At 44.7% G+C, this 72,089-nt stretch overlaps 1 protein-coding gene across 1 annotated transcript; it reads right to left on the bottom strand.

Moving 5' to 3' along the window:
- Positions 1–31,942: 31,942 nt before the first annotated feature.
- Positions 31,943–61,628, bottom strand: ANKEF1 (ankyrin repeat and EF-hand domain containing 1). Its single transcript, XM_054023331.1, has 10 exons — positions 61,584–61,628; positions 55,607–55,994; positions 54,761–54,960; positions 51,209–51,358; positions 48,533–48,656; positions 46,793–47,612; positions 39,438–39,664; positions 37,599–37,789; positions 34,379–34,513; positions 31,943–32,157 (listed from the first exon to the last, which is right to left on the bottom strand). The coding sequence occupies exons 2-10, from the start codon at positions 55,950–55,952 to the stop codon at positions 32,005–32,007; spliced, it is 2,346 nt and encodes a 781-aa protein (XP_053879306.1). The 5' UTR covers positions 55,953–55,994; positions 61,584–61,628; the 3' UTR covers positions 31,943–32,004.
- Between the last annotated feature and the right edge of the window lie 10,461 nt (positions 61,629–72,089).

The raw sequence follows: 72,089 nt of genomic DNA, 5'->3' as shown, positions 1-72,089 counted from the left end.
TACTAGATGACCTCCTGAGGTCCCATCCAACCCTGATAGTCTATGTACCATTTTAGCTGACACGCTAATGCTTTGGGATGCAGACTCGATTTGCCCCCAAAAAAACAAAACAAATCCAGCCTTGGTGTAACTCCATTGAGTAGAAGGGAGCTGGGCCAAAGATGTACTTGGCCCAACTGCACTAAGACCCTCTCGTGTATGGGGATCCCATCAGGTATACGTTGAGTCGCTCAATGAACTGAAGAGTTTTGCATAGGGCGTATGTAATGTTTAATGGGAGTGGGAGAAGCAGTAGATAGTTCATTCCTAATAGCAGGGTCAAGGCAGGAGACTGACAGTCATGTGGCATTAGGAAATGTCCTGCCAGTGGGGGAGAAAGTTCCCCTTGTCCCCAGACTTAAAATTAAATAAAATCCACAATTGCTTAATCACCTGATCCCCCTGGGCTGAAATGTCATTTTTAACCGAAGCAGCTTCTTACACAGCTATTCTCTGGCAGACAAACTCATTGGAACTGGACAGCCTGAGGATAGTGAGAGAAGGATCTTTAAACATCCATGGTTTGGAAGCACCAGGCCCTACCACTGAATATCATGGACCCATCCTGGAAATCCTCAAAGCAGGGAAGTTAGAATCCAGGCTACGCCATTGCAAAGTCTGAGGGACGGGCCTGTACCAGCCAGACACATCCAATTCTTGCTTGCCACCCTCAGGGCCTGATTCTGACACTCTTTAAAAAACACACCTACCCCCATAGGCGCCAACTTTCTAATGTGCTGGAGGAGGAGGGTGCTCCCCCCCGGTTCCGCCCCAGACCATGCCCCCACTCCACCCCTTCCCCCAAGGCCCCACCCCCACCCTGCCTCTTTCTGCCCCACCTCTTCCTACCCCCACTCTGCCCCCACTCCAACCCCACCCCTTCCCACCCCCTCCCCAGAAAGCACCCCCCTTACTCCTCCCCCCCAGCGCCTCCTGCCTGCCATGGAACAGCTGATCGCTGCAGGCCGGAGGCCCTGGGAAGGGGGGAGGCACTGATCAGTGGGGCCATCAGCAGGTGGGAGGTGCTGGGGGAGGAGCTGATCAGGGCAGGGCTGCCAGTGGGTGCTGAGCACCCATTTTTTTCCTGTGCATGCTCCAACCCTGGAGCACCCACGGAGTCGGCGCCTATGCCTGACCCCACAAATAATGCTATTGCTCAAAGTAAAATGCTAGTCCCTGTGAGTAAGGGTATCAGAACCTGTCCCACTGAGTAGCTCTGACTCACCGGAAAATGCTACTCAGTGCAAGGGTTGCAGAACGGTGTCCTTGTGACTCAGTCCATCCCCCCCCACAGGGATAGGACCCACCCCTGCTTAGAGGTAACTCTCCAAACTCCCTAGCGTGTAGGGGGAACATGTCCAAACACTACATGCCTTTGAAGTCAATGGACACATTTCCAATGACTTCAGTCGGCTTTGGATAAGGCCCACAGCATGCATCCCGCTCTGTGGTCATCCAGCTGTGGTCCACCTCCTCCCTTGCTCTCTTTGGGGTGTTGTCAGTGCCCAGAGAAGAAGAGTGGAGCAGTCCCTTGTGCTTCCTGGAGCACAGGGCCTGCAGATCATCCAGGCCCTTACTCATGCTATACAAGCTCTTGGCATCCTGCTCTCTGCGCCCCAGGCAGGATCCACCCCACGGTTTATTGTGTAGCTCAGATATAAGCAGCGGTGGGGGAACAGGTTATTATTTCAAACACCTTCTCTTTCCTGCCTGCTCAACACTTGCGTCAGAAAGGTTAGAGCACTTAAGCTTGCTGAATTAAATACCGTGTGCAATATCTGATTTTTCAAAACATTCCCAAGGGGATGGCAATTGTTAAAATACCTGCCTTTATGCACCTCAGCATACCAGTGTGTTGTTAACAGTATATATTTAGCAGCAGTTGGTGGCACAGAAAGCAAGTGCCAGAGAATAGCAGAACACTGGAAAACAAAAGAATAACGCTCAAAGCTTCCTAGAGGAGTCAAGGGCATTGGAGCCCTCCCAAAACTGGGAGGGGGGGCATGGGAGCCCTGCCCCCGAGGCCATGCCCCCACCACCGAGGTCTCTCCCCTTCCCCAAGGGCCCATGCCCTGCCCCTCGTCTTCCCCCGAAGAGCCCGCCCTCGGCCAAGTCGGAAGCCAGAGTGGGGCCGGGAAGCCTGCCCCCCCTCTCCGGGCAGGGCGGGGACTGAAAGCAGCCCCCTGCCTGTGTCCCTGCCCCCCGGTCCCCCCATCCAGGGTAGGTGGAGGGATTCAGATTTACCACAGCTGCCAACGTGGCTCTCCCTGACCTGGCTCTGGCTGGGGGGCAGGAGGGGCCTTGGAGCCGCACGTGCAGCTGTGGGGAGCTGCGGTGGACCCTCCACCTGCCGCGGTGCAGAGGACCTGCAGAGAGCAGCCCCCGGCCCGTGTTTCCCTCCCCCCCATGTCCCTCACCCAGGGCAGGTGGACGGTCCCCAGCTCCTCACGGCTGTCCATGGCTGGACTGCAGCTCCGATGCCCCCCACCCTGGCTGGAGCCAGGTTGGGGAGAGCCGCGCAGACAGCTGTGGGGAGCTGGCACAGAGTCGGGGACCCTCCACCTCCCCTTTGCTGGGTTGGGAGCCCAGAAGGTGGGGACATGGGCCGGAAGCTGCTCTCAGCCCCTCCCCCCACACACACGCTGTGGGCAGGTGGCGGGTCCGCAAGGTTCCCACAACTGCCCAGGCTCCCTGGCCAGGCTCCATGCTGGCCTGGCCGGTGGCGGGGAGGGGAGCTCAGCGGGAAGAGGAGGGGAAGGGGGCAGTGTCCGCCCCAGTGAAAAGTGGATGGGCCAGGCTCTTTCACTTTCAAAAAGTGGGCTGGCTATGGCCTCCCTGGCCTCCCTGGTTCCAGTGCCACTGAGAAGAGTTGAATAAGGGTTTAGTTTCCTTTTCTAGGCTGGAAGTGATGACTAGGCCCTTAACTATTGTCTCCAGTTTGGAGATGGTGAAACAGAAGCACGGGATGGTTCCCAAGGTCACCCAATGAGTCAGCAGCAAAGACAGGAATAGAACCCAGATCTCCTGGCTCAGCTTGAGAAACTGGAAAAGGTAGCTGCGGAGAACAGTAACATTGCATGATGTTTATTTATGAAATTAAGGGATTGCAGGGCACAGCTGAACTGTGAAAGTCTGTGATAAAGGGTGTGCCAACTGGGGCATGGGAAAACAGGAGAGAATGGGCAGAGTTGCGATGCAATACCCTGAGGATATTAAGAAATGGTATCTTGGGTTCAAGACAATAAGTTACTGCATCCAAGCTGATATACTGACATTATTAGAATAGCTCAGAATGTCATACTTACCACTCATACAGCAAATTACATGTTCATATTGTTCTGCAGTTAATAAATTAATTAACGGGGACAGAAGCCTGCATATGTGTTCTACATTGTGGGCCAGATTCTCACTTGTCAACTCAACAGAGACTCCCATTGACTTCAATGAGCTTTGGATCAGGCCCTGTGGGAGACAAGATAGACAAAGGTTTCCACAGAACTCAGTGTGGCTAATCACTTCTGTCATTTGCAGGTGACCTGATCGGTTAACATTGTTACAGACATCACTTATATTGACCTGAAAGAGTTAACTAAAAGAACCTTGCTAGTATGGATCTAACTACACTGACTGAGCCAATCAGGAGTCTACAGTTCTTGTGAATGTAGCAATATTTTCCCTGTGCGTCTGATGTTATTTAAGAGGCTGGAATGATTTTTTTTTTCAGTTGAGACGTGGAGAATTGATGAGAAGGGAAGTTATATTAATATTTTGGCAGTATGGATGCAAGCTGTAATCCATATTAATAGGCATTCATCCTAGAGCTTTCAAGATGAATACAAATATGATGAGAGGTTAGCTATCACAATTGCAAAATACTTGATGACTCACCGGAAGGATACCAGATTCTGGCTAGTTACCTTTTCCCAATCGCTAGGCCTACGAAGGAGGCTAGGAAGTATGCTCTCAGCATATGATTATAGACAACTTTGGACAGAAACATGTAATATTCTGGAAGACATTTCCCAGATATCTCCTAAAAACCTCTGACCTTCAACCCCTTATTGTGTAACTGGATTACACTGGCTGGTGGTGGAAATGTCAAAACATATCATGCAACTACCCTCAGTGCTCTTAATGCAGTGAGGGATTACAGATTGTTTTTGATTATAAAAGGGAGGGCAAATAAAAGGAAACAGAGAAATAGGCAGAGGCAGTATTAGAAATACAGATCTGGAGGAAATAAAGCAATGATCTGAAAAAGGTAAGAAGAATGGAAGAGGGGTATGGACATTGCACAGAATGGAAGAGAACAGAACGGCACAAATCATATGGAAGAGAGGGAAATGGAAATCTATTATGAGATGCAGCAATTCATGGGGACGGACAGATACAAGCAAGAGGAGAAACAGTGCAAGACACAGCAATATTATAATGAAACAGGGCACATAAGGAATGAAAAATTATCAAGAAGAGGAGAAAGGATTCTAGCAAATAGCAAAGATTGGGAATGTGTTTATCTTATTTGGCAGGAGTTACAAGAAAGATGGTGGAAGTGATTTTAAATAATCACTCCATCTGCCAACCGTCTATCCTAGCAGGTAAAAAAATCATTGCTCTTCCTGTATGCTATTTTTTTAATTGATCTTTTCCTGGACTTGAGCACTGAAGATTGAACTCTGCTCCAGACTGTTCCCCATCAGCTCTTCGGTGCTGGAATTGAGAAGGCAGCTCCCACCTCTAGTACAGTTTTGACACCCTTGGTGTTTCTGAGTAGAAATAATTCAGTGTAAGTACCGTGGTCTCTGTCTTTAAGAAATCAAAGTTGTTGTAGTGCCTGGGGCTGTGACAGCAAGAGCTTTAAAAAGGTACAGACAGAAAGCCGCAGCTGTAGGGAGGTGGGGATATTCAGAGTTAAATAAAAACTCCCGTTCAAGCACCACACTTCCTTATACCACCCCTCCCCACTTACGCACATTGTATCAGTGCGTGCACACACACACACAAGCCCCTTAAATATATTAATGAGCCCGACATCCTAACAATAAACACAGAGAATTGTGTTTCTGCAGCGAGAAGCCAAGCCTTTCCATTTGTTTCAAGGAAGGCAGCCTGGCACTGAGCTTTCAGATGCTGCCACAATAATGGATGGAATCGGATGCTGGGGGGTGGGGGGAAGCTCCTGTCTCTCCATGGGGAGTCAGAAGGCCATTAAGGCTTTCTGCATGCATGCGCCACGGAGTGATTCGAAATATTAAGACATCCACTGCAGGAACAGACGAATTCCTGCAACAACCTAGTGCTTTTTAAGCCTAGTCAAAGAGCATCAGATGAAATGGGTGTTTGTAACTACATTTCTCTGAACTTCTGCTTTGCGGGGGAGGAGCGTTTGGACACAAGCTGCTATGTAATTTATTTAATTCATTACCTTGTGTCAAGATGACATCTCCCAGCCTATAAAACTCAGAGGAAAGATCTCTTCTTCATTCCAATACTCATCGCTTGGAAATGAAATGATCAACTAGTGCTAGTGAGATGTCCAAGTGCCAGCCCCCCGGCTGACTCATTGTCACTGAGCGGAACTTTTCAATACCCACTAATCTCCAAGGTTTAGACTCACTTCTTCCTGCATGTAAAGTCATCTTCTGCTTTCTGAATGGGTCTTGCGTAAAAGAGAGAGAAGCCTGAATGAAAACCAGGATTTGATCTAGAGCCAGAGTTTGCTTCTGAGGTTTTGGCCTCGCTCCCCAGTGAAGGTTGAAAGGACTTTGAGGATACTATAATTCCATTTTGGGTCTGAGCTATTAGTCCATTAAACTTCACATCAGTCACCAGTGCTCATCCTTGCTTTCAGAGTTGTTTAGAGGAGATAGCCAAAGTATCACACTGGTCTTACTGCCTGAGGCTAGGTCTACACTGGGAGGTGGGGTCGACCTAAGATACGCAACTTCAGCTACTCGAATACCATAGCTGAAGTCAGTGTATCTTAGGTCGATTTACCTGGCCGTGAGGACAGCGGCAAGTCAACCGCTGCCGCTCACCCATCGACTTCGCTTCTGCCTCTCGCCGTGGTGGCATTCTGGAGTCGACGGCAGAGCAATTGGGGATCAATTTTATCGCGTCTACACTAGACGCGATAAGTCGATTCCCAATAGATCGATCACTACCCGCCGATCCAAGGTTCTGAATCAATAGCGGACAATGTCCTTGCTTGCATACATAAAATGATATGGTCAATATGAAGGGCACAATTGAGCTGCGACACTCTGGTTGGCTACTAGTTGGATTGGCTCTCGGTAACCATCAGAATGCAGAGAAAGCTTCACACACAGACGCCCATTATGAAAAAAAAGTATCCACTTTATACTAGAGACTGGCAACTACTCCCGTAGCCTCTTACACATCCCTCCTTAAGTCTCACCTCTGCTGGGATGCCTATGAAGCACTTCCCCTACTCCTGGCAAGGCCAGCCATGAGCTGAGACTTCTGCTGAAGGTCTGATTATCTGCTCTCTTTACGGTTTGCTCGTCCTGTGCACATCCCCCACTCCTATCTCCTTCACTCTTTGGGTCTTGTCATTGGGTCTTAGAATGGCAGTTCTTGGGGCAAGGGCTGCCCGTCTGTAGAGTGCCTGGCAAAACGGGGGCCCCCAAGGTACTATTGTATAGGGCAAGACCCTGGGGTTTAACATTTCTGCTCTTGTTGGAAGTGTCATGGGGCCTTTAGTGATAACATATTGCCAGGAGCTGCGTTCTACTTTACATCAAAGGCTGGCCCCTGACGCCACCCAATGGGAAGGGGTGGCTTTGCACCAGAAGCTCTAAAGGCAGGGTGGTCTAAGGATAGGGCGCTGGGCTGGCATTCAGGGAACCTAGGATCCTAGCTTGACCACTGACCTGCTGTGTAATCTTAGACTCGCCACTTCACCTCTCTCTGCCTCTGTTTCCCCTCTCATCCTCTGCCTGTCTTGTGTGTTTAGACTACGAGCTCTTTGGGGCAGGGACTGTCTCTCGTTGTGTGTGTACTGTGCCTAGCACAATGGGGCCCAGATCTCAGGCGGGGCCTCTAGGCACTACCATAATACTGATAATGAAATAGATGAACTCTGTCTGGGATAGCCAGAACCCCTCCCACTCGGGACAACAGGGAACACTGCAATAGAGACAGTCTGCACTTCTCTCTGTGAACCAATCAGTTCAGCTCATCTGGTCGCTGTGGAGGATGTTGGGCCCCAGATCAGCAGATCATTGAAGAATGTCTGTTTCTGGAAGAAAATCTTACTGGAGTCAATGCGACTTAAGCATGTGCTTGAAAAAGAAACATGTGGGATGGCATGAATAACTATACAGGGTGCAAGGCAGTGGAGAAAAGTCATGTTAACTACATTACTTAAGGACTGTCTCTTAGGATGGGAGCTTGCCTAATAAGGTTTGTCCCTTATAGCAGTGTCTATTCAGGAAAAAACAGTATCACATATTCACTGTAGGGCATATAGTAATTGGGCAGTGGGCCTTTTTCAATGGCCGCTGTTTGTTCACTTCCCGTTTCTCTTTCAGAAATAGACATGCTTCAAAGCTCTATTTTATGGCAGCCTTTTAGGAGAGCAATGCAGGGTAACAGAAGATGCCCACAGGTCTGTGCATTTCACCTGTCTGACTCTAGGGGGACCAGACGTCCCGATTTTATCGGGACTGTCCCGATATTTCCTTGTTTGTCCCACATCCCGACCGACGTGCAGTCGGGACACTGGACAAACAAGGAAATGCTCCGGGGCCCGGAAGTGCTCACGCCCCTCCTCCCCCCACCCCAACTCCGCCCCCTCCTCCCCCCATTGGCTCCCTCCCCGAATCCCTGCCTCTTCCCCAGGCTCACCATTCCTCCTCCCTCCGCAAGCGCTGGAGGGAGGCCCCGGAGACACAGGGGAAGCGCAGGGCCGGGGTGAGTGAGAGTCCGGCCTGGCCCCGAGCAGGCAGGACTCAGTTGGGTGGTAGGGAGAGTAGGGGGGCGGCCCACGGGGCCAGGCGGCGGCTGTTCTCCCCCCCGGGCAGCGGGACTCGGGAGCAGCCGTTGCTGCAGCTCCCACTGCCGCGGGGGGAGGAAGTGGCCGATGGCCAAGCTCGGCAGCTGTGGCTCTTGCACCTGGGCCCGAACCCCCCGAGCCTGGGCCTGCCGCGGGGACCCAGCAGCGTGCACGCTGCGCCCAGCCCCTGGCCAGTCACGTCTGGGCTGCTGCCCAGCTGGTGCTATCCCGCGGCGGCCCCGGGGCGGAGGCATCGGCAGCCCGCCCCGTTCGTTTCCCTTAATGGGCCACCAAGCAGGCTAGGCAGAGCTAACACCAACTTGTCTGGGAAGTTTCCCAGAAACATAGCATAAGTTTGAAATACAGACAGTATAGAGCCAATATTCATAACTTCAACTACAAAATTGATACACACATATAGACAGCATGATCATAACCAATAAACCATAACCTCATCTTTGACACCTCATTTGACCCCCTTTATACAAGATTTGGTGCCACTACAGGACTTTGGTTGCAACCATGTTCTATAAGGTCCTAGATTATATCAATAACGTCACACCTTGAACAATACTTTAGAACAAAATTTTCAAACCTGAGCTAAAGCAGAACCAAAAAATCCAGGTGGGGACATCCAAATATTCATAGATAAATCAGGACTTAGATGCCTTAAGTGGGAATTTAGGTGACTTAAAAGAAATACATATTCAGGGCCCAGATTCCATAAGTATTTAAGCACCTTTGAAGATATGGACCAAGGAGCCTAAATGTGGGCACCTTTACCTCCCCCTTTTTAAAATCTCTAAAATGATAATACTATTTCACTAATGCCCAAGTGTTATGAAAATTCATGAACTCATGCTCACAAAGCACTTTATTTCCTTAAATAAGAGATGCTGTTTACAAGTGAAGTATCTTGTGATTAATAAATCACTCTTCCAGGGACTGCAACATTTTAGGGATGGGAGAGGGGGAAAACTTGGCTGAAGACAGGAAGGCATTTTCAGCAGTTATCTTTGGACCTATGGGATTGACAGAGTTCCTTTAAGTTTAGAAGGAATGCTCCCTATTTCGTATTTCGGTGGAATAAACTTTCCACACCAGAGGGCAGCAGAGATGCAGAAAGTTACAAAAAGAAAATTGCAGCAGTGACAGGCCAGAAGAAAAATTAACCTTTTTTTTTTTTTTTGGCATAAGTGTGAGCCATATGGACAATCAATCAGATGGGTGCAAATACACAATCAATACAGTACAGCCCTGTGCTCCTCAATGGACTAGATACCATAGCAATAGATCAGAGAAAAGGGGCTCAACTTTTATAGCAATTGTTTGTTTTGAGGGAGAGGGGAAGCCAAAACAAAAAAAACAACTCCTGCCCCCAAAATGAGCAGGTGGGAAAGGGAGACCCTGTGTCTTTCTGTCTGGTGTCACTTTTTTCCCTGTGGGTTTGCGGTTTTTTCCCTGTGGGGTTGGGGTGGTGGTGGTGGGGGAAATGTGTCGCTTAAGTATTTGCCAAGAAGGGGGGAAAGACAGTTCAAAGTGATATTCCAACCCAGGTCCTTCCTTAGGCTGCTACCAAAATAAAGCCTGCAAAATGCTATGCTCTTTCTGGGCCCCCCAAAGAGCCAGTGGCACAGGCCTTTCAGAGCACTTTTCTTATGCATGGCCTGAATGCAAGGGGACCCTTTTGTCCACTTCACTTGCTGCAGCACACTGATATGCCTCCCGACGTGGTCCAGCATTGCGAGGGAAACGTGTGCTCGCCTTACAGTGTCAGCTTTCTTACCCACTGATCTCACCAGCCACGTCCCGCCCCTCCACCACTGAAAAAAAACAGAGTGTGCACAGAATACAATGAGCAAAGGGACCATATGCATTTAACCATCGGCGCCAACTCCGTGGGTGCTTCAGGGCTCATGCACCCACCCAAAAAAATATCATAATCATTGTGATAAATGAAGGGGGGGGTAGGAGCTCCCTTTTATGGACACCCACCCAGCCAGTTAGCGCTAAATCCCTCTTGGTAATTGTTCTCTACTTGCTTTACCTGTAAAAGGTTAAAAAGTCTCCCTGCATAGGTAAAAGGAAGGAAGTGGGCACCTGACCAAAAGGGCCAATGGGAATGCTAGAACTTTTTAAAATTGGGAAAAAAACTTCCCCTTTGTCTGTCTGTGTTGTTCTCCCGGAGAGCAGAGACAGGGCTGGAACTATGCTGTAAAAAACTTTGGGGCAGGTATGAAAAATCACCAGATCATACCTAGAAACTACTCATTTGAAACCCCAGATATGTAAGTAGATCAGGAAATGTCTAGGAAGACGCAATTAGGTTTATCTCTTTTATTTCTTTATGGCTTGTGGACTCCTCTGTGCTAACCCCAGGTGCTTTTGTTTTGCTTGTAACCTTTAAGCAGGACCTCAAGAGAGCTATCTTGATGCTTAATCCTTGTAATTGTTTTTTTAAAATCAAGCAAAAAGCCTAAGTTCCAAATGTATTTTCTTTCTTTTTGTTTTTAATAACATTTACCATTTTTTGAGAACAGGATTGGATTTTTGTGTCCTAAGAGGTCTGTGTATATGTTGTTTATTTAGCTGGTGGCAACAGCTGATTTCCTGTTTTCTTTCTCAGCTCTTCCCCAGAGGGAGGGTGGGGGGTGAAAGGGCTTGAGGGTACCCCACAGGAAGGAATTCCCAAATGCACCTTCCTGGGTTCTCAAAGGGGTTTTTGCACTTGGGTGGTGGCAGCATCTACCCATCCAAGGTCAGAGAAAAGATGTAACCTTGGGAGTTTAATACCAAGCCTGGAATGGCCAGTATTAATTTTTAGAATCCTTGCAGGCCCCCATCTTCTGCACTCGACGTGCCAGAGTGGGGAATCAGCCTTGACGGGGTGCTCTGCACCCACCAGCAACAGTGGTGCCAGGCCCCTGGGGCTGGCTGCCAATCAGCTATTTGGCAGCGAGCAGCTGTCAGGAGGCACTCGAGGCACAGAGAAGCAAGTGACAGGCACACAGTGGGTAGGGAACAGGGGTGGGAAAAGGCGGAGCAAGGGCAGGGCCTCAGGGGAGGGGGAAGAACGGGGCGGGAAGAGTCCGAGGGGGGTTGGAGCACCCACGGGGAAAAGGGAAGTCTGCACCTGTGCATTTAACCACATATCGGGTTTCTGCCGGACGCCAATTTTGTGCTTTCCTGGCTGCACAAGGGAGAATGTCCCAATAGCAAAGCCCCACTGGGATGGTTCTGTGATGTTATGTTTTCCCCAAGCTTGTGATCATCAACTTTGGCAAATTAAGAATAAGCAGGTAAGAAGCACCGCTCCATTGACTGTGGTGGAAACGCACTATTAGCCGCTTCAGAGGATCTGGCCCTAGGATTTTAATGATTGCTTTTTGGCTACATCAGATAGCCGGGGTGTGTGTGTGTGTGTCAGATTCCACCAAGAACCAATAGTCACCTAAGCACAGGGACCCTGCAGAAACCAGCTACCACCTCCCCTCCACCAGGCAGGGGGTCACCCCAGCCAAGCGTATGGGCGGTGGTTGCCCAGAAAGCGGTGCGATCCAGCAGGCTGGGGGAGACTAACTCAGCAGTTGGCACAATAGCCTCCAAGGGCAGGAGGCTCCCTAGAACTACCTCTTGGAGAAATTAAGGTGGCCTCTCAGGCAGGAGCCCAAAGGAAGGGCATGTAGCACCACTTGCCCTTCCTCAGAGCACACCCCACCTCAAAGCTAATGAACCAATGTGTAACTTACAGCTGCTTACGCCGTCCTGGGTGAACCTGGACAGTAACCCAGGCTGACTCCCTGGGAACACGGGCTTCACCGAAGGGAGGTGGAGAACAGAGATGTTTTTAATGAAGGGCAAAGTGGGGTCGCTGGACTGATGGAAAGAGAGATGTGCATGCGGGGGAGGCATGATTTACAGGTAGGCAAACATATTACAAATGTTGACTTGCCATTCAGCACACACCACCACTTTACTTGCATGTTGCAGCCATTTTGCCTGTTCTTCATCTCTTTCATGTTATTTTATGACACTCTCATAATCTTCCCGTCTGTGTTTGGTTTCTGCAGCCATTGCTTCATGGCACCTGATTGGACCAGGACAGAGCATTGCCCCACTGACAGACTGGACTGTTTTGGTTCTGTCCTGGTTTACAAGCTATTAACCATTCAAGCAGGTGGTCTCCATGGATCTGGTGATGCAAGCCTGATGACCCTTAGCTAGATTGGCTCATTACTCTTCTGCAGAGGAGGAGAATATTTGGGAAAGGACTTGGGACAAGATGAATGGTTTACTGGAAACAATAAATAATAATACCTAGCTTTTATATACCACTTTGCATCCATAGAGCGCAAGGCAGTTTCTAAAGGAGGTCAGATAATCCCCATTTTGCAGGTGGGTAAACTGAGGAACAGTGACTTGCCTGAGGTCATACAGCTGACCAGTATGACATTTGTTACTATCCAGTATCAAATCAGTGAAATACACCCTGGCCAATGGGTGATCTGCTGTTTACTGGTTATAGCCATTTTTACAAGTGCTGTCAAATGTAACATCTCCAGGTCAACCCTCATTTACCTCACCCATTATTCCCTGGGCAACATCAGTTCTGTGGCCCAGTCCTGAGGTATGGCCCTCAAGCTGTACCTCTTAGCAAGCCCAGCTCCAGTGGGTGAGTGTAGGGTGTAAGGCAGTCCAAACCAAAAGGAACATGGTTCCAGAGCCCACTCAGGGCACACAAAGAAGGAGAAACAAACTTTCATGGAATCTCAGCTCCCAACCTCCTGGGTGGGTGAAGGCCAAGAATTCCCCCTGGGATTTCACCAAAAGAAATAAGCCAGCCCACCTTCTCTCCTCAGAGGACCCAGGCTGGCAGCACTCCCACACTGATCCTGATCTAGGAGCAGGAACTCTCCTTGGCTCAGGGCACCACCTCAGCCACTGAGCATCCCAACCTTGGGGCCTTCCCCCAAGCCTGACAAGGCCCACGGGTGCAGCAGGTTGGGTCTGATTGTGGCCACAGGATTCTTTAACCCCCTTCTTGCCCCTCCACCGATGTATTATAACCTTTGAACAGGAACTGGCTGCTTTTGGAGAACGCCTCCATTTTATATAAGCCAACTGCTCAACATTTGGGATAAAAGTGTTCTGAGGACGACTGGTTGTCCCTTTTCCTCTCTCCCCTGGGGAATGTCTTGGCCATCCTTGCCCTTTATAAACGGTGTTTCAGACCTAGCTCTATCATACTATCCAACCCTCTCCCTCTACTGAGGCGTGTGCTGCAGAAGGCCCAGCATATATTTTGAGCATTAGTGTAAATAATGTGAAGTATCCGTGGGGATGCTGACTGCTCTGGCCTTGTGTCTTGCCCATTGAGATGTGACCTTGATGTGCGCTTTGTCGCTTTTTTGCTCTGTTTATTGCTTCTGGGCAAACTTTGGGTCTTGTCAGGGCCCCAGCTGGAAAACCTGGTAAAACGCTGTGTCACCTCCGCTGTGAAATACAAGCCTCTTATCACTCATAACTATAAGAGAATGTTTAATATGGGAGCTCGTAATGGGATTTTTACTAGATCTGTGTTTGTGGGTTTGGGATGTGTGCACAACCACTGACACTGCTGGTCCTTTAAAATTGTTCCAATCTTGTGGAAGATCTTATATACAGGAACAAATTTAACACCATTAATCTGGGCTTGAATAGGGACTGGGAGTGGCTGGCTCATTACAGAAGCAGCTTTTCCTCTCCTGGAATTGACACCTCCTCATCTATTATTGGGAGTGGACTACATCCACCCTGATTGAATTGGCCCTGCCAACACTGGTTCTCCACTTTTCGAAGTAACTCCCTGCTCTCCATGTGTCAGTATATAATGCCTGCATCTGTAACTTTCACTCTATGCATCTGAAGAAGTGAGGTTTTTACCCACGAAAGCTTATGCCCAAATAAATCGGTTAGTCTTTAAGGTGCCACTGGACTCCTTGTTGTTTTTGTAGATACAGACTAACAGGGCTACCCCCTGATACTTGATTATATACAGGAATTCTGTTATTCAAGGTATTGCATATGGACATCACCAGAGGCCCATTTAAGCCCATTGGTTATAAGAGACGAGGCTAACTCAATATCATCCCCATGTCTTCTACGTTCCTGTCAGTGCCAGTCAACAGCAAGCTTTTAAAAAAAATGCCTTTTTTTAACTGCTAGACATGACTGATTTCTTTGACAACGATGCTATTTGCAGTCATCCATGTATATTTAGTATTTGCACAGCAGCTGTCAGTCTTTGATTTGTGATAATATCTTTCTAGTGGTCCCTGGTAACTGAGCACACTCTGGTTCATCTGTCCCTGCAGCGACAGATTTAGTCATTCTGTTTTTAAAATAACTCAGAAGTGCCATGGAGACTTCAGCGTCAAGGTCTGCGTTTGAGAGGAGTGAAGAACTTTGGGGAGGTGTTGTTAATTTCGGGGGGGAAGGCTAGGAGCTATGGAGTCTAGAGCTGGGTGGAGAAAGGTCATTTGCTTCCATGAAGAATTTCAATATTTTGTTCCATCGGGCAGCCTGCCCCAGGGCCACAGACCCAGTACTTAATTTGTAATGAAAGAGGTGCCAGGGCTCAAGCAATATTTTTACTTTCGTAACTGAGCCGGCACTTCCACAGGTGCCGGGGCTATGAACTGCCAAGCCTACAGGTGCCAGGGCTCAGCCTTTGCAAGCCCTGGCACAAATTAAGCACTGCCTGGACCCTGGAAGTCTGGACTGCCAAAGAAGCAGATAGCCCAGAAGCCAGCCAGCACACTGCTGGGCAAGGCCTGTGGCTACAGGACAGCCCACCAGGTAGACTGCCCCAGAGCCAAGCTCCATTCTCTTTTATGGTAATTTTTGGTTTTCATTCCTAATTGGAATTTCAACTCCTATTAAACCCTGATGGAACTAAAAGATTTCTCTGAAAATGGACTGAAAAAAAAACACAGAATTAAAACTCTAGCTTTAAAGTTGTGCTGAGAATTTCCAACCACAAAGACAAAACCAATATAACCATAACATTGGAGAATTACAACCCTCTGCATATGCACTAACAGATTGCATACTAATGAGCTGGAGATGCTATCAAGATCATCCCATGACACAATGAAAGGTGACAGCAGCTGATATTTAAATCCAGCCAAGCCCTGGAAAGAGGTGTGTCTTCCACCTTTAGAGAGACTATGGAAAAAGAATATAAATTCATCTGATCCGAGACATTCACTCTCTTATGCATCTGCATTCTCATGCTTGTATTTTCTCATTTACTTGTACACTTACGCTCTTATGCTTACTTATTGATTTTTCGATTCGTACTGAAAAACCAGGGAACATATTTGGTTTGGTTCTGAAAATTGTCAAACTGGAAAAGTCTGTTTCAGGCCAGCAAACTCATGAATGTGCCTGTCACATGGGAGATCTAGGTTTGAGTAGGCCCAGATCTGGAGCAGGGACTTGTACTCAGATCCCCAGGACAAACAGCCCCGCCCCCGGGCCATAAACTATTCTGGTAGGTTGCTCTTAATCTCTCCTTTTGAAGCATTTCTGCTTTTTCTAAGCTACTTGAACATTCATTAGGCCAGCGAGCACTTGAATGATTCAATAGCCTGGTGATTAAAGCATTCACCTGGGAGGGAAGCAAGTGGCTTCAAATCCCTCTTCTGAATCATTACTCAACAGACGCGTCCTATAGCCACAATGCAGCTTCCAGACTCTGCACCCAATCACACTCTGTACAAATAGCTGGTACTTGGTTACGTTTGTAAGTTGAACAGGAAAGGAGTTTACTGTGCAATGTTTTATGAGAGGAAAATGCTGGGTTACCAGAATCATTGGCAATTTGGTCTAGAGCAGCGATTCTCAAACTGTGGGTTGTGATCCCGTTTTAATGGGGTCGCCAGGGCTGGCATTAGACTTGCTGGGTCCAGGGCAGAAGCCCGAGCCCCACTGCCTGGGGCCAAAGCCAGAGGGCTTCAGCGCTGGGTGTTGGTTGCAGGCCCCCTGCCTGGGCCTGAAGCCCTTGGGAGTAGCGGGACTCTGGCAGGCTCAGGTTTTGGTCCCCCCTCCTGGGGTCGTGTAGTAATTTTCATTGTCAGAACGGGGTCACGGAGCAATGAAGTTTGAGAACCCTTGGCCTAGAGACTAAAGTGTCTTACTTCTAATTTTGCCTTTAATAAAAGCTCACACCGTATAATACAAATTAAACCAAGCTGAAATTTGACATCAGTGCTTTCATAACACCACAGCTACATAATGAAACTCATGAGGAAGACCTTCGTTTGCTGTTCATTTCTAGAAGGAAAATAAAGACAGCACTGGCCATTAATGGTTTGAATGTCCACATTTTAAACTGACCTTACACCTTTCCCCACAGCTGAATGGATCGCATTCCATCTCCTGCTCTGATTAGAGTGTGGCCCATAAACCCATTCAACTGCAATGGAAACCAGATCAGAGAATCATATTCCTTAAGGTGCCAATCCAAAACTAAGAGTGATCAGTGTTTTTGCTCCTCGTGTGACTGTCTGGCAGATAACAATGGCCTGTTGAAAGTCAGTTTGCATCGTTAGATGAAGGAATATAACAATTCCAGGGCTAGGCTGTCTGGGACCTCATGCTCGCACGCGGAGTAAGGGAGAGTATGAACTCCCCCTGCATTCCTGTGCCAACTACCCCAGACTTTGGGTCCAGGCATGTAGGAGGAAGCCATTTTCTCCCTCCCTGCCCTGCAGCCAGAGTATTTGGGTTTCAAGTGGCATGGAATGGGAGGAGCAGCTTTGGTTTCATACCCTCTACCTGCTGACCAGCAGGTCTGACTGAGCCAAGCCTGTGGGCTGTAATTAGGGCTGACCAGAAAACAAAAATTGTGAGGTTTGGGAATTTGTTTTTGTTACTGGAGTGAACCTGAGCCCTTCTAAAATTTAAAACAGGGGAATGAGCCCTGGCCCGTTATAGCCAATAGCTCAGTGGTTAGGGCACTCTCCAGGCACGTCAGAGACTGAGGTTCAAGACCTGCTGTGAATCAGAGAGTCCTGGCTGTCTCTCTTGTTCTGGCCCAATGTTTACACAAAGGAGAACAGCTCTGAAAGGAAAGCTTGAGAGAGCCCCTGTCCCAGATTAGTCAGTAGTCTAGTAGCTATCACACAGAGCTGGGAGGTGTGGGTGCTCCCAATGAGGCAGAAAAGGGACTTGAAACGGGGTCCCCCACTTCCCAGATGAGCACCCTGACTAATGTTTCTATTGGCTACTCCAGGCTGTCACGCTCTCACCAGAAATTCCACCTTGAGAAATCTTCCCAATTACAGGCATCAGCTTCCTCCAGGCCCTGTGAGTGCTCAACCCCCCACTCCACCCCAGGCCCTGCCCCACCCCTGCTCCCGCCTCCTCCTGCCCAGTTCCACCCCTTCCCCCGAGCATGCCCCATCTCTGCTCCTCCTCCCCGCGTGCCTTCTGCATGCTGCAGAACAGCTGATCACAGCGGGCGGGAGGCGCTGGGATGGAGCGGGAGGAGTTGATCGGCAGGGCCATCAGCAGATGGGAGGTGCTGGAGGGGAGTGGGGAGCTGCCTGCCGATGGGTGCTAAGCACCACTAATTTTTTTCCATGGGTGCTCCTGCCCTGAAGCGCCTACAGAGTCAGAGCCTATGAAGCAAATATGTTTCTGCCAAAGCTTTCAACAACTTGGCATTTTCCAACAAAAAGTGTTTACTTGAAAGATTCCTGACTTCCTCTAGTGGTAATAGCTTGTGGGCTAAGCCAGCAGCAAATCATTGCCCCCATCCTCTGGTGCAAGGAAGAAGCAGAAGAGAGATTACGGCTCTGGTGCATCTCTGAGGCACTTGCCCTCCTGGGGCTATTCTAAGGTGCTGCTGCTTATTCGCCATCCCTTGCTCAGATCTGAAATGAAAAGTCACAGTTCAGTCCCCGGACCTTTGCTCACATGGGTAGTCCCTCTGGTTTCATTAGCAATAAGAGAAAGTGCCGGCAGGCAGTGGTGAAGGAAAGAGGTCTTTGCTGATCATGCTGAGAGGCCAGCGTTACATTACATGCTCAGCCGCTAGTGTAGCAAACTGGCACCAGCTGGCACACCAGAGCCTGTGTCCCTCTTTCTCCAGCTACATTCAGCATACTACACCACTGACCTCTGCGAGACTACTTGCATGGATATGGGTTTGCAAGATTAGGCCCATAGTCAGCATAGCAAGGTCACCCTCAGCTGATATACACGTGAAATGGGAGAAGCCTGCAGAAAAATGATCTGTAAAGCACAAGATTTCCACTTGACGCTGGTAAAATTCTGCCTCCGCGAGGTTAGCTAATGGGTGCCCAGCTAATGGGTGCAAATCAGACGTTTGATTCAGCGAATCACAGGCAATGTTTTGGCGATGGATTGTTCATGGCATTTCAGCATTAGTATTATCGTGTCATTCACAAACAGATACGTTTGAGTGAGCAGTCACTGCTCATCCAGAGAGTGCCTTAGACTGCTGCAGAAATCTATTGTGTATTGGCGCTCTGAACCATTGACGAGTTTCAGTTACCCATTTCCCATTATCTAGTGATATATGGACAGGAGCTGAAGGGAGCAGAGTCTATTCTTCTTCCAAGAAGAGGTTTTCTGCAAAACCAAAGAGACATTTGAAAAACTTCTTAAGAAAAGACTGAGTTTTGCTCACACAGCTAATATGGAACGCATACTATATATTTAAACGGCGTTTACAATAACAATACCCAGTGTCAATTAATTTCATTAGTTTGGCCAAAGAATTAATCATGGCACACAGCACAATATGTAGGAAGATGTGGGGGGAAAAATGTAGCGGCCCTTATCGTACAATGGAACAATGTCAGAGAAGCCTTTTATTGGGTATCAAACGAAAGCCAATGTGAGCTTGCTCTGTCCCAGGGGAGCTGATCTGAAGCAACCCTGGAAGGGTTCCATAGGTAATAGAAGAGTCTTTGAACTCTAAACAAGACAAATGCTAAGGATGATTAAGGCGTATTTTAGGATAACTTAGTCATTTAATTCACAACAAGGACGCAGGTATGCAGTAAATACAGTACTGCTGCTGTGATCTAACCTGGGTGTATTCGCTGACTCAGCCTCTACATCTGGTTCATGTCTCTGCATGTGTGAGAGTCCTCAGGAAGTGAGGTACTGCCTGGTGCCCTGAAGAAGCTGTGTCAACATTCAGGTTCCTGCTGAAAGAGTGCTGCTTTATCCTCCTCACATGGACAAGGCCTGTTGTCCCAAATGGAGGGGAGAGAGGTTAAAGAAAGATCTGAAAATGGACCCTCCAAAGATTACATGGCTAGGGAAAGAGAAGGTGAGTACCTTGAAAATCAAGCCCAGATAAGGAATGTGAATGTGTGCTAGGCTTTTCGAAGCTGGACAGTGAAACTGAGCTATTATATACTGAAAAAAAGATGACATGATACCTCTGAGACATCCATGGGCCCTGGCTGCTGCTGGGAATAAGGGAGGTATTTTTATGAGGGGAATATTATTCATGCATTTCCAGCCTTCAGCCGCTCACTGTTTTTCAGACTGGTCACTTTCTTCCCCATCAAGAAGGCCTTTTTGTAAAAAGATATTCAAGTAGCAATCCTGACTTCCACCTGATTTCAGGAAGCATCACAGCTAAAGGAGAAGTGTTTGTTGGTCCAACACATTTTCCTGAGACAGAACAAGCTGGAGCGAAAGGCAGATCCAGCGGATTATGAAAAGTTGGGACGATGAAGCATATGTGGCTTTAAAACGTGCCCCAAGGGAAGGAATCCAAGATAGATGTCTTTATTTTGTTTTCCCGTTTTTTTTAGTTTCTCCATATATGTAATCTCCAGATCCAACTAGTTACAGCATCATTAGTTAGTTTCACAAATACGCCATAGACATATTACATGTAGCACCCTGTTTTAAATGCCAATAGGAAGGCACACATGTGTCTTGGGACTTACTTGCAATTAAAAGGGAAAACGAATGCAGATTGTACTATTTGCCCTCGAGGGTGCGTTTGACGAGTTTGACCATTCTTTTACTGTGACCCAACTAGGATACACTTTTATGTTGAGCCAGTCAGAAGAAATATACCTGCTGAGGATCTGATCCTGCACATTTTTTGGCATATGGATTTTTCCACTGATTTCCCTATAGTGATGCGTTATTACTGTGTGAATGGCAGTAGCATCTAATAATAACTAGCTCTTTTCAGCCATAGATCTCAAAGCGCTTTAAAAAGGAGGTCACTATCATCATCCCCATTTTATAGATGGGGAAACTGAGGCACAGAGCAGTGACGTGACTTCCCAGGAGGAGCGTGGCAGAGCCAGGAATAGAACCTAGAATAAGTCTTCTGTGTCCCAGTTCAGTGCACTAGCCCAAATGGCTCTAAACCTTTCCAGACTACTGTACCCCTTTCAGGAGTCTGTACCCCCAGGTTTCACCTCACTTAACAACTGCTGGCTTACAAAATCAGACATAAAAATACGTGTGTGTCACAGTATGCTATTACTGACAAAGACACTTACCCTTGGTTGAGAACCACTGCCCTCGCCTATGCCTTGGAAAGAGAACTGAGGGACAAGAGACACTGAATAGTACTTCACACTCACATAGCTCTTTACATGTTCAACGGACTGACTTTGACTTAGTCCACATGGCGCCTCTGTGAGGTAGGTGTTATCTTTGCATTACATACAGGGAAACAGACCTGGTCTATACGGATAACTTAAGTCAACCTAGCTGCAGCATTCAGGGGTGTGAAAAATGTTGCACTCTGAGCCCCATAGTAATGTTGGCCTAACCTCCAAAGAAAATGCAGCTAGGTAGACAGAAGGATTCTTCCACTGAATTAGCTATTCCCTCTTGGAGAGGGGGATTATCTACATCTATGGAAAAACCTCTTCTGTCGATAGGAGGCGTCTATGCTACGGCGCGACAGTTGCTGTAATGTAGATGTACCCTGAGACAGAGAGAGAGGTTATGTGATTTGCCCAAGGTCACACAACCAGTCAGTGAAAGAGCTGGAACGAGTACAGCACTTCCTGACTATATATTCAGGTGACTGGGCCGGGCAGCGAGGGTTACCAGATTTCAAATTCCCCAGGTAGAGGGGGGAGGGGAGCTGGAGGGGGCATTTGGGGGACTCTTGAGGGGGGTGTGTGTACTGGGAGGGAGTATTTGAGGGTGCTGTAGGGGGTACTTGCAGCGGGGGTATCCTCTGGAGGTGAGGGGCAGTGTTGCTCCCTGTCACGATGTCAAGGTCGAGCCCTAGGAGAGCTGCCAGGGAGTCAGGGTGGGCAAAAGGGGCAATTTGCCTCAGGCCACACATTTGAGAGGGTCCCCAAAATGAAGGAGTTGTGACTGGGCCCCATTTGAGCGAGCAGCGCTGCAGCCTGGTGCATGGGGCCGCAGTGCCAACAATAATACGAGGAACAACTTGCCTGCCCCAGCTGGGCCCAGATCCCACCATGGCCACTGCTGGCATCATTGTACCAGGCCTGAGACAACCCACAGGCTGAGAACCTGGAGGAAGAAGCAGGGTCAGGGGGATATTGCCGTGACTGGCAGCAGGGCCAGAGCTCAGGAAAAGGTGGAACCAGGCCCAGCCCCCAGGCTGCATGCAGGGCAGAACCTCCCCGTCCCTGTAGGGAAAGCAGCAACCCCATAGGCCTGGGTCCTCTCTGATCACGCACCCCTTCCCCAACTCCCAAGCTCCACAGGGAAGGCAGAAACCACACAGGCCTCAGCCGTCTCTGATCCCCTAGCCCCTCCCTTCTTCTTGAACTTTTGTCCCCCTGATCCTTTTTTTTGTTTTGTTTTGGAAGTATGGGACAGGAGTGTCCCAGGTTCATATTTTGCCCCAGGTCCCAAAAACCTCTGTGCAGCCCCGTCCCTTAGCTAGGCCACTAATGTTCGTAGCTTGGAATAAATGCACACTGTGAGGATTGGTTAATGTCTGTACAGTGCTCTGCGCGTGATGAGTGTAGGGTGACCAGATAGCAAGTGTGAAAAATCAGGATGGGGGTGGGTGGTAATTGGCACCTATATAAGAAAAAGCCTCAAATACCGGGACTGTCCTTATAAAATCGGGACATCTGGTCACCCTAGTTGAGTGCAAAGCACTTCCAAATGTTAGTGGTGCTAGGTTTATGCTGTTATGTTTCCATTCCACTGTACAAGTTATTCAAGACCATTTGATAACTAGATATTTATTGATTTTGCCTCTTTTCTTTCTTTCCTTGCATTTCTCACTTTGTGGTGCTGCTCTGCTTTTGCTAGTCTTGAGTATTGCGTTGCTTCTTGAGCAGTGGCACTGAAATCAATAGGTTTATTTGATGAGCAAGGTACTATTTGATCTGTATTAGCCGAGAATGTGGCCCAGTCTGAGTAAAGATGGTCGACTCTGGGTTATATCTGTACTGCAAAGAAATGTTGACTCCAATACAGACATCATACGGTAGATATTTATGGCTGAAAGCACTTTTGATATCCCCAGCTCTCTCATTTCTATTCCTTGAGACTAGATTAACTTTGTTTGTTTGTTTTTTAAAGCCCACTGATTTGGAACTCCTTCGGCATGACTGCCATTAAGACAACTTTCCTGTTAAAGGGTACTGAGGCAAAGGCACAAATATATATTAAAATTGGGCACTTGCAAAACTCTGATTTCCTTTCATTCTTGTTAGGCCAATGCAGGTTGCACTGCCCAAAATGTTGCCAGTCTTCAGCCCCACAAGTGGAAGAAAGCAGAACCATTCCTCTAAATATGTGGATATGTTTCTACTCACAGTCACCTTTAAGTGTTAATTAACCTTTGCGTAAGACACGAGACAGTTGCATCCATGGACGAGAATCTTTTAGCAGACACTAAGCGTTCTTTAACCAAAAAAGAAAAAGAGAAGATCCCTGTTATGACAGTAATTGTGTAAGTGGCATTATTGGACAATAGAGATCAGAGGTGCCTCTTGTGTCATGCAATGCCTATAAACGCTGTCTGACATTTTATTGGCAGGGCAGTTGTCCTAGCTTGTCCCCTTGATTCATTTGCTTTGGTGCTATGAAACCAAGAGTCCTCTGACCTAGATTAAAATTGTTAGTCACTGCATGCATCTTTTGCTGTATCCATGTATTGCAAAATGGAAATTCACAGCTGCGACAGTTTGTGCAACTCAAAATAAATCACCACAACAATCCAGTCAACTGGCTGTCTTAATTCTTATGGCCTAACATAACTTTTGAATCTAAAGCAAAGGCCCCAGGGACATATATATGATCTTCCCAAAGTAATTTCATATCAGATATGACCTCTAAGAATTTGAACTTTTTAACTATATCTCTTTGTTTTCCACACAGATACTGTTCACATTCCTTTGTAACGTTCCTTTTTGTAAAGATCAATCCTTTCACTGGAGAACTTGAAATCCCAGGCATTTTCCCATCAGAGGTCTCTCATAACTCTTTGTTGGTTCTCTTTTCTGTCACCTCAGTATTCCTACTCCTAATCCTCAGGGCACAACCATCTGCAAATAGAGTGACACTTACTCCAGCATTTATTTGTTTGGGGAGATCATGTGTCATAATATTAAATAAAGTTGGTCTGATAACACTTCCCTGTTGTGTACCATTTTTAATATTATATATATTTGAAACACCTCTCCCAACTCTGACCTGGTCCTTTTACTCAAAAAGTCTCTAACCCACTCAGACATTCTTCCCCTTATCCATAGTGCACCAATTTTGTACAATAACCCTTCCCTCCATAGCAGGTGGTATGAGAAAGAAAGCTATCATGAAACCGTTGTGCCTCATACTTTTTTGTATTTCGGTTTCTAATATAGCAATATAATCAGTGGTGCATCTTCCTCTCCTAAAACCACTCTGTATCTTGTGTATAATACTATTGTTTTTCAAATAGGCAATCATTTCATTCACCATTCTCTCCATAATTTTACCCAGACAGGACATGAGGGCAATTGATCTATAGGTATCCACTTTTGTGGACAGTTTACCTGTTTTTTGTATTGGCCTTACTACTGTATGTTTCCACCTTACTGGTATCACTCCTTTTTCCCATATCGTGTTAAATAATTGCAAGATAACCCTCAAATTGCTTTCAGAGAGAGATTTCAACATTATGTTGCATATATTACCTTTACCTGGGGATGTATTCTTGCTGATATCAATAGCTTTCTCAAGTTCTTGCATACAAAACCACTCATTCAGTATAATAGATTCATGTTCATCTCAACTGCATACTAGATCATGATTCTCTTCAATGAATTGTCTTAATCTGGTGAAAACTTCACTTTGGTTTCATCCTTATTCGTTCCTCAGGAAGTTTCTGCTAAAACTTCTGCTTTCACATTATCAGAACTTCTAACCATAACACTAAGAACTGGGCTGTGCCTGTCTGAATTCCATTCATTCTTCTAATTTGCCTTGTATATTTCCAATGTCTTTGTATCTTTGTTTAACCGCCCACAGTACTTCCTCCAACTCTCTCTGATTTTTTTTTTTATAATTCTTTGTGCTGTTGCCTTACTGCTTTTATACTTCATTAGATCTTCACTATTCATGGTATTTCTTGCTTTTTTATAGGCTTTTATTCCTTTCTTTAACTGAAATTTTGTCTCCTCATTCCACCATAGAGGTCAGTTGTTAGTTTTGGGGTATTTCAATATCCTAGGTCTGGCTACAGTAACTGCTGCTAATAATCCCTTTGTGACATCATCATTGAAATTCTCTATGTCCCCACTCTCACAACGATTATTCACAAATTCAGTACATTTACTTGTAAATAGCTCCCAGTTAGCTTTCTTAAAATTCCAGGTGGGTAATTTTCCATTATCTTCATTCTAACCCTGGAAATTTAAAGGCAAGCTTTTCAACCAACCATGTTTCCTGGGTACATATGACGTCTGGTTTATTTTTCGTTTCCAGGATATTATCTTTTAGTTCTTGACCGCGTGCTATCCAGCAGTGTGCATTCCAACAAAAGATTGAAATCCCCATACTAGTTGTATTTCACCATTAACTTCATTCAACGTTGCATGAATATATGGTCCACTCACAGGTTGCTAATATACAAGTATTTCTCCACTGCCCTTGCTATAATTTTAATTATTTTCTGACTTTTCCCCTCTGTTTGTGATGTACAATTTATCACTTTTACCATAAACGCAATAAACCTTTTTTCATTACTAGTAAATCATCGACTATTTCTTACGTGGTGTTTATCATATTCTTTATAGAATGAGGCTGCATCCGCGGTTCCCCTTTTCTTGTGCTGATTGCCTCTTTCTTCTCCATCTGATGCCATGAGTCTCCTTTCAGCTTCCGCATAAGATGTTATTGACAGTTTTTGTCTTTTGTATCTCTTTAGCTTGCCTTGCCACAACACACCCTCTGTGTGCCAACTGTGCTTACCACTGCAGTTACCACAATTGACCTCTGTCCCTTCTATAAAATTTTCATAAGAATGCTTTATTAATAGGCAGCAGGTTTAAAACAAATAAAAGGAAATTCTTCACGCAGCACACAGTCAACTTGTGGAACTCCTTACCTGAGGAGGTTGTGAAGGATAGGACTATAACAGAGTTTAAAAGAGAACTGGATAAATTCATGGAGGTTAAAAGTCCATTAATGGCTATTAGCCAGGATGGGTAAGGAATGGTGTCCCTAGCCTCTGTCTGTCAGAGGGTGGAGATGGATGGCAGGAGAGAGATCACTTAATCATTGCCTGTTAGGTTCACTCCCTCTGGGGCACCTGGCATTGGCCACTGTCGGAAGACAGGATACTGGGCTAGATGGACCTTTGGTCTGACCCGGTACGGCCATTCTTATGTTCTTTCCTGCATGTTTACCATATCTTGTTTTCCCTTTACAACAGCTGCTACATGTTCATACCCTGAGCACTTATAACACCTCAAGGGAGGGTGGAATATAATAGGCTTGGTTCTGAATATCTGAAACCCGTGTCTTACTTTCTCAGGTAGAGTCCCTCCCTTAAATGTAATTAGTACAGCAGTTCGTGGCTTGCTTTCTCCTCATTTACTCATTAGTCATATAGTAACACTTTATCTTCTGCTATGCTTTTGGTTATCTCATGATTGATCAGCTCTCATGGCACTCCATTGCCTCCCTTATTTCAGTCAAATACTTTGGTAGCTGGCAACTTATTTTCACTTTCCCCAGCATTTTAGTTTTTAGCAGTTTATCAGCTTGCTCTTTGTTTTTATATTCAACTAAAAGGTCACCATCGTGCAGCCTGCTAGCTCCTACAATATCCCCTATGCTTTTTTTTAACCCAGTCCACTACTTTCACATGGTTAACATCACCTAATCTTATTTCTCTGTCTAGGGTTATTACAATTATAACATTTTGGTTTATTTCCTTCCTCAACTTTGCTTTTATGCAGATGCCATCATCATCTGATGCTGCTTCTGTTTTTTTCTACTTCTGTATCCATTTCCCCTCTCTAATAGACTCGTCTTCATTTTCCAGAGTGACTTCATCTGCGGGTCAGAGACTCCTCCATCTCCCAGCAGCGTGGTCAGGCTCACCCTGCCCACCTGCCAAGCTCCTATTGCCTATTGACCCGGCTGCCTTCCTTTATAGGAACCACCCAGTCTGGTTCTCTCCCGCTGGATATAATCCTTAATTACCCGTCTCCCCTCCAAGTGTCATAGAATGGGGTAACTGGGCTCTTTGACGTCCCTTACCTGTCACTGCCAGTGTGAGGGTTATATGCCGCATCAGAAGGAACAAAGTCTGAAATCCCTCAAACAATAATACAGAACCATGCAATCTATGCACAGTTCATTACACGAAATAACCTACAAAAATAAAATTTAAAAAGTCCTGAGGGCTACAGAGCCCAGAATGATGCCCCCGCCCCCTGTATTTTTGCTGAAGATGAGAGAATTCTGCAGAACTGTTCCTAAATGGAGAAGAATCTGCCTCTGGATTTCTCCGGAGGGATGACTGGCTGTTCCATCCCAGCCAGTCTCCACTTCTATGAAGGGACATAAAGCAAACAATCCCTTAGGCAGATGGGCCTTCTTATTTAGGGCTTAAGCCATGAACTCTAACTGCTGAATAAAAGCCACCCAAGCGCAGATCACGGAGCACAGTTTAGAGGCAAATCTCTCTCTTTTCATGTGATGCAGGTTTTATTTTTACATACAAGATTTTGATTGGTCTACACACTTGCAGACTGATTTCTGTTCAGTGGTACTGCAGGTTTGCACAACTGTTTCCCACTCATTCACAGATATTTTCACTATCTTCACACTGGCAGTCTTGCAGAAAATTGTGTCTCACATCCTACACTCCCAGATAGCATGAGTGGCAATGACTTTTGCTGTTGAAAGCCCTCGAGGAATCAGGATGCTGCATTCTGCATTAGCTGTAAATGATTTTATTTAATAAATACTTTATTGGTTTGCTATTAAACATACACGTAACAAAAGTTTTTCCACACACGTCCCTGGGCTTCCTGAACAAAGAGCTTGAGCTTTTCAAACATATAACAGGTACAAACACCAAGTGCGTAATTTTAAGGCAGAACATTCCCACATATTTCATACAGTTTCATATTTATATATAGCAAGTCATGTCAGACACATTCAAAGGCAACATGACCCAGAAAAGCTCCCCTCGCTTGAGTAATCTCTATTCACATGAGGAGATGCACTGAAATCATGCAAAATCCTTACTCACATAAATAGTGTTTTGCTGAATGAGGCTGTAAATGACCAACTCCTTCCTTTTTTCTGCCAAACTGAGAATATGTAACCTTGGCATATGAGTGGCCTTCAAGGACAGCGCCAAATAAAACATCATTTAATATAGTGCAGTATCACTCAGTCAGGGATCAGGGCCCTCGCATGTTAGTCAGACTACAAACAGACTAAAACACAATCCCTGCCCTGAGGATTTTACCATCTAAGGCCCCAATCCTGTAAACACTATGTACGTTCTAACCATTACTCACATGAGTAATTCCATTAACACCCAATGGAAATGGATTCCAGTCCACACGACTCTGTACAACGAGGTCTGTTAGTTTGTGAGGTTATACGACACTTGAGGTGTGCTTTGAGGTGTGAGGTAAAATACCGAATGCCTTCAAGTCTGAGTGTAATAATCCCAAGAAATGGAGCACTTGGAGTGATTTACTGCAGCTGTTGCACCAAATGGAAATTATGTCTCCATATTAAAAAAAAAAAAAAGTTGGTTGTTGTGCAGATTGTTGATTTGCTAAAAGTCCCTGGATGGAACAAAAAACGTAACAGGAGAAAACTGTGCCACAAAGGACTTGATTCTGGTTACTCATGTGAGCATGCATTTGTACGGTCAGGTCCAAAATTAACCAAACCAGGTCTTTAAATACTAGTGTTGCCTCTGAAGTGCCCTTCAGTGCTGAAAATTATACTTATATAGCTTATAAATACCCCCTCCCCCACACTAGAGTTTTACTTTCAACATTTACTTTAGGGCAGTGGTTCTCAACGTATTTACCATTGTGAGCCACATATGCGGCCCACAACGTGTTATGTGGCCGGCATCCAATACTACCTGTATGGCTCTAAGGATGTCACATGGGCCGCAGCTCTGTGCTGATTGGGCTGTAAGCAGCATGTGGGCCGCAGGTTGGGAACCCCTGCTTTAGAGGGTGCTTTTTATCCTATCTCCACCTTAGAACGCTATGGGCCAAATGGTGCCATAAATACACTGGCACCTGTTGAGAGGGGGGGCAGAGCCTCCTGGATGATCCCTCCCTGAGCAGCCTGCCGTGCAGAGGGACTGCCCAGGCTACCAGAACACAAACTGCTCTTCCCGCTGCACCCAGCATGTTGTACCCAGCTGTGCTGTGCCTTCACCTCCTTCCCTTCCCACTTTTGGGCAATGTGTAAGAAGGGGGTGGGGCCCTACATGGTCCCTTCCCCGTCTTTTACCAGCATGCACAGAGGGGTCAGTCACAGGTGCACAGGGGCTGCAACTATGCACAGAAGAGGATTTTTGCATGCTGCTTCCTCGCACATCCTTTCCAAGGCCGGTCACAATCAAGCCTCACACTGCACAACCCAAAATGACGGGAGAAATAGCATTGTACACTGGTTAGGTTAAACTCTTCTACTGCATCCAAAAAAAATCCTTCTCCCTTCCGGTGGAGCCACTCATCTGAGTAAGCCAAAGACGACATTGCCCTTAGTTAATCATAGCAGTGATTACCTAAGGGTAGGCTATTTATTACTATATTAATGAGTAGCTGACATTAATGGTTGAGAAAACTCTCCCAGCTAATTCCCATGATATGCCCGTGTCCTGAAGGTTGTTTACCTTCTGAAATAAATGACTTATGAATCTTCCCCCTCCCCCATTTCTATCCGTGAAGTCTGCTTTATTCTGGTGTGTATGATTTATCAATCCTATCCTGATGCTTTATCTGTATGTACAGATACAGCTTTATTCTTGATCATTTGTTGTCTGCCACCTCATCCTCCTTTGCACGGTTCTCTCTGAATAGTTTTCATACAATTATTTTATTATTTTGAACTATCTGGGTACAAACAGAAGTTTCACACTGACGGTCAAAGATACCATGCCCATATAGTGAGAATCCCCAAACAACTTATGTCCACCCAGGACACCCTATTTCCCTTGAAAGATCTCCATTACTCTGAAATATACAAACTACAATACCAGTAGTACTGGGACATTCTTCCACGCTAAGCATCTTGCCCTGAGAATTTTCATCAGGGCTAAGATGCCAATTCTATTCTAAATAATTACATGTTAAATAAGGTCATTTTAAGTTGCACATAATATTGCACTGGGTGTATTCATCTTCAAAAGAAAGGAAGCACAAGGTCTCTGTTGATGTAAAGTCAATGGAACTATGTGCATTTACACTAGCTGGGAACCTGGCCCCAACATTTTCAAATGTCAAGCACATAGCTCATTAAGAATTATTTTCATAACAAATGGTGTCTAAGTCATTTGCTTCAAGTTTCTGTCTCCATACCAGTGAATAGTACGTCTATCGTCCTACATGCAATTAGGGTAAAAAGCATTGGGCTCATTTGGGTAACTGGGCCAGTAAGAGGCATGGGTAGAGAAGTGTACAATACCACCACTATTAAAGTCTCAATCCTGCAGTCTTTACTCAGGCAAAGCTCCCATTGAAGTCCATGCTATCTTCAGCAGTGCCTGCGCACACCCATTAAGGGCAATGTGGCTGCACAGGTGTCACTGAGGGCAGAATTTGGTTTGCAGAATATTTATTACTGGGGATAATGCACACGAAGGAAAGAACCCAGCTTGACTCTCAGATTTGGCAGGACTGACAGAAAAAAACCCAAATATTTTCACCCTTGTAAACTGAAAAAACTGGATATAGAAATCATGGAGACACAAATATAAATACAAGAATTGTCACACTAGGTCAAACCAATGGTTCTTCTAGTCCAGTATCATGTCTCAGAAACATACTTCTGAGGGAGATGCCAGCATCTCTGCAATGGAAAATTATAGAATAACCTAGCCACAAGGAAACTTTCTTCCTAACACATTCAACTAGTAATTGGCTTAGGCTCTGAAGCATGAGAGTTTGTATCCCTTATATATATAAAAAAGTCATGTCTAAAGTAACTATGGCTGTTCTCATAATCCATATTAATGTCTACATCTTGTACTAAGTTATTGTCCTCAGATATATAGTAGTGGGGAGTTCCACTGGTTATTTATGCCCTGTGGAAAATTTATGTACTATTTAAATGACACATAACATCACGTTGGGCGTTTTCATCTTCAAACAAACAAGATGTCTTATAATTCTCTTTTTAAGTATGTTTTCAACCAGTTTTCCTGGTGCTAAAACAAGACCCCCCAGTCTATAATTCACAAGATCACTCCTAAGCCCCATTTCTAAGGTAGGGACAATATTCACTGGCCTTCATTCCTTGAGTATAGGACATCCACTAACTTCAAAAGGCCCTGTATCAAGCCCCACGAGAGCAAAACTACACTCCCAATACTGGTGATTATTTTTGAAAGAACATAAGAGCGGCCCTACTGGGTCAGACCAATGGTCCATCTAGCCCAGTATCCTTCCGTGAGTGGCCACTGACAGATGTTCCAGAGGGAATGAACAGAAAAGGGCAATTTCAAGGGATCCATCCACCATCATCCAGTCCCAGCTTCTGGCAAGTTTGTTGAAAATATACCAGCAGCCTGAGCCACACGTGTGGTGCACTGGCTCAGAACTGGAGTAAAGCAATACTGAGCGAATCCCTGCATTTGTCCATTTTGCAAGTGTGTGTGATGGGATATGAAAATATCAGTTCAGCAATTAATACCAGAACTACTCATTACTCATCTATTTTCAAATTTTAACTAATAGGAACGATGCCATCTACCTCTCTGGCGGATGAGGCTTTCCTCCCAACTGTCCCGTAGCACTGGCTAAGAGCATCCCAGTAGAGGACTTATCCTGCTTGCAATTTAACCTGTTCTTTGTTTAAAAAAATATCCTAATAAGAGAAGGATAAATAAAAACCTTAGATGAGTCTCGCCCTGTGTTCAAGAATATGGCAGCATAACGCTGTAGCCAACGGTGCCTATGTTTATAAATTAAAAAGGATGCATCGTTTTATGGAACTAGAGTCTGCATACACTGGTCAATCAGGGCCTGATCCTTTGAGGATTCTAGAATCTTGGTGCAGGTCAGCCTCTTATAAGATGAAGCCCTTAACTACAGGGAAACTACATAATTGTACAAAGAAAAAAAAAAGTTTTGCTACAATTTTATCATAATTGAGGGGCATTAAATAAGGGTAACATGATTCTGTCTTCAAAAAAGGAGCCTCTGCTTTTAAGCCCTTTCTGAACTTTGATGCAAAGAACGGCATGAATTAATTTAAGACGCCATTTCTAACGCACGGGCTTTTCCCATGAAATTCTTCTTAAATGGCATCATGAAGTCTTCAAAGTCCACCTCATAAGTAAAGCGCTCACGATGCAATTCCCGCTTTCTTATTAGACTGGCTGTTGTCGCTTCCGGGCTCCAAGTCTGGAAAACAAAGGTAAATAGAATTGTAATAATTAAGTGCTAGTATGTTCTAATTAACTAATAATGCTTATGCAATTGTCTTAACATTTTTGATATAGTTTTTTTTTAAATTAGAGTCAATATCAGACAGACAAACTATTGGTTATTTAGTTGAATATTTGCTTTATCAGCTGGAAGATCTGTGATTTGAATCCCGAAATTCACCATGATATTACATTACTTCCAGCCAATTAAGGGTGGAATTTTTAAAAGCACCTAAGGAAGTTAGACACCTAACTTTCATTGACTCCCAATGGGAACTGGAAACCTAATTCACTTATAAGCTTTGGAAAATCCTACCCTGTGTCCCTTAGATACTTTTAAAAAACCCACCCTAAAAATAGTCTCTATAGTTACAAAACCTCTTCCTCATTCAGTAAAATATTCCTGGGCATGGGAGGGCACATCCAGCATTGCTTCCTGCTTCCATTCCTGGCACAACCAAATAGCTTTCCCAGCTGAAAAACGTCATAGTGACAGAGTCCCCCAATGTAATTTCCAAACGTCTTTAATAGCTGCAGGGAAGCATATGCCACAGGCTCTTTACCATTGTCGCTTCACAATGAATATTTGATATAGAAAAAAATGGGTGTCCAGCACTCCTGCTGAATAGCCAGTGATGGCATCAAAATCTGCAGCTTTGTGTGACAGAGGAGGAGGCCACAGACCTTTATTGCAAATGGAGCATTGTAAGTGAGGACAAATGTTTACAAACATGCTTTGAAAAAGGACTGGGGCCTGACTGCTCTGTCAGTTTCCATGTGCAACTCCCACAGATTTCACCTGCAACTGATGGATGAATAGGGGTCCTGGCGTGTATATTACCTGTTAATTGTTACAGTAACACAGGGACTGCCATTCCGGATCTGAACAGTGACCCATCCAGCCCAGTACCCTGTCACCAACAGTGGCCAGCACCAGCTACTTCAGAGGAAGGTGCAGTCATGGGATAATTTGCCCAAAGGGAAAGTTTCCTCTTAAGTCCCATCAGTTAGAAGTCAACTTATGGCTGAAGCATGAGGGTTTTTACAGCCTTTAAAGGTGTTATTTATTTTTAACATACATTTAATATAGTTATACTATGGATCCACATTAAATGTCTACTCCCTTTTTGAATCCTGTTACGATGTTGACCTCAGCGATATCATGTGGCAATGAGTTCCACAGGCTAATTGTAATTTCTTTAAATTATGAAGGAGAGGAGAATGACTCAGGAAAAAAAAATCAGTTGTCTTCAGCAAGGTCTTTTCCTCAAAGATTATTGTTTATAACAGGAAAGTCAAATAAATTAATAACATAACTGACAAGTAAGTAGAAAGACTCCCTAGAATGGATTTAAGCCAGACAAATGACAGCCCTGCTCTTTTAAAGGTACTCTCCCCTCTGTCTCCAAAGCAGCCATTCTTATAGCCCTTCCCCTTAATAGCCGTAGAAGAGGTGAGGAAAACTGATCTGGAGTTAACCCCTGGTACACTAGGATCATCCTTACACCCTGATACAACTTCACTGTCAACACTGGAAAGCATCTTTCTCAGAGAGAAACCACCTGAATTTTTACAAGGTTATTGCTCTTTGATCAACTGATTTGTAATAAAAATACTGAAGGCTATTAATTTCTAGAATCAGAACAAAATGATTTCTCTTAAGCAGAGCAAGGAAAGTGACACTAGTTATGAAAGCCATGTTTCCAAATCATGCAAACAAAAGTGGTATATTTTTGAGATTTCTGAATATATTGGGCCAGATTCTCTGCTGGTGTTAATGGGTTCAGCTCCACTGAATTGACTTTGGGTACGTCTTCACTACCCACCGTATCGGCGGGTAGCAATCGATTTATCCGGGATCGATATATCGCGTCTCTTTAAGACGCGATATATCGATCCCCGAACGCGCTCACCGTGGACTCCGGAACTCCACCAGAGCAAGTGGTGGTAGCGCAGTCGAGGGGGGAGCCGCGGCCGTCGATCCCGCGCCGTCTGGACCTCAGGTAATTCGATCCAAGATACTTCGACTAGCTGAAGTTGCGTATCTTGGATCGATTCTCCCCCACACACACACTGTAGACCAGCCCTTTGACTTCAGTCAAACTGTAGATATTTACACCAGCAGAAAATACAGGTCTATTGTCATATTCGTTTCAGTATCAAAATGCAGCAGTATGAGGCTCTGCTAATATACTTACTTTTCTGGGTGTGAATGTGATATCAACTTTCTTAGTAGCTCCACTGGTTATTAAAGAATTCAGATGAATAACATTGTCCTTAAGGGATTCTTTCTTTTCTTCAAAAATAGATTTTTCTACGATTGGTGGAGGTGGCTGCAAAAGTTTAAGCACAAGACAAATATGTCACCCTTTCAAACACTGTTCATAGTAGTTGTTGTAGGATATTTTTTTACCAGCCAGCCAGATCAATGTGTGTGTGCAACCATTCTAGAAAGGATTTTTATTATTGAACCATTTTTAAAATAATGTGTAAGCATTTATATTGGAAATAAAAACGAGGGAAGCATTTTAAGAATCTGGCGGGTGGATGCAGTTCTTGGGAATTTACAGGTGAAACATTAACATTTGCAAAGAATCGGCTGACAAGTTTAGAAAGCTTGATGCTTTTTCCATGTATCACAAGTATTAACTAGCAAGCCTGCAAAGAAAAAGCCTGAAGGGCATCTACACCAAGGGGGTTAACCAGAGTTTGACTTCTAGTCTCAGTCACATTCTCCCTAGGCTGTCAAGAGCAGGATTACTGTAAGGAAAGCACTTTTAGTCCCGGAGGGAATAATTGCATTGTGTCTCTAAATAACGTCCCCTGGGGCTGATTAAGAAGCAGCGCTGATAAACTCAGAAGAAAGTCACGACTGAAAATGCCATAACTATGATGAAGTTGCTAAGGCTGGTGTTAGAATGTGTATTGGGGGAAAAGATCAGGTACTCAAGGCTCTAGCTGGGGTGCAGAGAACACACCAGGGAAAAGAACACTCAGAACAGAGGCAGGGTTTGAAAAATATGACTCAAATAGCTCAACATCTGAAGAGGCGGAATATGTGATAACTGCAGACTCACTACTGGGAAAAAAAGTCAAGGGGCTTTATCCAAAGCCCACTTAACTCAATGGAAGTCTTCCTGTAGACTTCAAGGGCTTTGGGTCAGGCCCTATATGCTGGATGTAACAAGGTTTCCTTTTAACACATCAGAATCATGATGACAGTAAAGATTATATGAGGGAAAGGGACATTTCTCTACCTTGTATTTAGGTACCAGAGAACACACAATTCCTGGAATATCACACAGTAGGCAGGACAGTGGGCTACCCTGCACTCAGATAATTACCCAATCCACAGTTTTAGCTGATGAATGAGTACTACACGAGTTCAAAGCAGCAGGCGAGTGTCATTCAGAAACCACATGTTGCAAAGTACAGACTTTAAACGAAGTAAATACTCTTGGTGAGGGTCAAGTGCTACAATAATACATTTTGATGCCCACAACTAGGATAGCAATTATGTTCCTTGCACGTTTTCAGTGGCCAAATCTATTGACACAGCCAAGGCCACGCAAGCACCAGAGGGTTCTGGGTACTGACTGCGCGGCTTAGCAGAAAGGAAGGCTGAAGTTGTGGGTAAAGGTCTGACTCTGATGATCTGGGTTCTGTTCGTGGCTCTGACACAGACTTCCTGTGTGAACTTTGGAAAGACACCTAACATACTTAGATTGAAAGCTCTTTGGGACAGTGACCATCTTTTTGTTCGGTGTCTGTACAACACCTCGCATAATGGGGTCCTGGTCCATAATCGGGGCTACCAGGTATACAGTAATACAAATAATAATAAACTCTTCCATCTGCAACGCTCTCCACTCTCATGGTCCATGGTGCCAGGCACTTGCTCCCTCAGAATTCTTTACCCTGGCCCCGAAGCAAACTGTGGCTATTCCTGTTCTAGTTTGACGATTAGGCAGAATGCTTCCCACAGCTCCTGCTGGGCCCGAGGGGTTGCACTAAAGAGCTGCAGCTAAACACTGACAATCGAGCTCTTCTTCTGTAACGTTCTCCAGATCTGTGATGTCCAGACTACCCCTCAATCACTACGTCCGCTTGGTATGAACCTCCAGCACACACTCTCAGGGTATCATCCCTCTCACCACAGGTCAGCTCAGAAGCATGCAGACTTTACAAAGAACTAAATTCCAACCCAATCCAGCCTGCAGCACCACTAAGATTACATTTTGGAAAGTCTGATCTTTAATATCCTTATCTCACGCTCAATCTCCCGGGATAGTAAATAAGGGTATTGCAAAACTTTTTTTTAAAAATGGAGTCATGTTGGCAAAAAGTGTCTTACATGACGCCAGGAGGTAGTGGGTGTGACAGCAGTACCTGGCGGGGCACTAGTAACCGTGAGGAGAGCGCTGCTAAACAGGGGTTCAGGGACCAGAGAAACAGAAAAGCTTAAGTTACTGTGGAGCTGAAATGCTCCTTATACCATTTGTCTGGGGGCATGACACCCGGGCTATTATTAAGATGAAAATAGCACATAGAGGCCTATGTGATGGGCAGTGTCCCTGCCCCCAAAGAGTTTACAGTCTAAATAGACAAGACATTTTTCAGAGGGGGAACTGCCCAAGGTAATAGAAGGAAGCCTGAGTTAGGAGATCGGGGTTCAATCCTGTGGGAATGTATCATCCTTACGCCAACCTAATGGAAAGTTCCATGAGGAGAAAAGGGTCATGATGGGACACTTGCCAGGCAATGGCTCATGGCCTTATGTAAGGCCCCCTGGTGGTCTAGGGATTATATAAAATGAGGTAAACAAGGTAATAAATCATGGCCTTATGTAAGGAACGGTTGAACCAATCGGTGTGGGGCTATACATGTGATAAACACATGATTCTCCTTCTTGTCCAATCGGTAGATGTGTGATTATAGCCTAATTGTGTTATGTAATGTTAAGAAAAACTATAAAAGAAAGCTTGTAATAAACAGAATTGGATTCAGCTTGCAACCACATTGGTCGTGTGCTTTATCTGCTCCGCATGGAACCCCACACAATCCCAGATACCCAAAGCCTTAATCCTTTCTCACAGTCTGTAAGTATTTTGTGGAGCATCTTTATAGCTTTTGTCTGGAAAATAAATGAAGAAAACCAGCATTTTAGTAACTGTTGGCAAATCATACAATCATAGACTAGCAGGGTTGGAAGGGACCTCAGGAGGTCATCTAGTCCAACCCCCTGCTCAAAGCAGGACCAAATCCCAACTAAATCATCCCAGCCAGGGCTTTGTCAAGCTTGATCTTAAAACCCTCTAAGGAAGGAGATTCCACCACCTCCCTCCAGTGCTTCACAAATCAAGTCAAGTCGAATCACCTCCTTGGCTGTACTTCGTTACCCCAGGCTATCTATCATACCTCCTCTTTTGCAGCTTCAGCCTCCCCCCGCGGGGGCTTAGCAGCTGGTTTAGGCTTGCCAGCTTTCTTCCCTTTCTTCCCTTTCTCTGCTTTGGTTTCTGGTGGTTTTGGCAAACGGTCCAGTTTTTCTTGAAGCAGGTCAATTAGTCTAAAGTCAGCGTACGCCTTTGCAATGTCCAAAGTATTCTGGCCTTTTAAAAAAGAAAAACAAAAAGCAAACAAAGTTCATGATAAGAATCACGGTCAGTAGCTGTCAGTAGCCATAAAAATAAACAGTGGCACTGATCACCGTAATTGCATAATGACACTGCAATTCACTGAACTCAATTAGAGATCAAGCCTGCTAACCATGAAACACATGAGTTGTGCTCACTCATGCTAGCAGGACGGCGTTACTTTAATAACTTTAATAACATTTATTCTACTGGGAGTAGTTTCTGATGCATGACATCTATTGGACGGCAGACTGAAGCTAATGAGACTCTCCCACTACATCACGTGAAAACCAAGTAAACTAGCAGAGCTGCACTAGATCCCTCTCTCTACTGCTGCTAGACGGTAATAACCTCTGGAGAAATTCAGATAATTTTTGTTGTCCCTTTTGCTAACGCAGAATAATATCTATCCCACTGCTAAACAGGAAGAAGCACATCAAACAAGTGCCACCTACAGAATTAAAAGTAAAAACACAATGGCCATTACAGGTGATCACAATTAAAACCTTTACAATTTTGCTTTACATAACTAGCATTCCCTCATTATTGTACTCACTAATAACCATTTGCAAACATGGAGCCACTACAGTCCTAGCAGAGTTGTTTTCAATTACACTCTATTTCACTGCAAAAAACGTTGTTAACCTAGAGTTAAGCTTGAATCTTCACATAAAGAATAAATAAATAAATAAAAACCCCAAATTCTTGAGACTCACTTTTTTCAAAAAGCACAAAATGACAGAAATCCTGAACAGAAAGTATCATAATGCCACTATATAAATCCATGGTATGCCCACACCTTGAATACTGCATGCAGTTCTGGTTACCTCATCTCCAAAAAGGTACATTAGAATTAGAAAAGGTGCAGAGAAGGACCACGAAAACGATTAGGGGCATGGAACGTTTTCCATACAAGGAGAGATTAAAGAAACTGGGACTGTTCAGTTTAGAAAAGAGATGACTAAGTGATATGATAGAGGTCTATAAAATCACAATTAGTCTGGAGAAAGTGAATAGGGAAGTGCTATTTACCCCTTCACGTAACAGAAGAATGAAATTCACCCAACGACATTAACAGGCAGCAGGTTTAAAACAAATGCACGCACAAGACAGTCAACCTATGGTATTCGTTGCCAGGAGATGTTGTGAAGGCCAAAAGTATAGTGGGGTTCAAAAAATACTTAGAGAAGTTCATGGAGGATAGATCCAGCAATGGCTGTTAGGCAAGATGGTCAGGGACAGAACCCCATGCTCCGGCATCTGGCATTGGCCATTATCAGAGACAGGATACAGGGCTAGATGGACAACTGGTCTGATCCAGTCTGGTCATTCTTAATGTTCTTAAAATGTAGGTTCCATGTAGTAAAAACTAACCCTAAACACTGGAAAATAGGAACATGCCTGCTAAATTTACTAAGACAACTTTCACTCTATCCCCAGAGCACCATGCTGACAACAACCAGAAATGTATTACAGCCGGATCCTCAAAGAACATACCACTTCATTTTATTTCTTTTACAATATGGTCCACCGTCTCAACAAAGCTTATGTGTAACTGAGAAAACCTCCAAACCTTCTACTGCCTTTTTAATCGAAAGTGACCACAAATAATGTGGATATTTACCTTTTCTGTTTTCCATCTGGACTTTCGCACCAGAATCAATTAAATATTGCACTGAGTCCAGTCTACAGCTCTCAATAGCTCTCATCAGTGGGGTGGCACTGTTGATTGTAACGGCATCTATCGCTGCTCCAGACTTCACAAGCAGTTCCGCAATGTCCTGTTGACCTGCATGGCAGGCATGGTGCAGAGGAGTCCACTTGAAATTGTCAGTTGCATTTACATCAGCCCTGTAAATAAATAAAACATAAGAACATAAGAATGGCCATACTGAGTCAGACCAATGGTCCATCTAGCCCAGTGTCCTGTCTTCTGACAGTGGCTGGTACCAGATACTTCAGAGCATGGGTTCTCAAACTGGGGGTCAGGACCCCTCAGGGGGTCATGAGGTTATTACATGGGGGGTCAAAAGATTTCAGCCTCCACCCCAAGCCCCACTTTACCTCCAGCATTTATAAAGGTGTCAAATATATTTTAAAAGTGTTTTTCGTTTATAAGAGGGTTTGCACTCAGATGCTTGCTATGTGAAAGGGATCACCGGTACAAAAATTTGAGAACCACTGCTTCAGAGGGAATGAACAGAATAGGGCAATTATCGAGTGATCCATCCCCTGTCATCTAATCCCAGATTCAAACCATTTCACCTCTAGCGACACCCAGAGCATGGGGTTACGTCCCTGACCATCTTGGCTAATATCCATTGATGGATCTGTCCTCCATGAACTTCTCTAATAAAGAGGGACTGTGTACATATAAAGATGAATGCAATTGCTGTATCTATATTGATTGTTTCACAATTCTAGGTCCAGTAAACATTAAATGCATGACGTTACTTTTTAAACATAAAAAGCCTTTTTGTGGGTTTTCAACTCACTGTCATACAGCTTTGAAATATTTTAAAATACCTGATGTGGCTTATCGTGGAACTAAATGAATTTGAGCAGTTTGTATGGCTGATGACCACTTAACTAAACAAGAGCAACAAAAATGATTAAAGGTCCAGAAAACATGACCTATGAGGGAAGATTGAAAGAAATTGGGTTTGTTTAGGCTGGAGAGGAGAAGACTAAGAGGGGACATGATAACAGTTTTCAAGTACATAAAAGGTTGCTACAAGGAGGAGGGAGAAAAATTGTTCTTCTTAACCTTTGAGGATAGGACAAGAAGCAATGGGTTTAGATTGCAGCAAAGGAGGTTTAGGTTGGACACTAGGAAAAGCATCCTAACTATCAGGGTGCTTAAGCACTGGAATAAATTGCCTAGGGAGGTTGTGGAATCTCCATCATTGGAGATTTTTAAGAGCAGATTAGACGAACATGTGTCAGGGATGGTCTAGATAATACTTAGCCCTGCCATAAGCGCAGGGGATTGGACTAGATGACCTCTCGAGCTCCCTTCCAGTCCTACGATTCCCATTTTGGAACAGCTGTACGGTGCCTACTCACATTACTGTGAGAATGCTTCCATAAGGAGGGGAACAATAGGGTTGTCAATGATTCATGACACTAATCAAACATGTCGCTTTTATAGTGCTGCTACCACTGTCCTTTGGCTTCCATTTGGACCACTTGGACCACCATTTCTAACCCTTATGGCTATGTTTTACATTCTTTAACAAAAGCTCAGCATTCTTAGATTCTTTTTACCGGAACAATTCCGGTTGATTGTCACTTGAAAATCTGCCATGGTGCTCTGCTGCTTCAGGAGCAATGATCCAGGGGACAGGAATCTGCCACTGACCTAGACTAAGAGTTTACTTTTCTCACGTGAGTTGACTCAGCCGTGTTGGCTCATTCCGGGAGGCAGAGCCGCAGCCTCTTCCTGTCCCTCAGGGGCCTGCCTCCCTGTACAGGAAGGGGCGTAGTAGCCCTACAAAGAAAGGCTGCTCTCTCCACAGCGTCCAGGATAGTGAGTAGGCACTTCACACTCCTGTACGGGCATACAGGGCAAGCAGTGATCTTGCCCCTAATGGAAGAGGAAGAGGAGATGAGATCGGCACTTGCAGTGGGGGTGGGATTGCCAGCTTGAGGAGACATATTCGTGCTAGCTCTGATCAAGCGAGCACGTTAAAAAAACAGAATGTAGGCATGGCAACATGACTGGCAGGAGGGGCTGGCCACCCCAAGTACATACCCAGCTGAGACCGTAGGTATGTACTTGGGACCGCTAGCCCCTCCCACCGCTTGCGCTGCCATGGTGACACACTATTTTTAAGCATGCTCGCTAGCGCATGTCTCTGCAAGCTGGAAATCACACCCCCAGCTCCAAGTGTAGACGTACCTGGAGAGGTAGAACGGGAGCTTGAGCTGTGGATAGAAGTAAGAAGTGTGTGAGGGGAGGAGGGAGGGAGGGAGTATGGGTTAAACACAGATCTTACTTCCACTGAAGCCCAGAGTAAAATTTCCATTCAATTCCAAAAGGAGCTGGATCAGGGCCTAAACTGAAGCAGGTCTAAGGGCATGTCTTCACAGCACAGTTAGCTCACGTGATCATTCAAGGGTTACTCTTTCCTCAACTCCCATCCACTCACAAAAATCTCCTGGTCAAGTTAAATGGTGCTTTAAACCCTAGGATGCAGTGACTTACAGTAACTCATCGCCTGATAATCCAATCAACTGTGTAACTCCAGTGTTGTTTTGCAGTGTGATTGCGCTCACTGGGGCCTGGTTACCTCTAGTACAGTAACTTGAGCTAACTGATGCAGTGAAGACAAGCCACAATAGATGTGAGGCAGAAACCCTTCCAGGTACTATCTCTAAATTCCAGTTACATCATTTATTTCAGTTCCCCTCCCAGTTTAACATTTTCATCTCTTCCACAGCCCAAAGAATTACAGCCTATGGACTCCAAATAGGGATGACAGTGAAGGGAGACATGAAAGAGAAGTGCATCCAATTATCAGATCATTTCCTTTGATTTTCTTTAGATTTTTCTCAACCGTGTTTTTTTTTTTTAAAGTCAGTGCACCCGATTTTATTTTGAACTAGTTACATCCTAAAAGGGATGTGGCCAAGTAGTTTACTACCAGATTTCACAGTACTTAAACGGATGCGTATTCTAGAATAAAATAATACTCTTATTTGCTTTTAAAACTAAACAGACTCTCTCTGATTATAAATTGCCAGACCTCTAGCATAAATCAGTGTAGCGCCACTGAAACTAGAGTATCTATGCTGATTTATACAAGCTGATGATCCAACACTGCATGTCTCTACAGCTTTAGGTTAGAAAATTACAGTATTTCTTTAATTATTCAGAGCTAGAAAGAATCAAGATTGATATTAAAAACTTCACACTGGTGTAACTGGGGGGATGTTTTCAGTATTGTTTATCCAGTTTATCCTACACAGCAGTTCAGCAATGATGGCATGACAGAAGTGAAATGTGCAACTTGAGAGAAAGCATAAGAGTTAGGCTAGCAGAAAGAATAAAAATATTTTATTTTACTACAGAACAGAAATAATCAACGTTGCTGCAATATTGTTGACATAGCTGCTTCATAAAATGTGACCTGAATAGCGATTCTGATTATGCCTCTACACTTTCTACATCTTATATTCAGACTTTTCCCTCCTTCTTCCATATTCCCTTCTGGTTAATTTCATTTTTTTAATATTTCCCATTCATATTTTTTGCATTTGCTTTTTATTTTACTCACTCTTAATTTTTTTTTTTACTTTTTGGAAATGAAAATTTACATGCAAAGAACTGAATTAACAGAAATGCAGTAGTCTGAAGGACTGTCTCCAGTCCAAGGCAATTAGATCCAGGGATGTAGACACCTGTGTGCAAGCCGAAGTTAATGAGGCCCTGCATGCATGCAGGGGTCCATCCATGCAGGACTGGGACCCAGTTGATTATGGTACACCTCTCTCAGGTGGAGCTCAGAACAGGAGGGGCCCCATCAGCCACTTCTCCTGGCTTCTCACTTCACCAATGTTCCTTCGCAGTTATCGAAGGGGAGAAAGATGCTCCCTCCTGTTTTCAAACAAGCCACAAGCTCCTCCCACAATCCTACCCAAGGCTGCTGCCTCTCAGAAGCCCCACTGTGTGGGTTTACAAGGAGTAAAAGACCTTTGAGAAGTTCTTCCCCAAAACCCCCTCACACACACACGCCCCAGCTACATCAGCTTCATTGTATCTGGGACTGTCCCACAGAGGTACAATGTGGAAACTGCTGAACTGAAGCATCCATTAGAACATTAGTCCAGGAGCCCATACCAGATGCTTCACAGGAAGATGCAAGAAACCCCGCTGTTATAAGATATTTCAGGATACGTTTCTTCCTAACCCGCTCTGGCCAAAAGGTGACTTTATGCCCTGAAACACAAGGGTTTACATTCCATCCACACGTCTTTTACATTCTTTACTAATGTAGTCCTAGATGGTCTTGTAATCTATATAAATGTCTAATCTTGTTTAAAATCCCGCTGAAATCTTGCTCTCAGTGACATCTCGGCAATAAGTTCCACAGGCTAATGGAGTGTTATTTGTTTACCAGGTTTAAATTTGCTGGCTTTCAGTGTCATTGGATAACACTTGATCTGGTGTAAGAAAGTGGGGGAGGGGAAGTGCTCAATCATCTCCATACATTCATTATTTTATGCATCACTATCATTTCCTATTCATCTCCTTTCTGGAGTCAATGAGCCACAAGCCTTCCAGTCTCCCTTCATATGCAATATTTTCCAAGCCTGCAATTATTCTCTCCATCTGTTCACTGAACACTTTCTGCTCCTATTTTATCCTTTTAGGGACAAGCTGATCAGATCTGAACAGAGTATTCCAGAGGAGGGCATAACGTTGATTTACACAGGACTTGTATGTTAGCACTGTCTCTTGCTGTATTTTTTTTAATCAAACGGATTTATAAACCTGCTCCAGCAAAACCGTGCAAATAAACCACAGCACGCACTGCCGATTTATGTTCAAACTGCACCATTTTCTAGAACCTTAGATGAACATACAGAACACTTTGTATTCCACTCGATATGGTTTGTTGAAAGACCATGTTATAAAAAGGAGCCCAGTTAGATTCCCATAGCAATATTTTCACCATGTACTGAAATTCTATCTTGCCGAAAGGTGCAAAGCTGACATTTACTATGACACTTTACCTCTGAATTTCCTGTTTTTGTCTGTTTAAAATCCCAAAATTAACATTGCTTTACCATGTTACAAGGTCCAAATGTTAAAGATAAGGGGCAAAACTTATCCTAGCTGTAACTCCATTGAACTCAATGGAGGTTTGATGAAGTCAGTAAAGATTAATTGGCCCAATGAGCATAACCACTAGATCCCAAGAATGCACAGGCTTAAACATGTACGTAACTTTACAAATGTCCCACTAATGTTAGGAGTACTTGTGGCACCTTAGAGACTAACAAATTTATTAGAGCATAAGCTTTCGTGGACTACAGCCCACTTCTTCGGATGCATAATAAATTTGTTAGTCTCTAAGGTGCCACAAGTACTCCTGTTCTTCTTTTTGCGGATACAGACTAACACGGCTGTTACTCTGAAACTTGCCACTAATGTTAGTGGAAGTGCTGAAATGCATTAAATTGCATGAGTTTAAGCCTCTTCAGGATTGGGGCCTGTAGGCAAAAGAGGCCTTACTGGAGCCCTACACACAACTAACAGTAAGAACCAAAGGCTGTGAACCAGAGGAAGCCTGGCCCTGGCAAAATTTCAATGCACCAGGTATTAGCTAACACCAAGTAAGCACATTCCAGGCCTGAGAGGATGGTACAGGAACACCCAGAGTTCTCAAGTAATTGCATGAACACATTCCCAGGAGATGGGTTGGGGACAGACAGACCTCTCGTAAGATATTGAGGGAATGACAGGATAATGGATGAGGATGTTTTGTTAAAACTAGCAGGTGCAAGGTACAAGAAAAGAATGAAAAGCATATGGAATGTAATACGTAACGTCTTTATATCAATGTATAAAAGGAGAAGACATAGGAGGGGCATCTTTGTGCTGGCCTAGGGGATCGGATCCTAGCATCCTGATTGAACTGGTACCATTGTCACAGGCATACATATAGTGGTGTACCTGTAGCTCCTATGGGGCACTGGAACTGTGCTTTGTCGACAATGAACCTGGCTGAGCGCCTTCAATACAGAACCGAGCCCATGGTCTTTATGAACAACATCGAGGTCTGCTGAGTCAGCAAGCTGCTGGTGAAGCTGACAGATACAGGAGCACGTGCCAGCCTCAGCAAGGCTTCACTAACAACAGAGCCTAAGATTGTAAATAACTTAGGGTGACCAGATGTCCCAATTTTATAGGGACATTCCCGATTTTGGGGTCTTTGCCGTCTGGTCACCCTAAAGTAACTGCTCACCCTTGGAAATGGGAATTGCTACATGTAGAGAGTAATGCTAATGTAAATGTCATTGTCTTTAAAATTAAAAAAAAATAAAGGTTTTTTAAAAACCCATCACACTTGTGTGTAGCGATTTTTGCATAAAACATAACATACTGCTCTTTTGTTCTCCTCTTTGAACAGACACCCTGTCGTGCTCTGGTATAGCCCTACAGTCATTCAGATAAATGCCTAAGGGAACATCTTCCAAATTACTTTAATGAATCGTTAACTATCATTCAAAATAAAAATCCTACCTTTTATTATGAAGATTTCCCTAGTGTGTCTGCTGACTACACTCTGCTGCAGAACTTTTAAAGTGGTGAATATATTAGATAGCAGTGTCTGACTATAGCCTTAAGCCTGATCTACTCAGTCCATGTGTCAGCCCGCTGTGGCTGTAGAATAGAAGTAATGCTTTTACGCACCAGTCTCATTCACACCTTTGCCTCTAAAGGCAGTGGGAATCAGGAGATCCCAACTCTGCCACAGACTGCTTGTGTGACCTTGGGCCAGTCACTTAGGCCAAAGCATCCACTAATTTTGAATGCCTCCATTTCTGGAATGCCCAATTCGGGACATGCCAAGGCTGATTTTCAGAGGTGCTGAGCACCTGCAGATCCAATTGACTTCAACTGGATATGTAGGTACCTGGCACTTCTGAAAGACCAAAAGCTCAGACCCCCTCAATTAGCAAACACTCTGAAAATGTTGGCTTTAGCCAACTTTGAAGATCACCTTTAAGTGCTTCTGTTTCCCCATCTTCAAAAACAAGGATCATAACAACAATACCCTACCTCATGGGCGTTATGAAGCTAAATTCATTACTGCTTGCAATGCTTTGATTGTACAGTGATAAACACTATGCAAATTCTTAAGAATAAAGTTAAATATCTCCAAGTTTTTTTTCTTTTGTGTTTAAGTGACTATCAAATATATACACTGTGCAAAAACAACAAAAACAACCCTCCCCACAAAAACTTACCCCTTCTCTAGAAGATATTTCACGGCATCCATGTTTCCACTTCCACATGCAGCCATCAAAGGAGTTTTATAATATACATCTCTAATGTCCACTGGTACCCCCTCTTCAAATGCTTTTTTCAGTGACACAATGTCTCCTGCTTTAGTAAGATAGTTAATCTTGGTGTAAGTCTTCTCCGGCTCATCAATGTACCACACAGAGTCATCCTGCAAAGGATGTTCAGGGGGGTGATCCCGATTAAAGCGGTTACCATCGGTCACATTCTGATAGGTCTCAATCATGTACATAGGGGGCCCGCCATCTATTCGGCGTGGGTACAAGCTCTCTGGAATGACGCAGATGGGCACGGGGATGGAGAACTTGCCTTTCTTGGCTTTTCCTTTCTTCCCTTTCTTCTTTTTGGGTCCAAAAGACGAAATAAGATAGGCTTTTTGCAAGTATTTGGAACCTTTAAAGAACTCTTCAATGTTAATCCCCCCAGCACGAGACTTATCATGTGCCTGGGCTACGGTTTGTATTAGTTCAGCATCCACAAAATCACACTTCTCCTGAATAATTGATGCAAAATCATCTTTGCTTATTGTTCCATCACCTCTGTCCACCACCTCAAATGCCTCACGAAGGGCTGTCTGGTGTTCTAAGGACCAATCATGCAACTTCATCGCCCAGCGTGGATTGTCTTCCTTCGGTCCAGGTTTGGAGATTTTAGCATGGAGTCGTTCAATTTTGCGCAGTTCCTTTGATGCTGCTTTAAAACCACCTTCTTTGGCAGTCATTCTTGGGGTCTTTGTTAGTAGGTTCTTCCATTTAGGATCACAGCCTAAACATACAGAAATCGTTTTACTGAAAAAACAAGATGGTGTATAAACTAGATGAGTCTTAATTCAGATTTGCTGCAAACTGCTACAGATAATTATTAACAGGGTCTATAATTTTATGCTGTCTGGGATCTACACAGAACTATTAAATTGCACTTTTTAACTAGGGAGTGGGATAGTTATTAAACCAAATACACAAAAACTACACTGAAAGTATTAAAGATTTTATGGAAACCAATAAAAGAAGCCATGAAGAGCAAAGCTAAGGTTGAAATACTATTTTTAACTCACCATTCTGTACCCGAGAATTGAAGTTTGGCTATGTGTGGTGCCATTACTTAAAATGTTTGGACCTCATGAACAGAGCATGAACAGATTTTGCAGGTTCATGTGGAAACAGTGAAATTCCAGGTGTGTCACTGACTTTGATTTTAGTCAGTGTGACCACAGCTTCTTTGAGGTCAGATCCAATGCACGTGGCGATTAAGGGGAGTCATTCCGTTAATTTCAATAGGCTCTGGATCAGTCCCTTTAAGTGATACAATGATTATTTTCCTATGAAATGTAAAAGTTTCAAAAGCAGCTGTGGACACTCACTTCTGAAACCCATCCCAATGCTAATGGAGTATCGTTCCCACCTGCGTATGCCTAAATACTTAACCCAGCGTAGTTTTAAATGACTCAAATCTATTGAGCATCCATGGCCTCCCTTGAGAATTATTCTACAGGCTCACAGCCACCCAGTTAGGTACATTTTCCTGACAATCTGTATTTGTCAGTGGATTAAATGCTCATTACAAGTGCAGCTGTGACAGTTCTGGAAAGTCAAATCCTCCATTTATAGAGACGTGAAATCCTGTATTTAGCACAGAAGACAAGCAAAGATTTGTATGATCTATGTAAATACACATTTTTTGTTTACCTCTTTGCCCTATAAATTTGCAGCAGTCCGCAAAACCCCCAGCAGCAGCGTAATGAAGTGGCGTGTTCCCATTCATAGCAATGAGCCCCACATCTCCATTATAAGCTGAAATAATTCTTAGGATCTAGAAAAGCAAAGTCAATGCCATTAAAAACCCTGCACTAAAATGACTGGGATTTGTTGGTTTTTAACAAAAAAAAATTAATAATTAAAATTAGGGTTGTCAATTAATCACAGTTAGAGTGACCAGATGTCCCGACTTTATAGGGACAATCCCGATATTTGGGGCCTTTTCTTAGGCCATGTCTACACTACCCACCGGATTGGCGGATAGTAATCAATCTATCGGGGATCGACTTATCACGTCTCGTCTAGACATGATAAATCGATCCCTGAATCGACGCCTGTACTCCACCTCGGCAGGAGGAGTAAGCGGTGTCGACGGGGGAGCCGCGGCGGTCGACTTGCCGCCGTGAGGACGGCCAGGTAAGTCGAACTAAGATACTTCGACTTCAGCTATGCGAATAGAGTAGCTGAAATTGCATATATTAGATTGATTCCCCCCCGCCAGTGTAGACCAGCCCTTATATAGAGGCCTATTACCCCCCACACACCCACTGTCCCGATTTTTCACACTTGCTATCTGGTCACCCTAATCACAGTTAACTCAAGCGATTAACTCAAAACAGATTAACTTGATTAAAAAATTAATTGCGATTAAGCATAGATTTAATCGCACTGTTACACAATAATAGAATACCAATTTAAATTTATTTATTTTTTGTTTCTCTACATTTTCAAATATATTGATTTCAATTACAATGCAGAATACAAAGTGTACAGTGCTCGCTTTATATTATTATTTTTTATTACAAATATTTGCACTGTAAAAAAGATAAAAAATAGTATTTTTCAATTCACCTCATTCAAGTACAGTAGTGCAATCTCTTTATCATGAAAGTGCAACTTACAAACGTAGATTTTTGTTACATAACTCCACTCAAAAACAAAACAATGTAAAAGTTTAGAGCAGGGATAGGCAACCTATAGCACGTGAGCTGATTTTCAGTGGCACTCACACTGCCCGGATCCTGGCCACCGGTCCAGGGGGCTCTGCATTTTAATTTAATTTTAAATTACGCTTCTGAAACATTTTAAAAACCTTGTTTACTTTACATACAACAATAGTTTAATTATATATTATAGACTTATAGAAAGAGACCTTCTAAAAACGTTAATATGTATTACTGGCACGCAAAACCTTAAATTAGAGTGAATAAATGAAGACTCGGTACACCACTTCTGAAAGGTTGCCAACCCCTGGTTTAGAGCCTACAAGTCAACTCAGTCCTACTTCTTGTTTGTCTCAGTGATTGGCTGAACAAGTTTGTTTACATTTACGGGAGATAATGCTACCCACTTCTTATTTACAGCGTCACCTGAAAGTGAAAACAGGCGTTCGCATGGCACTGTTGCAGCCAACGTTGCAAGGTATTTACGTGCCTGATATGCTAAACATTCGTATGCCCCTTCATGCTTCGACTTGTAGACTGCACAATCTTTTATCTTTTTTACAGTGCAAATATTTGTAATAAAAAATAATAATATAAAGTGAGCACTTCACACTTTGTATTGTGTTGTAACGGAAATCAATATATTTGAATATGTAGAAACACATCCAAAAATATTTATAATACATTTAAATTGCTATTCTATTATTGTTTAACAGTGCGATTAAAACGGCAATTAATTGCAATTAATTTTTGTAATTGTTTGACAGCCCTAATTGAAATACTGTGTAATCTATGCCCACACTGTGCAGCTCTCTGTCCCTCTCCACTGATTAATCTACATATAAAAGTTTATGAGGTTGCTACAGTTATGTGATTCCTTAGCCAGGCAGTAGGCGCTTGTGCTTTTAAATCTAGAGTGCCCACGTTCAATCCCTATTACCACCAACCCATCCAAGGCTGCTGTGTTTTAAGAAGCAATTACCTGTGATAGCTAGAACAATACTGCTACAGTAAGTGACCTAGATCCAAACAACATGGTACTAGTGGGGTGGGCATTGCCTTCAGGCTTCTCTATAGCAGAAATGTAGAGATCTTTGGGGTAGGAATGGGGGGGGGTAGTTGCTGCTGATCAGTTCCCCCATCTCTGTTGAAATTACAGGGGACAAATACACAGTTGTCCCAAATAGGGTGACCAGATGTCCCAATTTCATAGGGACAGTCCCGATTTTTGGGTCTTTTTCTTATATAGGATCCTATTATCCCCCGTCCCGATTTTTCACACTTGCTGTCTGGTCACCCTAGTCCCGAACATGCCTTAGAGACAACAGGGAAGAAAAGAAGCTGCTCCCCCATCACTGGGCATCTACAAGCAACACCCCCTTTGTGAGAGACAGCTAGGACACACAGCCTTGTGAGACCCCTCTGCCCTGGTGGGCCCACCCATATAAGACATAAATAGGAACATGCATTTATAGGTACCTCACAGAAAACGGCTGCAGATTTATAAGAGAAATACCATCATTTCGAAATTCCCTTCGATGGTTTAATAGAAGCCATTCATGAATACTGATTTCTCTACTTAATCAGCAAAGATGCTTGGCTTGGGGGAAAAAAACAGGCTGGGTAGCTTTGAAGTTAAGTTTCAGTACTATTAACAAGATACCTCAAAAAAGCCTCCCTTGGCGGCAAAATGTGCAGCATTGTGTCTTTCGTTGTCAAAGACGTTAACATCTCCTCCTCTTTCAAGTATGCCACGCACCACCTCTATCACGCCTTCCCTTGCCGCTTCCATTAAGGCAGTGCGACCAGTAGCCTGCAAATTCAACAGCTTTTAATGTTCGTTTTCGTGTTAGACAGCCCAAGCCAGTGTCACAAGGGGATAGAAGAACTGAAGGCCTCCTTTATGCAGCATAAAGAAGCAAAGAAGGGTGGGTGCAAGCCCAATAATTTCAAAAGTCTTCTGCAGATCACCTTTAAGAACCTAATCCTACAGTCTTTAAAACACGTGAGCAGTCCCACTGTCTTCTCTTGAGTAAAAGCTATAGAATCAAGCCACCTAAGCCCAATCCTACAAGCAACTACACAAGTAGTTTTACTCAAGTGAGTAGTCCCTATGAAGTCAATGTGCCGACTCACTTGAGGAAAATTACGCAGAGGCATGTTTGTGGGATCAGCCCCTAGATATTCAGAAAAGCTCAGCTCAGCCATTTTGGGTACTTCAACGAAGTGCTCCTCACCCAGCAACTGACATTGTTCTCATACACTCAAAGGGCTTGTTGGATCTTGCTTAGGAGTTCCACAGCTGTGGATACAGACTTAAAACAGAGTACCATTGTTTTTCCAGGTTTCAGTGTAGCAGCCGTGTTAGTCTGTAGCCGCAAAAAGAACAGGAGTACTTGTGGCACCTTAGAGACTAACAAATTTATTAGAGCATAAGCTTTCGTGGGCTACTGCCCACTTCTTCGGATGCATGTTTTTCCATGTCACAGAGGACCTAGAGAGGGACACGGGACCATAGGCTCCTTTAGTCCAGTGGTTCTCAACCAGGGGTATGTGTACCCCTGGGGGTACGCAAAGGTCTTCCAGGGGGTACGTCAACTCAGCTAAACATTTGCTTAGTTTTAGAACAGGCTACATAAAAAGCACTAGCGAAGTCAGTACAAACTACAATTTCATACAGACAATGGCTTGTTTATACTGCTCTATAGACTACAGACTGAAATGGAAGTACAATATTTATATTCCAATTGATTTGTTTTATAATGATATGGTAAAAATGAAAGTCAGCAATTTTTCAGTAATATTAAGCTATGCCATTTGTATTTTTATGCCTGATTTTGTAAGCAAGCAGTTTTTAAGTGAGGTGGAACTTGGGGGTACGCAAGACAAATCCGACTCCTGGAAGGGGGACAGTAATCTGGAAAGCTTGAGAGCAACTGTTCTAGCCAATACCAAGAACTTTTTGCAAAATGTGCCTGAGAACCACTTGTGCTAGATGTGTCCATGTGGTAAGATGGACCTGCAAGGAAAGACTGATTCAGTGCACCAGTTCTGTCAAGGAGGAGGTGGTTTATTAGAAGATGGCAGGGTTTGGGGAATTCCACCAGTATTCTTATATTCCCAAGCAAAACTAGCATATGCTAGTACAAACATCAAATTTATGCATGACATTTGTACACATTTTGTTACAACAGAATATACGCTCTTAGGAATGTCTAGCTTTATGTGACCCAGAGACCTTTCCTTATGCATAGCATATCTTCTTAGATAGTCAGTGACACACACTCTGCCCCTTACTTGCTACGGCAGACCGCATGTTGGAGTGTGGCTTTCTGCTGGAATTCCAGTAAGATAACCACAGGATAGGGCTGTACATGACGAGTTTATTGATGCATAGGGCTATGCACTAATCCAAGTGTGTACTGCAGAATTACTTGGATCGCTACCTTTCTGCATAGCTGCCTGCGCATTTTGTCTCTTTCAAATGTGTTTATGTGAAAGGGAAATATAGTCTAGAATTATTAAGACCTTGTGCTGTTGTTCTTTACACCCCAGGGGCGGGCACATTTCAGTGGAGTCATATATATATATAATTATATATATATAGTGTGAAGCACTCTACTATAAGAGATGCTCCAGTCAGGTAAAGTATTATTAGCTGACCAGAGGTGGAGGAAATAGAATCTCCTTCCCCTGGGCATCACCCTGGACATGCAAGCCAGGCAGTGTGACTCTCTTCCTTTGAAAATTATTCTGTACAAGCTGGGGCCAGACAGCGAGTCACAGTGAATAGGAAATTATTTGTCCTAGGGAGTGGTAAAGATACTGACTGAGCAGAAAATAATTCCCTACGGCTAAGCTCCGGTATTAAAATGTTCCTCATTGCCTATCACTGTTAGGAGGAGGTGCCAGGGATTCTTTTGTCTTATTAAAAAAAATCATTAAATTTTGCATTGTTTTTTGACCCAATAAAAACAAGCAGATTAACTCAATAGTTAATAAGTAAAGAAATTTGATTGTTCATCTGTTATTCTGGTCTATTTCAAAGGGTATATTTGGAAGTAGCTGCTGTATTGCTAGCAAGTGGCTGGAGTGATTATGCTTGTGCAAATTCCAGGCAGGCTGAATGTGTCTTGTGGGGCTCAGAGAGTTTACTGTGGAGAAATGCTATTAAGATTTTTTTTTTTTGGGGGGGGGGGGGGGGGGAGAAGAGAGGCATAGCCAGCAGGTCCCTGTTACAGCTTCAATCCACCAGCTGGTACTAAGGGAGAGCAGGGCAATATCTCTAAGCCATTCCCTATGGAGTGTCTTGCACCATTTGTGGTACTAACACTCTGCTTTCTTTGCACGCTGGAGCTCATATCACCCACAAACAGTAAAGCCATTCCAATTGGAGGCCCCCACACCTTAATAAAGAGGGGCAGCTGGAAGGGCACTCTCTGTGAGTGACTTTGGCACTCACTTCCCCCTCTTGGGCTGAAATAGCCTGAGTCTCTTGACCTTTAATGCATGGTCATCTTGGGAGACAAAAATGCGGTGAGGGACGGTGTTTGTGGGCACATGAGGAATGTCTGGACTGGTTGACTTTAACTAGAGGGATGAGGATAAGCTCCTGGATTTGTGGTTACCTGAAACATATGGAACGTTGAGCACTGGTCTGGCTTTTTTAAAATGTCTCATTGTACTGGATAAACAAATAAATGACCTGGATTATGGCTGCCCCTTGCAAACCTGTGCAGATGGAAAGGAGGGTAAAGGATATGGTTTCTTGTAACATCTCACTGCCTTGGTTCTCATGCAGGGCCGGCCACATTATGTTTCTAATTTTATTGAATATAATTTCAACATTTAAAACAATAGACCAGATCCCTCGGCCAGTGTAATGGACACAGCTTCACTGAAGTCAACGGGCAATAGCACTTCACACCATTTGGGGAGATGACCTGGTTGTTTTTACACATATAAATAATTGGATCAGAACCTACCAAAATCCAAAACAGGAGATAAATGATCCAGGTGTGGGACCTCAGTAAAATAAAACAAGAATGATGGAGAGGTGCTATCAGTGGCAGTCATCTGTGCATTGCCCAGAAGTTAACCACCTGATGTGTCTCATTATTATTTCAATTTAAAGATTTATGGTCATATATTGTAGTGGTCTTACAACTACATTACAATAGTATGTATACGTATTTAATTTTAGGAATATTCCTACTAGGTTTATCGCATTGGGGTCTGCTCCTCTTTCCAAAAATTTCAGACATATTTCCTTAATCTCGTGTGCTTGTTCACAGGCTTGTAGGAATACTGGCTTCCCATCAATAGTACAGTTGTTAACATCTGCGCCGTTTTCTAAAGCAATCTGAACGCAGCGGCAGTGCCGTTTCGTAGGTAAAATACAGTAAAACAAAATGCCTGGAACAAAAAACAAAATGGTTGTTAAGCAACAAACGGTAGGGGGCTGAATCAAATAGTAGGAAAGGCCCTGATTCAGGAATCTGATCTGCACAGACAGACCCCTTCAACCAGTATAGAGACCCATTCATTTCTCAGGCATATGGGTCTGTCCATTTGAATCAGATTACGGGATGAAGACTTTAGAAATGAACACATGAAATGATATTTGGGATTTCAATGGGACCACTTGTGGAGAAAGCAATATTCAATGAGAGTGAGGGTATCAGAAGCTGACCCTTAATAGTTAGGCACATATAAAACTAACTATTGGAGAGAGCTACAACCTAATTGCCTGATCCAGTAAAAATGTCTTCACTTTCAACACCACAAAAGCTCTTAAGAAAAATGGCTTTGTTGGGTTGTATGTGTAGTCAACACCCACCCTGGGTGGAATCTTTGGATGTTCAGTACCAAGCCACAGACCTTTGCTACATGAGCCAAAGAACAGTCCTGCAGCAGAAGACTCTTACCCGCTATGTTGACCAGCCACTAGAGGGGAACATAACACACATATGCGGTGAAAAAAGCAGGATTGCAATTTGTGTTGATTCTGGCTTCAAAGATGGTTTTTCTGTCTAATATGATTAAGCGGGACTCTTTTTACCTTTTCCTTCATTATCAACCATGGTCATGTCTGCCTCGGCCTTCGCTAGTTTATCCAAGGCTAAGTCATGTCCTAGCTCGGCGGCTTTCATTGCAGGAGTGCGTCCCATTCGGTCTTGAACATCTGGATGAGCTCCTTGCTCCAGCAGGAAGTTGCACATGTCTATGTCATTTGCGATGCACGCCAAATGAAGGGCACTATCTCCATCGACAGGCTCTGTGAAATTAATGAGTTCTGGGAATCCAAGTTTGGTCAGCTTCTCGATCTGCCTCTTGTCTTTCTGGCGAACACATTGGAGAACTTTATAGATCTGCAAATTTTCAAGTCTTTTGTCCGTCAAAGACATCCTTGATCAACTGAAGCTAGTCTTCTTCAAAGGGAATGCTTTCTGGGCAAAAAAACACAAAAAAAACAGGTGTGAAGTTATTCTCCTTACAAGCCATAATGGGTTTTGATCCAAATCACGTTTAGGTCAATTAAAGTTTTTCATTTTGACTTCAGAGGCCTCTGAGCAGCCTCATTATTCTTGATTTTATATGTGCATATGCATACAGGTATATATTATATACACACCTCTGTATAGACACACACAGAGACATGCATGCGCACATAACACTTCGAAAATCATTCGAATCGCAGCCACGGGGAGCTGCAGGGGGGTCGTGCCTGCGGACGCTCAATGGAAACAAAATGTCTTGCGGCCCACCAGTGGATTACCCTGATGGGCCACGTGCCGAAGGTTGCTGACCCTTGTACCAACAATAATTTAAAGAATTACCTTTCCAGAGGATGTGGCTTTCTCCAAACTAAATATCACTAGGAATTAGATTATTATTTATTTATATTTGTATTACCGTAGTACTGAGCAACCCCAGTCACAGACCAGGACTCCATGGTACTAGGCGCTGTACAAACACGAACAATAAGATATTCCCTGACCCGGAGAGTTTACGATCTAAGTAATAACCTGTTTAGGCAAATGCTTGGATTTAAATGTTAAATTCTATTCTGTGTCGGTTCTTATATCATCCTTGTTACCACAGCATCCACGCACCACCTGATAGCATACTAAGCAAAAAGACTAACGTCAGTCATGTGTGGTTTGTTCTTTCCTCCTCATACATATTGCATCTGATTATTCTGTCAAAGGGAATAAGTGCAGTCTCTTATAACAGACAATCATGAATGTCTTGTATTGATGCAAGCTGCCTCCCAGGGTTCTCACCCCAGAATGAAGAGAACTCAGAGGTGCTCTCCATTCCAGATCACCAGGGAAGCTGTGACCCACAAGGAAGTTCAGCTTGGAATGTTAACAAGTCACTGGGAGCAGAGACTCTACACAGCAAGTCAGCACTGGGGCCTGGCTGCTGGGCGCAAAGGGGTGTGAGCTCTGCAGGGATGGTGTCTGAAGATGCTAAGGGGAACAGGGGAAGCCCCTTGTAATTTTTAGTATGAATTCTTTGCCTGTAGTCCTGTTCCGTTGCCTGCTGGCATATGATGATAGGGAAGACTGGATTCACTTTTTAAAAATCTGCCATGTATTAGTGGAGCCCTTCTTCTCCACCCACGTTGTTGTTGATTTGCATTGCGGTAATGCTTAGAGACTCTGGTCACCCTCCCCTCTCCCCCTGCAAAAAAAAGTGTACAACTGTATTATTTCAAGGCACAATTGTGCCTGGCCTTGTGCTGGTGGCTGGGTGGAGGGAGCAGGTGCACAAAGAGTCCTTCAGCTGCTTTGTGTGTCCCTACCTCTGAGCAACAGCCAGGCACAATCACAGTCCCTGCTCCTTCTTAGTGCTCTGGGGGTAGAAGACATCCCAAAATGGACAAGGAAGGGTGGGAAGGTTCCACCCTGGCCAGCATAAATGGCTCCTCACCAAGAGAAGAGCATGCTGTAACACCCAAAGGGATGGTGCAGACTGTGCATTCCCCGTGTGCGCTGGTGAGTTTGGGAGGCACAATCCCGCCAAGAGCTCCCCTCTAGAGCAATGAGACTCCCCATGTGAGCAGCGCCTACTGGCTCTGTGATTAGCTGTGCCCTCATAGAACCATACTGATCTCCCCAAGGGTCTTCAGCAGGGTCAGAACCTTGCTAGCCACAGAAGAGACCTCTACTACTTGAACTAGTGGAGTAACTGAAAGCAATAATGGGCTGTCATACTGGACGTGGACCAACCACTAGGAAGGGATGAGGCACATTTTGCCAGTGGTTTCACAGATATTTGTTGACAGATTTGGGAAATAATGGGTTCCATTCCAGGCTGTAAAAGGGAGCAAGCGCCAATGGTCACAGACCCTTCTGTTCCTCTCTCCTCCACAAAGGCTGATCACTTCTGGGCCCTGTCCCCTTCAGCCAGTCTCTGTCCCAGTCCTGTAATTCCCTCTCAGCTCCTCATCTCAGTCTTCCTCCACCAGCTCCTTGTCCCTGTCTCCCTCTCCCCAGGCTACTCATCTGAATCCCCACAAACCAAAGCTGCTCCTCGCAGGCCCACTCTCCCACACCAGGCTCTTCAGCCAAGTCCCAGTCTTTCCTCCACCCCAGCTTCCAGTCCCAGTCTCCCCCCAGGCTTCTTCTTCCTAGTCTCCTTGTCCAATCAGTCTCAGTGTCCTACTTCTCCATGCAGCTCCCCCTCTCCCTCCAGGCTTCTCATACGAGTTCAGTCTCCAGCAACTTCTTCCTTCTCCATGCTCCCTGGGAGTATGAACAGCACAGGAAAAAGACTCCCTGCTTTCAGTTCTAGTGCCCAACCTCCCGCAAATGCAAGGAAAGTCCTGCTTGGCCTCTGCATCCCTAGGGTGGAGCATGTCCCAATGCAGATTAAACCTTCAGAGAACTTAACTGCCAAACTAACATCACTACTGAGCATGTGCAAACTGATTTTTTAGAGGATTATAATTTGGCCAATTTTAGCAGATTTTCACAACAGCCTCAGAAGGCACACCCCTGACACTAGCACAACGTCCCTGACAAATTTCAAATCCCTGCTCCAAAGCATGAAGGAGTTGGAATTTCTCGTGAAAATGGTTGTACAATTTTTTTTTAAATGGGGAAAAAAACAACATTTTCCCCTAAACTCATTCTTGGAAATCCCTGAACCATTTTTGCTGAAACTTTTCTAAATAATTCAGTTTCAGACAAACACTCAGCATGGAAAATTCCAGCCCAAGCAGTTACAGTTTGTCAAAGTTATAAACAACTGAAAACAGGGTACTAAAATGGGAAGTGTCAGGGAACGTTAAAACATGGGTGATGTTACCAACACCAACTCTAATTCTGTGCAATTTGCAACTATACTGGTACTGATTTTTTAAAAATATTGTTCAGCATCTTGCTAGTCTGTGTTGTTAAGCAAATATTAGGAACTGAACTCATTACATAGTTTTAATCGGTTTTACCTGTGACATATTATTCTTTGTTGGGAGGAAGGACTGATGGCATAGCCTTGAGCCAGGTTCACTCTGGCGAACATCTCACATAGCTATGCCAATAAACCTAAATCCAAACCTGTAACACTTCTGTCTCTCTTGAAAACCAATGAGGGAGACACTAGCTAATCGTGCCAGATTCCACCGTGGTTTTGTGATGGACTAGGCTGAGAATCAAAAAACATTTTAATTTCAGTTTAATTATTTTTCCAGTGCACCCATTAGTAGGAAGATCCTTTTAAGCAGATTCCTGTTTCGTCCTGGAACTTGCCTAACTAGCTAGATGCACAAGAGGAAGCTTTTCAAGGGCACACAAGGGTGAGTAGATGAAGTCCAACTCCCCCATTCACTGACTTTCCATGGAAGCTGAGGGCCTAATTGCCCCTTATGCCCTTGAAAATCTCCCCCACTGTGTTTCTCAAAGGCCATTATCAACTATAAAAATATCACACCGCTGCCTGATTTTTTCCCCAGTTATTGTTACCAGTAACACCTAAGGCACAAACCTGCAAACACCTACATACGCACTTTGTTTTACTCACAAACATAGTCTCAAGGATTACAATAAATCTTTGCTAGAGCAAGGCTTTAAGAGTTGAGAAAAATGTTTTTTCCTCTGTTTGTTTAGTGTGTGCATGTGTCAGCACTTTGTGTATATTGTTGGCTCCTTGCCCATTGTTTGTGTGGGAGACACACCCAGCAACAACAACAAAAAGAAACACACACACAAAAAGAACCCTGAAAAACGTAAAACCACAAAAATTGGCAGAGAAATTCAGGGACATGTGCAGTCACTGAAACTACTTTTACTCCTTTTTTAAAAGCTAAATTTCAAGTTGACAATGTCCCTTTTAACAATGACTGTTCACAAATCAGTAAACAAAGTTATCACCAACTTTGTATTTTAAAAAAATAGGCATTTTAAAATTTTCTAATTCGTTTACATACTGACAGTGTATCTAAGCATGAGCCTTATAGTATGACATAAAAGAACTTAATATGGTAACAGTACCCCATGTGTTTATTGCTTTATACAAATAAAGACTCCATTTGACTCATGTTTAATGGGAGATGAGCAACAAAGTCTGATGAAAATTTATCCCAGTACAGCGAATAACTACAAGGCTACAGTCAGGGCCGGTGCAACCATTTAGGCAACCTAGGTGGTCGCCTAGGGCGCTAGGATTTGGGGGGGCGCCATTTTCTTTGGCAGCGACCGCAGCCGCCGGCATTTAGGCGGAGGGAGCTGGGGCAGTGGAGCGCGGGGAGGGCTGCCTGCAGCAAGGGGGGGGAGGGGTGGCACGCAGGGGAACTCCCCTTGTGACGTGCTGGGGCATTCCCCTGTGTGCCACCCCACCCCCCCCCCCGCATGCCACCGCTGGGGCGGGGGAGGGGGACCCAGCGCCAATCACCTTAGGCTCCGCAAGCCTGGGAGGCGGGAGAAGTGAAGCAGCGACGGCGTGCTCGGGGAGGAGGTGGGGCAGGGTGAGCTGGGGCGGGGGGGGAGGGGGTGCCTCAGGGTGGGGGGGTGGGTAGCTGCTGCAGGGGGGCGCCTCAGGGCGGGGGCTCGGGGACGGGGGGAGGGGTGGCGCAAGGTGGAAGTTTCACCTAGGGCGCGAAACATCCTTCCACCGGCCCTGGCTACAGTTAAGGCTCAGATGGATATCCCCTTGCCTTTTATTTTTAACTTGTATGCCACTTCTCAAAAAATGTTCTGTTTGGACAGAGATATACCGTATAGTGGAGAAGCAAATGGACACTGCGGGGACTTCACACCTGACTCATGCACCCATCTAGAAAATTACAAGTCAGCTCCAGTGTCTGTTTTTAATTTGTAATTGCTAAATCTCCCATTCCTGTTCTGCGCTCCTCATGGGTGGGCCTCCATGGAAGGCAGCAGGGTTCCATACTGGTGCACGTATCTGCCCATGCAAATCCATTGCACGACTGGGGTGTAAGGGCCAATCCTGAGCCCCACATGGGGAGACCTGGGGCTAAGCACGCCTGGAAGTTAAAGAGTAGGGGCTTAATGTATCTACTCTTCTGCAACATCTATTAAGATTAATGAGAAATACATTCACACAGTGATGGGATAACATACATTTCCAACTGACATGGTCCTCCCTAACGCTAATGAAGGATAGTTGGAGAACAAACCAGAATTGGCAAAAGATGGGCCAGCCCAGTGGCTTCCCTCCTGCTCAGGCCAGGGTTAAGTGGAGCACGTGTCAGTATTTGCAGGAGTGCAGGCTTTAGGGACAGCCACGCTGCATTTCCATTGCATGTCTCCTCCTAAAAGAAGTTGGCCAAAGTTCCCAACAGCGATGCACCGGGATCCCCCCCACCCCTTCACCCACTGCCAAAATGCAGCCACGTCTGGGGGCGGGCCACAGCACTGGCGCTGCACGCCCACTACCCTGGAGAGCACGTTACCCCACTGAAACTCCCCGGGGGAATCCTGCCCCACATGTCCCTGCGCGTGCTCCCTTGTGACGTGCTGGGGCGGGGGAGGGGGCGGGGGAGGGGGACCCAGCACGAGCCCAGGACTCACCTCCCAGGGGGGAGCAGCCGGTCGGGCGGCATGGCTCAGGCGCGCGCGCGCTGGAGGGGCTGCAGCGCGCCCCGGGACAGGCAGCGCGAGGGACGCTGTTAGCCCGCAGTTCCCATAGCAACCGGAAGCCCCGCCCGCCCATGCGTCATAATGCCAGCCTTGCCCCCTCCGCGCCGGGTGTCCCCGCCTGGCGCGCGCTGCTGCTGCGGGGCGGGCTGGGTCCAGCCTGTGTGGGCAGCTGCGCCCCATCCCCGCTTCCCTGCGCTCCGTTCCGCACCCGCCGCTCCCTCCGCCTCATCCCCCCCTCTGGGCCCCAGTTCCCTGCACCCCCTCGGCTAGTCTGCAGCCCTGCTCCTTGCACCCCCCATCCGCAGCCCTCCGTCCCTTGCACGTCATCCCCGCAATGTGCATGATCCCCAGTTCCCTGCACCCCCTCGGCTAGTCTGCAGCCCTGCTCCTTGCACCCCCCATCCGCAGCCCTCCGTCCCCTGCACGTCATCCTCGCAATGTGCATGATCCCCAGTTCCCTGCACCCCCTCGTCTAGTCTGCAGCCTTGCTCCTTGCACCCCCCATCCGCAGCCCTCCGTCCCCTGCACGTCATCCTCGCAATGTGCATGATCCCCAGTTCCCTGCACCCCCTCGGCTAGTCTGCAGCCCTGCTCCTTGCACCCCCCATCCGCAGCCCTCCGTCCCTTGCACGTCATCCCCGCAATGTGCATGCTCCCCAGTTCCCTGCACGCTCTCGTCTAGTCTGCAGCCCTGCTCATGGCACCCCCCCATCCGCAGCCCTCCGTCCCCTGCACGTCATCCCCGCAATGTGCATGCTCCCCAGTTCCCTGCACCCCCTCGTCTAGTCTGCAGCCCTGCTCCTTTCACCCCTCATCCGCAGCCCTCCGTCCCCTGCACGTCATCCCCGCAACGTGTATGATCCCCAGTTTCCTGCACCCCCTCGGCTAGTCTGCAGCCCTGCTCCTTGCACCCCTCATCCGCAGCCCTCCGTCCCCTGCACGTCATCCTCGCAATGTGCATGCTCCCCAATTCCCTGCTCGAGTTCCCTGCGCCCCCCTCATCCCCTATTCTGCGTTCCTAACTCCGCGTGAAAGATTGGCACTCACCATGGTTGGGGATGTTGCTCCTGTCCTCTCCGCCCTGGAGCAAGGTGGGGCCCAGTTTGCTGCAAAGCTTTAGGAAGTGGGGGTGCGGAGGGAGGGAAAAAAAGAGCTTTTTGCCCTGTGCGGTCCCCTGGAAAGGAGAGCCCCTTAAGGTATGAGTACACTAAATGTAATACGGTGTGGTTCTCAGGGTACATCTACACTACAGGGGGGAGTCGATTTAAGATACGCAAATTCAGCTACGTGAATAGCGTAGCTGAATTCGACGTATTGCAACCGACTTACCCCATTGTGAGGACGGCGGCAAAATCGACTTCTGCGGCTTTCTGTCGGCGGCGCTTACTCCCACCTCCGCTGGTGGAGTAAGAGCGCCGATTCGGGGATCGATTGTCGCGTCCCGACGGGACACGATAAATCGATCCCCGAGAGGTCGATTTCTACCTGCCGATTCAGGCGGGTAGTGTAGACCTAGCCTCAGAGTCCTGGAATTCACAATGCAAAATGCTCTGCTCTGAGCAACAGGCTTCCCCTAACCCCCACCCCATTCCCGATTTTGATTTGTGCAAGCAAATTGGGTCTTTACATTGTTTTATTTTTGAGTGCAGTTATTTTTTGCACATAATTCTACATTTCTAAATTCAACTTCCATAATAAAGGACTTGCACTACAGTACTTGTATTAGGTGAACTGAAAAATACTACTTCATTTGTTTCTATGTTTACAGGGCAAATATTTGTAATAAAAATAAATATAAAGTGAGCACTGTGCGCTTTGTATTCTGTGTTGTACTTGAAATCAAATCCATATATTTGAAAATGTAGAAAACATCCAAAATATTTAAATAAATGGTATTCTATTATTGTTTAACAGCACGATTGTGATTAATTTTTTCAATCGCTTGACAGTCCTACTACGTATCAAATATCTTCATCAGAATGGGCAGCGGTGCATAGGCGGATCCAGGTCCAAAAGAAGAGATATCCTGATGCCACCAAACAGGATGTCTCCTGTGAGCTCTTCACTGCTTCTCCTAACAGGAGTGCCATTTGCATGGTAGCTGCTTCTAGCTAGCACTTGCTTATGGTGGTACCTGAGTTAGCCAGACTGTAGGCCAATTATTACTTTAGTTTAGCTGATCACTCCTGCTTTGGCAGAGGTACATGCCCCATTGCATTAGGCTGGGGTCACAGTCATTGTGCTTTTGTATGGCAGGACCAAATGTAGTCTGCTCATCCATATTGTTGCTGCTATTGCTGTATTTTTGTGCCCTCCGAAAGCAAGACTTACACTAACATGGGTGGCCAAATTCTATGCTGAGGAACTTTTGCAAAGATTTCTTTTTCATTGTTGGTTTTTAAAATAGACAATTCAAGATGGGAAATGCCAACTTGCTTAATTTGAAATGTAATTTAAGGCCAAAATACAGGAGATCCAATTAAGCGCACGCACGCACACACACACACACACAATAAGAATGAAACCTTCAAATTAATACATTACGGGAACTTTTGAGATTTGTATTCTATTCTAAGTGGGGCATAACCCCCTTTTATAGTGACTGTCTCATTCCCTCAGACCATGCGGTCTGATTGCCCTATATCCTGTCATGCTGTTGAGAATGATGCTGGGGACTCATGATTCTAAGTGGAAAATATCCCTTTTCAGCAGCTGTAGAATACACAATTAGGTATTTCACAGCATCTTTACCCCAAGAGGGAAGTCTGTCTCTGCCTAGACAGTTGCCACTATGACATTAGGAACTCCCCTGACCACACTCCCAAGACAGGACGAGATCAAAATCTTGCATGAGAAACTCTCAACAACATATGCCATGAGGCTCGACAAACCTGAATAAAAAAAGCATCAGAAAGAATTATACAGGAATTGGAACCTGATGCTGCCAGGCTTGTTGGGGTACCATTAGAAACAACTAAATATCAAGGCTTTAAAATTGAGATACCCATGAAAATGCATTCACAGAAAAATGTCTAAGGAAGTTTCGTTTTAATGACTCACAAAGCTGGATTTGAATGAAAAACCCATGTTTACAGACGAAAACAAATGTTGACATTAAAGAATCATCATGTTTTCCATAACTGCCCCTCCCCTTTCTAATAGGATAGCACCGAATGACATATGAAATATAAAATGGAGAATTATTAATGGTAAGATTAAGAGCTTTGATAGCGATGTTTTTCATGATTTGTAATTCTGTATAGTGAAGAAGTACAGATGAGGTAACACTTAGGCCAAGTCTTTGCTGGCATAAATGTGGCTTTGCCAATTCTTCTTTTACATAGAATTGCAAATCTGCTTAAAATGTTATTGCTGAGAGAACAAAGGTAATGTTGCGTTGGAAGATGTAAGTAATAGATACACAAATGTGTAATGAGAAATAAAAAACACCCTTTTCCTGGGAAGGCCCTGGGCAGGGTGACACAAAAACAACATGAGCTAGAAACTGCAAACTCATCGGGAAGTATTTAGAAGTTGGGTAACTGAAGCGTGTGCATGCATAATATATGAGTTACCTAAAATCCAAACAGTTGACATGCTAAAACCACTTGGATAAAGATTAAGTAATCTGTAATGTGGAAATGTATACATGACCTAACTGAACATGGGCCCAAACTTGAGAGGCACTGGACCAGAAAATGGAAGTATGGGACTGCCGGACCAGGCCAAGAGATCAGAGAGGGTGACGACTATCATGGCAGAATGTGGCAACTTGGACTCATTTACCAATTCTAGCCTGTCTGTTATTATATGTCTGGTATAAATGTATCTCCAGACACTATCAGTGACAATAATTCTGTCGGCAATTGTATAAATAAAGGTGAAAATAGATTAAGCCTAAATTAAATGGACTTGTGACTCCGTTTCCCAACTTTTTACCCCCAACAGGCTCTTCTTGGTTGACAGCTCAGTTTTGGAGATGAGCCAAGTAGGATGTAGGAGGCAGAGAGACTGAAACATAAATGGTGCAGAGCCTTGACTATGCCACGAAGATCTGTGACTGGAAAAAAACCAGCTTCCATAGATGGAGGGATCAATCAGCCCGAGGAGGTGAAGAACTTGGGATCAAGACACAGGGAAAATCAGATCCCAATCTACTTCGATCTCGCTGAACTGCCATTGATGTAGTGCTCAATGGAGCAGGCAAAGCTGCTGTATGCTACCTTTGTGCTCATCTGACCTGCAGAGCTAGGATGAGCCATTTTAACCCAGGTCATAAGTCAGGGCAGCCTCAAAGCTGCTCTAACCTGCACTAATTTATAACAACTCCCAAAGGTCTGTTAAGCTGTCCAGGAATCACTAGAGTTCTGCACACTTTAGCCACACTCCCTTCCTCCCAGCACACCTCTTTACACTACGGGGGGCCAGGAGAGATTTGTTTAAAGCGGGCTGTGCCAGCTGGGGACTTCCCCACTCCAGGTGAATTTTCAGCTGCCCCGTTTAGGGCAGTTTACAGCCCCGTTGGTACTGCTGGAGGGACACAAAGGGCCGAACCAAAGGCTAGGATCTGCCCTTGACTGTGGTCAACAAAAGGAAAACTGCAACGGATGGAGCAAACTCAAGTGTTCTCCAAAGAGTGACACCAGGAATGAATTTGATCCATCGACGGACCAGGATGCAGGAAGTATCATTTTGTTCAGTACATAACAGCAGATTCTGATAGTTAGATGATCAGAAATAAATGAAGTTTTAGTTCCTAAACAGCACTATGTCAATAAAATATTAATTTGTAAGAAGGGAATCCTGTTTTATCCATGCTAAGTGTTAACCTCAATGACTCAGATAGCATCCGTGCCTCATATTATGGTGGGCAAAGCTCCCATTACCAATATGCTCACTTTGCACAGCAGCAGGAGGAGCTAATTACTCATGAAAAGATTTTGCTGCAGAACAGCTGCTTAGAATTTAAATGTAAGCGCTTTTGAGTGTTTTGTTCAGGGCTGGTGAAAGGCACCAGGCTGACAGCAACTGGAGAAGTTCTCTCTACAAGACAGGAGCAGCACACTGCTAGCAGTCTCAATATACCAGCATGCTGCATTTGTATAGTGACTTTCATCCATGGATCCCAAAGCACTAGAACTATGAAGGTGGCATTGTATATTGTCAGAAATATTATGCAGATGGGGGAAACCGAGGCACGAAGAGTGGTATTCTGGCCATATTGACCTCAGTGGGAGCTGGTTTGGAGCCTAGTATGATTTTCATTGGTATTACTTGCTGTTCTGTATTACACTGAGCATGTTTGTGACTTAAACCTGTTGCTCCTCCAATCATTATCTTCCCAAGGTTAATTGCTACTATACTCTTTCATCTAGTTCCATGTTCCTGCAAGAGTCTTCCTTTTGTTGTATGCTCTTCTCCGTACCAGCTTGCAAGCCTGATGCATAGTGCAAAGACACAAGCCTAGCGTGTGGCTAATTGTAATGTCCATCTGGGTCATAAATCATGTTAAAATCAGCCACATGTTACCTTGCAGGAGTGTGAGATCACTTTAGCCTGGCTAATGAATGTATTAGTCTTGGTAGAGTTAAATAACACGTTGTGCTTAGCCCACACCTGGCACTGTAGGGATGGAGGAGCTCCTGCACGTCTGAGCACTACCCATATCACTCCTCCAGACTCACGAGGGAGCAGAGAACCTCACAGGAGCAAATGAGTGGGGATTGGGTAGGGAAGGGCAGGTCTGGACCGAGCCCTATCTCCTCCCCATCACAACCTGGCCACTGGAGCTGGATGGGTGTATAGGGGGTTGGGGAAACATCATAAAGGGGTGTCTCAAATTACTGCCTCTCTTCTAGTCAACCCCAAATGAATTTTGTTCTGGTTTTGTTGTTTCACCAGGAGAGGGGGAAAAAAATAATTTGGGGTCAATCTAAAACAATGTCTCGTTTCAATGTCTCACTCCAGACAGGGAACAGAAAAATCAATTATTCACACAGCTCTTCTTGCCCCCTAACTTGCTAAGTACAAATGTCGGGCCCTGTCTTACATTCTTTGCCCACCCAAAGCTCCCACTCGCTTCAGCAGGAGCTCTGGATGCACAAAAGAGAGAGGATCAGAATTTTAAAGTGCTGTGGGAGGCTCCACACTTTAACCCTTTAAGGTTACTTTAGTGTATCCCAAGGGTAGGCAATCTATGGCACGGGTGCCGAAGGCGGCACGCCAGCTGATTTTCAGCGGCACTCACACTGCCCAGGTCCTGGTCACTGGTCCTTGGGTGCTCTGCATTTTAATTTAATTTTAAATGAAGCTTCTTAAACATTTTAAAAACCTTATTTACTTTACATACAACAATAGTTTAGTTGTATATTATAGACTTATAGAAAGAGACCTTCTAAAAATGTTAAAATGTATTACTGGCACGCAAAACCTTAAATTAGAGTTAATATACGAGGACTCGGCACACCACTTCTGAAAGGTTGCCGACCCCTGGTGTATCCAATCCCCACTCTCCAAAAGGTGCTCCAGGCTTCTTAAGCTCTGGAATTGAGGGAATATAAGTTCCTCGGGTCTTCTTTGTCCACCTGTCTAAGGGCATAGGCCAAAGTCCATTGAATACAGGAGTCATGGATCCACTTCACTCCTTTCATTAGTTCTTTGTAGGCAACTATGGCTAGGACAAAAAAAAGTAAGAAGAGAGTTCTTTTTGTAGTTCTTTTGCATTAATGTTAGTGTAGTTAGGGCAGGTTAGTAATGGTGAGACATAGCTAGGGTTGCCAATTTTGGTTGGACATATTCCTGGAGGTTTCATCACGTCATAATCTTTAATTCCTGGAGACTCCAGGACAATCCTGGAGGGTTGGCAACCCTAGTGTATCTTAGACTTCATTTGATACTGTATACACTAATGTCCAACCCCCTGTGATCCCTGCTGTTACATTATCCCTATTGTCTACTAATATGCGTTGTAGGTTCTTACTTAAGTCTGCCAGACTGATGAGAAACAACGGCCTCAAGTGGGTCAATCATCTAGCATTTCTTATGAACAAGGCAAATGAAATATTGATCAATCTCACCGCTTATGCAGCAAGCAACGGAGTGATTTTCAGCTGATAATAATGCATGTCAGACAGAAGTGGGTTGGGAAAGCAGCTCTTCTGAAACGCCTGCTGTCCTCCTGCAAACCCTGAATTATTGCTGAACCTCTTGGAAATGTAACCGGTAAACGGAAAGTAAAACAGCATGTAGTGGAAAAGCGACATCATCCTTGAAACAGAAGAAGCAGAACGACCATGTGCGCCATGTGCTGGATTGTGAAACCCCTACTGATGTGCTGTCCCTTTCTCCGCAAGCAGTCCCGTTGATCTAAAAGGATCTCCTTGAGGAGTAAAGTGGTACCTCACTGCGAGTGTATCAAACGCTAACCCCACGTGAGCCAGGCACACAGTTTACCTACCCTATGTGAAGAATGTATAGCTGCACCAGATTTTCTAATGTCAGGAAAGATGGCTGTAATTCCCAGATTAAAGCGACTTGACTTTGTGGGGAAGGAGGGATGCTAAATCTACCAGAAGCCCCAACCCTGTTCACCTGCACAGCCTTTCTCAGGTGGGGCTAAATGAGGAGAGCAAGGGCTACGTACCTGATAATCCCACTGCAGGTGGGTGGCAGAAGGGAAGGGGTGGAACGGGCCACAGGGTGAGAAGAGCTCTAGTTTGACCTTCCCTACTCAGTAGCCAATGTGGCTAGTCAAGCATGATGGGGCGGGGGTGGGTGTAAACTGCTTCACTACAAGGGATGAAGTAACTTGCTGTTCCCCTGCAAAGCAAGGGGCCCTCAGCAGAGGAATTGTAACACTGTGAGTTCCAATGCATTCCGTGATTTTCTCCTGGGCCATGCACTGCCCCTGATTCAGATCATAAAATTACCAGCCAACCTCATGTGCTCAGTGACTTAATTTGTACTAGTATAACTCCTTCTAAAGGAATACTGCTGTTCCCTTGTGTAATGATTATTTCAGAGAACATCCCTGCAGTAGGAAGGCAGGATTACAGCAATGTGTTTGAAGCAGAGCTTGAAATGTGCATCAGTTTTCGCAGATTAAATACTCTTCTTCTTACATGGTTATTTCTCTTTGTATTCATTTGTTAATAACTCTTACAAAAACATACCCCTGTGCTATGCAGTCCCTCCCCTAATAGTTCTCTGTTAATAACAAAATTAGCCAATGGACACTGGTTCAAACCAGTCTCAGGTCTCCTGTGAAAAAAAATCATGACCATCTAGGATCCTCAGTGACAGACCTGGAAGGAGCTGATGAACTCAGTCCAGTTCAAAAAGGTCACAGAGATCACCAACACAACTGATACAAATCAGTTCCCCTGGAACCAGGGATTTCCCAACACCACCAACCCTGAACTCTTTCATCCATCCCTTCATTGGTCAACTAGTTACGTACAGTATTACCAATTTAGTCATTTTCCAATTTGTTCTAGTTGTTTTAAAAAAAATTCTAGTTGGAAAAAATTCCATTTAGTTGGTTGGAAATTTGAATTGAAATTGAAACATTAATACACAGTTTAAAAGCATATATATGGTAAAACACTTGTACCTGAAAAAGCATAATAGGTTTGAAAAGTATGATCAAAGACTTGTGTACGTGGCTCATGAATGCACCGATGCAAATGGGAATCAAGTATTAAATTATTGCAAACGTTACCTTGATGTCAGTGGAAGGCCAGTCGATGCATTTCTAGACGTTCAGGTTAAAGAAGACACATCAGCTGAATCACGGATAACCCACATTTTAAAAGAGTTAAATACTTTTAAATTGGACCCCAAACAGATGGCTGCTTGTGCATTTGATGAAGCTGCAAACTTCTCTGGAAGACATGATGAAGTACAAGCTTTGCTCAGAGAAAAGTGTAACCCTAATCTCTCTTATACACACTGTAGCGGGCATTTACTCCAACTAGCACTAATATGAGCTGCAGAATCTTCAAAAGACATTTAAAAAAAGCCATAAATTTAATGTCTTCATTACTGTATACTCTTTTTTCAACAAGAGTCCAAAAAGACTGAACATCTTGGAAAAAAATAGATGATACTCTGGAACTGAAGTTTAAATTAGTCCAATCTGGGAAAACCCACTGGCTTTCTCATGAGCGATTCTTGGCTATTGTCTTAAAATTACTGCAGCCGTTATTACTGGCTTTGGAAAGTATCAACCAGGAGGGGATGGATCTAAGTAGTGAGGCTGGTGGACTACTTTTGCTAAGACATTCAGAGAAGACAATTGCCATTCTCTCTTTTGTAAGTCTGCTGTTGAAACCAGTTGGGTCATTAAACAATACAGGCATCTGCTACAACAGTAGCAGATCTTTGTCCAGCAATAGAAGCTACACTTGGATTAATCAGAGAGATATCCATTGAAAACGTACTGGAAGAAGCAAAGACTTCAGACCAGAGGTTGACTAATGAAGGCACTTGTATTGAATCATTAAGTGAAGAGGACAAGAAGTGTTTGTTAAGCCAGCTGAACAAACTTGATCCTTACAAATCTACAACAGCGACTTCTGGGTTCTACTCAACCTCTACATAGCTTTTAATGATGCCCGTCTTATAAAACACTGACAGGTGAATGGAGAGAGGCACTACCAGCAATGGGGCTGCCATGTGATCAGGACAGAATGGAGAATTTGAACACAGAGTGGAATGTCATAAAAAAAGAAGTTGAAGTCAAATCTTCATTCATTTGTTCTATCATCACTTGTGGATCGACCTGATCTTTGTGCTATGTTTCCTGGGATGAAAGAAGTAGGAATTCATCTCTTGCTACTTCCAGGCACAATAGCTACAGTTGAGTGTTCTTTTTCATCACTGATAGAATTTTGCATTCTGAAAAAGTCGCATTCTGCCTGATCATGTGAATGAAGTAATGAGCATATCAATTGAAGGATTGGAAATACTGGACACACGAGAAGCCACCGAAGATGAATGCACTGCATTTGAGAAGTTCATTAACAGAGTTGTGCAAAATTACAACAAGAAACCAAAAAGGATGTAGATGTAGTGCTTCATAGAAGGCTTGAGTAGCCAACTGTAATTTGTGTGATGATTTTTAAAACATGAGTTAAATCTAATAAAATGGTCGTGAAACATTTTTCAGTTTTTACTATGGTGCCATGCAGCCCACCTTCACCCTTATGGTCTCGCTCCTCGGCCTTCACCCCCCTGTAAATTCGAACATCTCCTCTAATTTCAATTCTTGGGGAAAACACTGATTGGAGCCGTCTCCAGTATGGATGGAGGCAGATTGATGGGGCAGCAGCTTCACGTGTGTTAATTTAGCACATTTCATGAGCACTAAATTCATATACATCCAAAAGCATTTAGGCTCTGATCCAACTCCCATTGAAGTCAATGAGACTTTTTCCA

The sequence above is a fragment of the Malaclemys terrapin genome, chromosome 3 (assembly GCF_027887155.1).
Source record: "Malaclemys terrapin pileata isolate rMalTer1 chromosome 3, rMalTer1.hap1, whole genome shotgun sequence".
NCBI lineage: Eukaryota > Metazoa > Chordata > Testudines > Emydidae > Malaclemys > Malaclemys terrapin.
The sequence above is the reverse complement of the archived record's forward strand: the minus strand, read 5'-3'. Positions and strand labels throughout refer to the sequence as shown.

Bases quoted from the DNA above. Each gene is read 5' to 3' on its own strand.
- ANKEF1 (XM_054023331.1), bottom strand. From the start codon at position 55,952: ATGTCTTTGACGGACAAAAGACTTGAAAATTTGCAGATCTATAAAGTT. The intron at 48,657-51,208 runs GTATCTTGTTAA...TTGCTTTTCTAG, and splicing joins CCAAGGGAGGCTTTTTTGAG to ATCCTAAGAATTATTTCAGC. The intron at 39,665-46,792 runs GTAAGTTTTTGT...ATTTATTTACAG, and splicing joins AAATATCTTCTAGAGAAGGG to GGCTGATGTAAATGCAACTG.